This window comes from Schistocerca serialis, chromosome 4 (assembly GCF_023864345.2).
Source record: "Schistocerca serialis cubense isolate TAMUIC-IGC-003099 chromosome 4, iqSchSeri2.2, whole genome shotgun sequence".
NCBI classification, from domain to species: Eukaryota; Metazoa; Arthropoda; class Insecta; order Orthoptera; family Acrididae; genus Schistocerca; species Schistocerca serialis.
The window spans coordinates 943,194,147-943,266,235 of NC_064641.1; positions in this window are offsets into that span (position 1 = coordinate 943,194,147).

Genomic DNA, 72,089 nt, shown 5'->3' on the forward strand with positions numbered 1-72,089 from the left:
AGAGAGTCATAGTTACTCCTGTCCGTTACTCCCCGTTTTACAACAGCCACACCTACACGCTTACTCTTGCCAGTTCACCTGAAGCGATACGTCATTATCTGTCGAGATAAAGACTATCACAGTACTCCTGCCAGGAGCTTGTCGAGTTTGCCGATGTATTTCACCAGTTGACGATGCATTTGGCTAACTTTAGAGAGTCATAGTTACTCCTGCCAATTGTTCCCCGTTTTACCACAGTCACATTATCAAGCATACTCTGGCCAGTTCACCTGAAGCGATACGTCATTATCTGTCAACATAAAGACTTTCAAAGTTCTCCTGCCAGGAGCTTCTCGAGTTTGCCGATGTATTTCTCATATTGACGAGGCATTTGGCTACCTTAAGAGCGTCATAGTTATTCCTGCCAGTGTCTCCCCGTTAGACCACAGTCACATCTACAACCCTCCTCCGCCCCGTTCACCAGAAGCGATACGCCATTATTTGTCGACATTATGACTTTCACAGTACTCCTGCTAGGAGCTCCTCCAGTTTGCCGAATTATTTCGACTGTTGACCAGGCATTTTGCCACCTTAAGAGAGTCATAGTTACTCCTGTCAGTTGTTCACCGTTCTACAAGCGTCACATATACAAGCTTACTCTTGCCAGTTCACCTGAATCGATACGCCATTATCTGTCGCATAAAGACTTTCACAGTACTCCTGCCGGGATCTTCTCAAGTATTCCGATGTGTTTCGCCAGTTGACGGGGCATTTGACTACCTTAAGAGACTCATAGTTGCTCCAGCCAGTGTCTCCCTGTTATACCACAGTCACATCTACAACCCTCCTCCGCCCCGTTCATCAGAAGCGATACGCCATTATTTGTCGACATTATGACTTTCACAGTACTCCTGCTAGGAGCTCCTCCAGTTTGCCGAATTATTTCGACTGTTGACCAGGCATTTTGCCACCTTAAGAGAGTCATAGTTACTCCTGTCAGTTGTTCACCGTTCTACAAGCGTCACATATACAAGCTTACTCTTGCCAGTTCACCTGAATCGATACGCCATTATCTGTTGCATAAAGACTTTCACAGTACTCCTGCCGGGATCTTCTCAAGTATTCCGATGTGTTTCGCCAGTTGACGGGGCATTTGACTACCTTAAGAGACTCATAGTTGCTCCAGCCAGTGTCTCCCTGTTATACCACAGTCACATCTACAACCCTCCTCCGCCCCGTTCATCAGAAGCGATACGCCATTATTTGCCGACATTATGACTTTCACAGTACTCCTGCTAGGAGCTCCTCCAGTTTGCCGATGTATTTCGCCTGTTGACGAGGCATTTGGCTACCTTTAGAGAGTCATAGATACTCCTGCCAACTGTTCCCCGTTTTATCACAGTCACATTTTCAAGCTTACTCTGGACATTTCACCTGAAGCGATACGCCATTATCTGTCGCATAAAGACTTTCACAGTACTCCTGCCGGGATCTTCTCGAGTTTGCCGATGAATTTCTTCAGTGATGAGGCATTTGGCAACCTTAAGAGAGTCATAGTTGCTCCTGTCAGTGTCTCCCCGTTAAACCAAAGTCACATCTACAAGCCTCCTCCACCCCCATTCACCAGAAGCGATACGCCATTATTTGCTGACATTATGACTTTCACAGTACTCCTGCTAGAAGCTACTCCAATTTGCCGATGTATTTCGCCTGTTGACGAGGCATTTGGCTACCTTAAGACAGTCATAGTTACTCCTGTCAGTTTTTCCCAGTTTTACAACAGTCACATCTACAAGATTACTGTGGCCAGTTCACCTGAAGCGATACGTCATTATCTGTCGACATAAAGACTTTCAAAGTTCTCCTGCCAGGAGCTTCTCGAGTTTGCCGATGTATTTCGCCAATTGACGAGGCATTTGGCTACCATAAGAGAGTCATAGTTACGCCTGCCAGTGTCTCCCTGTTAGACCACAGTCACATCTACAAGCCTCCTCTGTCCCGTTCACCAGAAGCCATACGCCATTATTTGTCCACATTATGACTTTCACAGTACTCCTGCTAGGAGCTCCTCCAGTTTGCCGAATTATTTCGCCTGTTGACCAGGCATTTTGCCACCTTAAGAGAGTCATAGTTACTCCTGTCCGTTACTCCCCGTTTTACAACAGCCACACCTACACGCTTACCCTTGCCAGTTCACCTGAAGCGATACGTCATTATCTGTCGAGATAAAGACTATCACAGTACTCCTGCCAGGAGCTTGTCGAGTTTGCCGATGTATTTCACCAGTTGACGATGCATTTGGCTAACTTTAGAGAGTCATAGTTACTCCTGCCAATTGTTCCCCGTTTTACCACAGTCACATTATCAAGCATACTCTGGCCAGTTCACCTGAAGCGATACGTCATTATCTGTCAACATAAAGACTTTCAAAGTTCTCCTGCCAGGAGCTTCTCGAGTTTGCCGATGTATTTCTCATATTGACGAGGCATTTGGCTACCTTAAGAGCGTCATAGTTATTCCTGCCAGTGTCTCCCCGTTAGACCACAGTCACATCTACAACCCTCCTCCGCCCCGTTCACCAGAAGCGATACGCCATTATTTGTCGACATTATGACTTTCACAGTACTCCTGCTAGGAGCTCCTCCAGTTTGCCGAATTATTTCGACTGTTGACCAGGCATTTTGCCACCTTAAGAGAGTCATAGTTACTCCTGTCAGTTGTTCACCGTTCTACAAGCGTCACATATACAAGCTTACTCTTGCCAGTTCACCTGAATCGATACGCCATTATCTGTCGCATAAAGACTTTCACAGTACTCCTGCCGGGATCTTCTCAAGTATTCCGATGTGTTTCGCCAGTTGACGGGGCATTTGACTACCTTAAGAGACTCATAGTTGCTCCAGCCAGTGTCTCCCTGTTATACCACAGTCACATCTACAACCCTCCTCCGCCCCGTTCATCAGAAGCGATACGCCATTATTTGTCGACATTATGACTTTCACAGTACTCCTGCTAGGAGCTCCTCCAGTTTGCCGATGTATTTCGCCTGTTGACGAGGCATTTGGCTACCTTTAGAGAGTCATAGATACTCCTGCCAACTGTTCCCCGTTTTATCACAGTCACATTTTCAAGCTTACTCTGGACATTTCACCTGAAGCGATACGCCATTATCTGTCGCATAAAGACTTTCACAGTACTCCTGCCGGGATCTTCTCGAGTTTGCCGATGAATTTCTTCAGTGATGAGGCATTTGGCAACCTTAAGAGAGTCATAGTTGCTCCTGTCAGTGTCTCCCCGTTAAACCAAAGTCACATCTACAAGCCTCCTCCACCCCCATTCACCAGAAGCGATACGCCATTATTTGCCGACATTATGACTTTCACAGTACTCCTGCTATTAGCTCCTCCAGTCTGCCGATATATTTCGCCTGTTGACGAATCATTTGGTTACCTTTAGAGAGTCGTAGTTACTCTTGTCAATTGTTCCACGTTTTACCACAGTCACATTTTCAAGCTTCCTCTAGCTAGTTCACCTGTAGCGATATGTCATTATCTGTCGCCATAAAGACTTTCACAGTACTCCTGCCAGGAGCTTCTCTAGTTTACCGATGCATTTCGCCAGTTGACGAGGCAGTTGGCTACCTTAAGAGCGTCATAGTTACTCCTGCCAGTATCTCCCCGTTAAACCACAATCACATCTACAACCCTCCTCCGCCCCATTCACCAGAAACGATACGCCATTATTTGTCGACATTATGACTTTCACAGTACTCCTGCTAGGAGCTCCTCCAGTTTGCCGAATTATTTCGCCTGTTGACGAGGCATTTTGCCACCTTAAGAGAGTCATAGTTACTCCTGTCCGTTACTCCCCGTTTTACAACAGCCACACCTACACGCTTACTCTTGCCAGTTCACCTGAAGCGATACGTCATTATCTGTCGAGATAAAGACTATCACAGTACTCCTGCCAGGAGCTTGTCGAGTTTGCCGATGTATTTCACCAGTTGACGATGCATTTGGCTAACTTTAGAGAGTCATAGTTACTCCTGCCAATTGTTCCCCGTTTTACCACAGTCACATTATCAAGCATACTCTGGCCAGTTCACCTGAAGCGATACGTCATTATCTGTCAACATAAAGACTTTCAAAGTTCTCCTGCCAGGAGCTTCTCGAGTTTGCCGATGTATTTCTCATATTGACGAGGCATTTGGCTACCTTAAGAGCGTCATAGTTATTCCTGCCAGTGTCTCCCCGTTAGACCACAGTCACATCTACAACCCTCCTCCGCCCCGTTCACCAGAAGCGATACGCCATTATTTGTCGACATTATGACTTTCACAGTACTCCTGCTAGGAGCTCCTCCAGTTTGCCGAATTATTTCGACTGTTGACCAGGCATTTTGCCACCTTAAGAGAGTCATAGTTACTCCTGTCAGTTGTTCACCGTTCTACAAGCGTCACATATACAAGCTTACTCTTGCCAGTTCACCTGAATCGATACGCCATTATCTGTCGCATAAAGACTTTCACAGTACTCCTGCCGGGATCTTCTCAAGTATTCCGATGTGTTTCGCCAGTTGACGGGGCATTTGACTACCTTAAGAGACTCATAGTTGCTCCAGCCAGTGTCTCCCTGTTATACCACAGTCACATCTACAACCCTCCTCCGCCCCGTTCATCAGAAGCGATACGCCATTATTTGTCGACATTATGACTTTCACAGTACTCCTGCTAGGAGCTCCTCCAGTTTGCCGATGTATTTCGCCTGTTGACGAGGCATTTGGCTACCTTTAGAGAGTCATAGATACTCCTGCCAACTGTTCCCCGTTTTATCACAGTCACATTTTCAAGCTTACTCTGGACATTTCACCTGAAGCGATACGCCATTATCTGTCGCATAAAGACTTTCACAGTACTCCTGCCGGGATCTTCTCGAGTTTGCCGATGAATTTCTTCAGTGATGAGGCATTTGGCAACCTTAAGAGAGTCATAGTTGCTCCTGTCAGTGTCTCCCCGTTAAACCAAAGTCACATCTACAAGCCTCCTCCACCCCCATTCACCAGAAGCGATACGCCATTATTTGCCGACATTATGACTTTCACAGTACTCCTGCTATTAGCTCCTCCAGTCTGCCGATATATTTCGCCTGTTGACGAATCATTTGGTTACCTTTAGAGAGTCGTAGTTACTCTTGTCAATTGTTCCACGTTTTACCACAGTCACATTTTCAAGCTTCCTCTAGCTAGTTCACCTGTAGCGATATGTCATTATCTGTCGCCATAAAGACTTTCACAGTACTCCTGCCAGGAGCTTCTCTAGTTTACCGATGCATTTCGCCAGTTGACGAGGCAGTTGGCTACCTTAAGAGCGTCATAGTTACTCCTGCCAGTATCTCCCCGTTAAACCACAATCACATCTACAACCCTCCTCCGCCCCATTCACCAGAAACGATACGCCATTATTTGTCGACATTATGACTTTCACAGTACTCCTGCTAGGAGCTCCTCCAGTTTGCCGAATTATTTCGCCTGTTGACGAGGCATTTTGCCACCTTAAGAGAGTCATAGTTACTCCTGTCCGTTACTCCCCGTTTTACAACAGCCACACCTACACGCTTACTCTTGCCAGTTCACCTGAAGCGATACGTCATTATCTGTCGAGATAAAGACTATCACAGTACTCCTGCCAGGAGCTTGTCGAGTTTGCCGATGTATTTCACCAGTTGACGATGCATTTGGCTAACTTTAGAGAGTCATAGTTACTCCTGCCAATTGTTCCCCGTTTTACCACAGTCACATTATCAAGCATACTCTGGCCAGTTCACCTGAAGCGATACGTCATTATCTGTCAACATAAAGACTTTCAAAGTTCTCCTGCCAGGAGCTTCTCGAGTTTGCCGATGTATTTCTCATATTGACGAGGCATTTGGCTACCTTAAGAGCGTCATAGTTATTCCTGCCAGTGTCTCCCCGTTAGACCACAGTCACATCTACAACCCTCCTCCGCCCCGTTCACCAGAAGCGATACGCCATTATTTGTCGACATTATGACTTTCACAGTACTCCTGCTAGGAGCTCCTCCAGTTTGCCGAATTATTTCGACTGTTGACCAGGCATTTTGCCACCTTAAGAGAGTCATAGTTACTCCTGTCAGTTGTTCACCGTTCTACAAGCGTCACATATACAAGCTTACTCTTGCCAGTTCACCTGAATCGATACGCCATTATCTGTCGCATAAAGACTTTCACAGTACTCCTGCCGGGATCTTCTCAAGTATTCCGATGTGTTTCGCCAGTTGACGGGGCATTTGACTACCTTAAGAGACTCATAGTTGCTCCAGCCAGTGTCTCCCTGTTATACCACAGTCACATCTACAACCCTCCTCCGCCCCGTTCATCAGAAGCGATACGCCATTATTTGTCGACATTATGACTTTCACAGTACTCCTGCTAGGAGCTCCTCCAGTTTGCCGATGTATTTCGCCTGTTGACGAGGCATTTGGCTACCTTTAGAGAGTCATAGATACTCCTGCCAACTGTTCCCCGTTTTATCACAGTCACATTTTCAAGCTTACTCTGGACATTTCACCTGAAGCGATACGCCATTATCTGTCGCATAAAGACTTTCACAGTACTCCTGCCGGGATCTTCTCGAGTTTGCCGATGAATTTCTTCAGTGATGAGGCATTTGGCAACCTTAAGAGAGTCATAGTTGCTCCTGTCAGTGTCTCCCCGTTAAACCAAAGTCACATCTACAAGCCTCCTCCACCCCCATTCACCAGAAGCGATACGCCATTATTTGCTGACATTATGACTTTCACAGTACTCCTGCTAGAAGCTACTCCAATTTGCCGATGTATTTCGCCTGTTGACGAGGCATTTGGCTACCTTAAGACAGTCATAGTTACTCCTGTCAGTTTTTCCCAGTTTTACAACAGTCACATCTACAAGATTACTGTGGCCAGTTCACCTGAAGCGATACGTCATTATCTGTCGACATAAAGACTTTCAAAGTTCTCCTGCCAGGAGCTTCTCGAGTTTGCCGATGTATTTCGCCAATTGACGAGGCATTTGGCTACCATAAGAGAGTCATAGTTACGCCTGCCAGTGTCTCCCTGTTAGACCACAGTCACATCTACAAGCCTCCTCTGTCCCGTTCACCAGAAGCCATACGCCATTATTTGTCCACATTATGACTTTCACAGTACTCCTGCTATTAGCTCCTCCAGTCTGCCGATATATTTCGCCTGTTGACGAATCATTTGGTTACCTTTAGAGAGTCGTAGTTACTCTTGTCAATTGTTCCACGTTTTACCACAGTCACATTTTCAAGCTTCCTCTAGCTAGTTCACCTGTAGCGATATGTCATTATCTGTCGCCATAAAGACTTTCACAGTACTCCTGCCAGGAGCTTCTCTAGTTTACCGATGCATTTCGCCAGTTGACGAGGCAGTTGGCTACCTTAAGAGCGTCATAGTTACTCCTGCCAGTATCTCCCCGTTAAACCACAATCACATCTACAACCCTCCTCCGCCCCATTCACCAGAAACGATACGCCATTATTTGTCGACATTATGACTTTCACAGTACTCCTGCTAGGAGCTCCTCCAGTTTGCCGAATTATTTCGCCTGTTGACGAGGCATTTTGCCACCTTAAGAGAGTCATAGTTACTCCTGTCCGTTACTCCCCGTTTTACAACAGCCACACCTACACGCTTACTCTTGCCAGTTCACCTGAAACGATACGTCATTATCTGTCGAGATAAAGACTATCACAGTACTCCTGCCAGGAGCTTGTCGAGTTTGCCGATGTATTTCACCAGTTGACGATGCATTTGGCTAACTTTAGAGAGTCATAGTTACTCCTGCCAATTGTTCCCCGTTTTACCACAGTCACATTATCAAGCATACTCTGGCCAGTTCACCTGAAGCGATACGTCATTATCTGTCAACATAAAGACTTTCAAAGTTCTCCTGCCAGGAGCTTCTCGAGTTTGCCGATGTATTTCTCATATTGACGAGGCATTTGGCTACCTTAAGAGCGTCATAGTTATTCCTGCCAGTGTCTCCCCGTTAGACCACAGTCACATCTACAACCCTCCTCCGCCCCGTTCACCAGAAGCGATACGCCATTATTTGTCGACATTATGACTTTCACAGTACTCCTGCTAGGAGCTCCTCCAGTTTGCCGAATTATTTCGACTGTTGACCAGGCATTTTGCCACCTTAAGAGAGTCATAGTTACTCCTGTCAGTTGTTCACCGTTCTACAAGCGTCACATATACAAGCTTACTCTTGCCAGTTCACCTGAATCGATACGCCATTATCTGTCGCATAAAGACTTTCACAGTACTCCTGCCGGGATCTTCTCAAGTATTCCGATGTGTTTCGCCAGTTGACGGGGCATTTGACTACCTTAAGAGACTCATAGTTGCTCCAGCCAGTGTCTCCCTGTTATACCACAGTCACATCTACAACCCTCCTCCGCCCCGTTCATCAGAAGCGATACGCCATTATTTGTCGACATTATGACTTTCACAGTACTCCTGCTAGGAGCTCCTCCAGTTTGCCGATGTATTTCGCCTGTTGACGAGGCATTTGGCTACCTTTAGAGAGTCATAGATACTCCTGCCAACTGTTCCCCGTTTTATCACAGTCACATTTTCAAGCTTACTCTGGACATTTCACCTGAAGCGATACGCCATTATCTGTCGCATAAAGACTTTCACAGTACTCCTGCCGGGTTCTTCTCGAGTTTGCCGATGAATTTCTTCAGTGATGAGGCATTTGGCAACCTTAAGAGAGTCATAGTTGCTCCTGTCAGTGTCTCCCCGTTAAACCAAAGTCACATCTACAAGCCTCCTCCACCCCCATTCACCAGAAGCGATACGCCATTATTTGCCGACATTATGACTTTCACAGTACTCCTGCTAGAAGCTACTCCAATTTGCCGATGTATTTCGCCTGTTGACGAGGCATTTGGCTACCTTAAGACAGTCATAGTTACTCCTGTCAGTTTTTCCCAGTTTTACAACAGTCACATCTACAAGATTACTGTGGCCAGTTCACCTGAAGCGATACGTCATTATCTGTCGACATAAAGACATTCAAAGTTCTCCTGCCAGGAGCTTCTCGAGTTTGCCGATGTATTTCGCCAATTGACGAGGCATTTGGCTACCATAAGAGAGTCATAGTTACGCCTGCCAGTGTCTCCCTGTTAGACCACAGTCACATCTACAAGCCTCCTCTGTCCCGTTCACCAGAAGCCATACGCCATTATTTGTCCACATTATGACTTTCACAGTACTCCTGCTAGGAGCTCCTCCAGTTTGCCGAATTATTTCGCCTGTTGACCAGGCATTTTGCCACCTTAAGAGAGTCATAGTTACTCCTGTCCGTTACTCCCCGTTTTACAACAGCCACACCTACACGCTTACCCTTGCCAGTTCACCTGAAGCGATACGTCATTATCTGTCGAGATAAAGACTATCACAGTACTCCTGCCAGGAGCTTGTCGAGTTTGCCGATGTATTTCACCAGTTGACGATGCATTTGGCTAACTTTAGAGAGTCATAGTTACTCCTGCCAATTGTTCCCCGTTTTACCACAGTCACATTATCAAGCATACTCTGGCCAGTTCACCTGAAGCGATACGTCATTATCTGTCAACATAAAGACTTTCAAAGTTCTCCTGCCAGGAGCTTCTCGAGTTTGCCGATGTATTTCTCATATTGACGAGGCATTTGGCTACCTTAAGAGCGTCATAGTTATTCCTGCCAGTGTCTCCCCGTTAGACCACAGTCACATCTACAACCCTCCTCCGCCCCGTTCACCAGAAGCGATACGCCATTATTTGTCGACATTATGACTTTCACAGTACTCCTGCTAGGAGCTCCTCCAGTTTGCCGAATTATTTCGACTGTTGACCAGGCATTTTGCCACCTTAAGAGAGTCATAGTTACTCCTGTCAGTTGTTCACCGTTCTACAAGCGTCACATATACAAGCTTACTCTTGCCAGTTCACCTGAATCGATACGCCATTATCTGTCGCATAAAGACTTTCACAGTACTCCTGCCGGGATCTTCTCAAGTATTCCGATGTGTTTCGCCAGTTGACGGGGCATTTGACTACCTTAAGAGACTCATAGTTGCTCCAGCCAGTGTCTCCCTGTTATACCACAGTCACATCTACAACCCTCCTCCGCCCCGTTCATCAGAAGCGATACGCCATTATTTGTCGACATTATGACTTTCACAGTACTCCTGCTAGGAGCTCCTCCAGTTTGCCGATGTATTTCGCCTGTTGACGAGGCATTTGGCTACCTTTAGAGAGTCATAGATACTCCTGCCAACTGTTCCCCGTTTTATCACAGTCACATTTTCAAGCTTACTCTGGACATTTCACCTGAAGCGATACGCCATTATCTGTCGCATAAAGACTTTCACAGTACTCCTGCCGGGATCTTCTCGAGTTTGCCGATGAATTTCTTCAGTGATGAGGCATTTGGCAACCTTAAGAGAGTCATAGTTGCTCCTGTCAGTGTCTCCCCGTTAAACCAAAGTCACATCTACAAGCCTCCTCCACCCCCATTCACCAGAAGCGATACGCCATTATTTGCTGACATTATGACTTTCACAGTACTCCTGCTAGAAGCTACTCCAATTTGCCGATGTATTTCGCCTGTTGACGAGGCATTTGGCTACCTTAAGACAGTCATAGTTACTCCTGTCAGTTTTTCCCAGTTTTACAACAGTCACATCTACAAGATTACTGTGGCCAGTTCACCTGAAGCGATACGTCATTATCTGTCGACATAAAGACTTTCAAAGTTCTCCTGCCAGGAGCTTCTCGAGTTTGCCGATGTATTTCGCCAATTGACGAGGCATTTGGCTACCATAAGAGAGTCATAGTTACGCCTGCCAGTGTCTCCCTGTTAGACCACAGTCACATCTACAAGCCTCCTCTGTCCCGTTCACCAGAAGCCATACGCCATTATTTGTCCACATTATGACTTTCACAGTACTCCTGCTATTAGCTCCTCCAGTCTGCCGATATATTTCGCCTGTTGACGAATCATTTGGTTACCTTTAGAGAGTCGTAGTTACTCTTGTCAATTGTTCCACGTTTTACCACAGTCACATTTTCAAGCTTCCTCTAGCTAGTTCACCTGTAGCGATATGTCATTATCTGTCGCCATAAAGACTTTCACAGTACTCCTGCCAGGAGCTTCTCTAGTTTACCGATGCATTTCGCCAGTTGACGAGGCAGTTGGCTACCTTAAGAGCGTCATAGTTACTCCTGCCAGTATCTCCCCGTTAAACCACAATCACATCTACAACCCTCCTCCGCCCCATTCACCAGAAACGATACGCCATTATTTGTCGACATTATGACTTTCACAGTACTCCTGCTAGGAGCTCCTCCAGTTTGCCGAATTATTTCGCCTGTTGACGAGGCATTTTGCCACCTTAAGAGAGTCATAGTTACTCCTGTCCGTTACTCCCCGTTTTACAACAGCCACACCTACACGCTTACTCTTGCCAGTTCACCTGAAGCGATACGTCATTATCTGTCGAGATAAAGACTATCACAGTACTCCTGCCAGGAGCTTGTCGAGTTTGCCGATGTATTTCACCAGTTGACGATGCATTTGGCTAACTTTAGAGAGTCATAGTTACTCCTGCCAATTGTTCCCCGTTTTACCACAGTCACATTATCAAGCATACTCTGGCCAGTTCACCTGAAGCGATACGTCATTATCTGTCAACATAAAGACTTTCAAAGTTCTCCTGCCAGGAGCTTCTCGAGTTTGCCGATGTATTTCTCATATTGACGAGGCATTTGGCTACCTTAAGAGCGTCATAGTTATTCCTGCCAGTGTCTCCCCGTTAGACCACAGTCACATCTACAACCCTCCTCCGCCCCGTTCACCAGAAGCGATACGCCATTATTTGTCGACATTATGACTTTCACAGTACTCCTGCTAGGAGCTCCTCCAGTTTGCCGAATTATTTCGACTGTTGACCAGGCATTTTGCCACCTTAAGAGAGTCATAGTTACTCCTGTCAGTTGTTCACCGTTCTACAAGCGTCACATATACAAGCTTACTCTTGCCAGTTCACCTGAATCGATACGCCATTATCTGTCGCATAAAGACTTTCACAGTACTCCTGCCGGGATCTTCTCAAGTATTCCGATGTGTTTCGCCAGTTGACGGGGCATTTGACTACCTTAAGAGACTCATAGTTGCTCCAGCCAGTGTCTCCCTGTTATACCACAGTCACATCTACAACCCTCCTCCGCCCCGTTCATCAGAAGCGATACGCCATTATTTGTCGACATTATGACTTTCACAGTACTCCTGCTAGGAGCTCCTCCAGTTTGCCGATGTATTTCGCCTGTTGACGAGGCATTTGGCTACCTTTAGAGAGTCATAGATACTCCTGCCAACTGTTCCCCGTTTTATCACAGTCACATTTTCAAGCTTACTCTGGACATTTCACCTGAAGCGATACGCCATTATCTGTCGCATAAAGACTTTCACAGTACTCCTGCCGGGATCTTCTCGAGTTTGCCGATGAATTTCTTCAGTGATGAGGCATTTGGCAACCTTAAGAGAGTCATAGTTGCTCCTGTCAGTGACTCCCCGTTAAACCAAAGTCACATCTACAAGCCTCCTCCACCCCCATTCACCAGAAGCGATACGCCATTATTTGCTGACATTATGACTTTCACAGTACTCCTGCTAGAAGCTACTCCAATTTGCCGATGTATTTCGCCTGTTGACGAGGCATTTGGCTACCTTAAGACAGTCATAGTTACTCCTGTCAGTTTTTCCCAGTTTTACAACAGTCACATCTACAAGATTACTGTGGCCAGTTCACCTGAAGCGATACGTCATTATCTGTCGACATAAAGACTTTCAAAGTTCTCCTGCCAGGAGCTTCTCGAGTTTGCCGATGTATTTCGCCAATTGACGAGGCATTTGGCTACCATAAGAGAGTCATAGTTACGCCTGCCAGTGTCTCCCTGTTAGACCACAGTCACATCTACAAGCCTCCTCTGTCCCGTTCACCAGAAGCCATACGCCATTATTTGTCCACATTATGACTTTCACAGTACTCCTGCTAGGAGCTCCTCCAGTTTGCCGAATTATTTCGCCTGTTGACCAGGCATTTTGCCACCTTAAGAGAGTCATAGTTACTCCTGTCCGTTACTCCCCGTTTTACAACAGCCACACCTACACGCTTACCCTTGCCAGTTCACCTGAAGCGATACGTCATTATCTGTCGAGATAAAGACTATCACAGTACTCCTGCCAGGAGCTTGTCGAGTTTGCCGATGTATTTCACCAGTTGACGATGCATTTGGCTAAGTTTAGAGAGTCATAGTTACTCCTGCCAATTGTTCCCCGTTTTACCACAGTCACATTTTCAAGCATACTCTGGCCAGTTCACCTGAAGCGATACGTCATTATCTGTCGACATAAAGACTTTCAAAGTTCTCCTGCCAGGAGCTTCTCGAGTTTGCCGATGTATTTCGCCAATTGACGAGGCATTTGGCTACCTTAAGAGCGTCATAGTTACTCCTGCCAGTGTCTCCCCGTTAGACCACAGTCACATCTACAAGCCTGCTCTGTCCCGTTCACCAGAAGCCATACGCAATTATTTGTCGACATTATGACTTTCACAGTACTCCTGCTATTAGCTCCTCCAGTCTGCCGATATATTTCGCCTGTTGACGAATCATTTGGTTACCTTTAGAGAGTCGTAGTTACTCTTGTCAATTGTTCCACGTTTTACCACAGTCACATTTTCAAGCTTCCTCTAGCTAGTTCACCTGTAGCGATATGTCATTATCTGTCGCCATAAAGACTTTCACAGTACTCCTGCCAGGAGCTTCTCTAGTTTACCGATGCATTTCGCCAGTTGACGAGGCAGTTGGCTACCTTAAGAGCGTCATAGTTACTCCTGCCAGTATCTCCCCGTTAAACCACAATCACATCTACAACCCTCCTCCGCCCCATTCACCAGAAACGATACGCCATTATTTGTCGACATTATGACTTTCACAGTACTCCTGCTAGGAGCTCCTCCAGTTTGCCGAATTATTTCGACTGTTGACCAGGCATTTTGCCACCTTAAGAGAGTCATAGTTACTCCTGTCAGTTGTTCACCGTTCTACAAGCGTCACATATACAAGCTTACTCTTGCCAGTTCACCTGAATCGATACGCCATTATCTGTCGCATAAAGACTTTCACAGTACTCCTGCCGGGATCTTCTCAAGTATTCCGATGTGTTTCGCCAGTTGACGGGGCATTTGACTACCTTAAGAGACTCATAGTTGCTCCAGCCAGTGTCTCCCTGTTATACCACAGTCACATCTACAACCCTCCTCCGCCCCGTTCATCAGAAGCGATACGCCATTATTTGCCGACATTATGACTTTCACAGTACTCCTGCTAGGAGCTCCTCCAGTTTGCCGATGTATTTCGCCTGTTGACGAGGCATTTGGCTACCTTTAGAGAGTCATAGATACTCCTGCCAACTGTTCCCCGTTTTATCACAGTCACATTTTCAAGCTTACTCTGGACATTTCACCTGAAGCGATACGCCATTATCTGTCGCATAAAGACTTTCACAGTACTCCTGCCGGGATCTTCTCGAGTTTGCCGATGAATTTCTTCAGTGATGAGGCATTTGGCAACCTTAAGAGAGTCATAGTTGCTCCTGTCAGTGTCTCCCCGTTAAACCAAAGTCACATCTACAAGCCTCCTCCACCCCCATTCACCAGAAGCGATACGCCATTATTTGCTGACATTATGACTTTCACAGTACTCCTGCTAGAAGCTACTCCAATTTGCCGATGTATTTCGCCTGTTGACGAGGCATTTGGCTACCTTAAGACAGTCATAGTTACTCCTGTCAGTTTTTCCCAGTTTTACAACAGTCACATCTACAAGATTACTGTGGCCAGTTCACCTGAAGCGATACGTCATTATCTGTCGACATAAAGACTTTCAAAGTTCTCCTGCCAGGAGCTTCTCGAGTTTGCCGATGTATTTCGCCAATTGACGAGGCATTTGGCTACCATAAGAGAGTCATAGTTACGCCTGCCAGTGTCTCCCTGTTAGACCACAGTCACATCTACAAGCCTCCTCTGTCCCGTTCACCAGAAGCCATACGCCATTATTTGTCCACATTATGACTTTCACAGTACTCCTGCTAGGAGCTCCTCCAGTTTGCCGAATTATTTCGCCTGTTGACCAGGCATTTTGCCACCTTAAGAGAGTCATAGTTACTCCTGTCCGTTACTCCCCGTTTTACAACAGCCACACCTACACGCTTACCCTTGCCAGTTCACCTGAAGCGATACGTCATTATCTGTCGAGATAAAGACTATCACAGTACTCCTGCCAGGAGCTTGTCGAGTTTGCCGATGTATTTCACCAGTTGACGATGCATTTGGCTAACTTTAGAGAGTCATAGTTACTCCTGCCAATTGTTCCCCGTTTTACCACAGTCACATTTTCAAGCATACTCTGGCCAGTTCACCTGAAGCGATACGTCATTATCTGTCGACATAAAGACTTTCAAAGTTCTCCTGCCAGGAGCTTCTCGAGTTTGCCGATGTATTTCGCCAATTGACGAGGCATTTGGCTACCTTAAGAGCGTCATAGTTACTCCTGCCAGTGTCTCCCCGTTAGACCACAGTCACATCTACAAGCCTGCTCTGTCCCGTTCACCAGAAGCCATACGCAATTATTTGTCGACATTATGACTTTCACAGTACTCCTGCTATTAGCTCCTCCAGTCTGCCGATATATTTCGCCTGTTGACGAATCATTTGGTTACCTTTAGAGAGTCGTAGTTACTCTTGTCAATTGTTCCACGTTTTACCACAGTCACATTTTCAAGCTTCCTCTAGCTAGTTCACCTGTAGCGATATGTCATTATCTGTCGCCATAAAGACTTTCACAGTACTCCTGCCAGGAGCTTCTCTAGTTTACCGATGCATTTCGCCAGTTGACGAGGCAGTTGGCTACCTTAAGAGCGTCATAGTTACTCCTGCCAGTATCTCCCCGTTAAACCACAATCACATCTACAACCCTCCTCCGCCCCATTCACCAGAAACGATACGCCATTATTTGTCGACATTATGACTTTCACAGTACTCCTGCTAGGAGCTCCTCCAGTTTGCCGAATTATTTCGCCTGTTGACGAGGCATTTTGCCACCTTAAGAGAGTCATAGTTACTCCTGTCCGTTACTCCCCGTTTTACAACAGCCACACCTACACGCTTACTCTTGCCAGTTCACCTGAAGCGATACGTCATTATCTGTCGAGATAAAGACTATCACAGTACTCCTGCCAGGAGCTTGTCGAGTTTGCCGATGTATTTCACCAGTTGACGATGCATTTGGCTAACTTTAGAGAGTCATAGTTACTCCTGCCAATTGTTCCCCGTTTTACCACAGTCACATTATCAAGCATACTCTGGCCAGTTCACCTGAAGCGATACGTCATTATCTGTCAACATAAAGACTTTCAAAGTTCTCCTGCCAGGAGCTTCTCGAGTTTGCCGATGTATTTCTCATATTGACGAGGCATTTGGCTACCTTAAGAGCGTCATAGTTATTCCTGCCAGTGTCTCCCCGTTAGACCACAGTCACATCTACAACCCTCCTCCGCCCCGTTCACCAGAAGCGATACGCCATTATTTGTCGACATTATGACTTTCACAGTACTCCTGCTAGGAGCTCCTCCAGTTTGCCGAATTATTTCGACTGTTGACCAGGCATTTTGCCACCTTAAGAGAGTCATAGTTACTCCTGTCAGTTGTTCACCGTTCTACAAGCGTCACATATACAAGCTTACTCTTGCCAGTTCACCTGAATCGATACGCCATTATCTGTCGCATAAAGACTTTCACAGTACTCCTGCCGGGATCTTCTCAAGTATTCCGATGTGTTTCGCCAGTTGACGGGGCATTTGACTACCTTAAGAGACTCATAGTTGCTCCAGCCAGTGTCTCCCTGTTATACCACAGTCACATCTACAACCCTCCTCCGCCCCGTTCATCAGAAGCGATACGCCATTATTTGTCGACATTATGACTTTCACAGTACTCCTGCTAGGAGCTCCTCCAGTTTGCCGAATTATTTCGACTGTTGACCAGGCATTTTGCCACCTTAAGAGAGTCATAGTTACTCCTGTCAGTTGTTCACCGTTCTACAAGCGTCACATATACAAGCTTACTCTTGCCAGTTCACCTGAATCGATACGCCATTATCTGTTGCATAAAGACTTTCACAGTACTCCTGCCGGGATCTTCTCAAGTATTCCGATGTGTTTCGCCAGTTGACGGGGCATTTGACTACCTTAAGAGACTCATAGTTGCTCCAGCCAGTGTCTCCCTGTTATACCACAGTCACATCTACAACCCTCCTCCGCCCCGTTCATCAGAAGCGATACGCCATTATTTGCCGACATTATGACTTTCACAGTACTCCTGCTAGGAGCTCCTCCAGTTTGCCGATGTATTTCGCCTGTTGACGAGGCATTTGGCTACCTTTAGAGAGTCATAGATACTCCTGCCAACTGTTCCCCGTTTTATCACAGTCACATTTTCAAGCTTACTCTGGACATTTCACCTGAAGCGATACGCCATTATCTGTCGCATAAAGACTTTCACAGTACTCCTGCCGGGATCTTCTCGAGTTTGCCGATGAATTTCTTCAGTGATGAGGCATTTGGCAACCTTAAGAGAGTCATAGTTGCTCCTGTCAGTGTCTCCCCGTTAAACCAAAGTCACATCTACAAGCCTCCTCCACCCCCATTCACCAGAAGCGATACGCCATTATTTGCAGACATTATGACTTTCACAGTACTCCTGCTAGAAGCTACTCCAATTTGCCGATGTATTTCGCCTGTTGACGAGGCATTTGGCTACCTTAAGACAGTCATAGTTACTCCTGTCAGTTTTTCCCAGTTTTACAACAGTCACATCTACAAGATTACTGTGGCCAGTTCACCTGAAGCGATACGTCATTATCTGTCGACATAAAGACTTTCAAAGTTCTCCTGCCAGGAGCTTCTCGAGTTTGCCGATGTATTTCGCCAATTGACGAGGCATTTGGCTACCATAAGAGAGTCATAGTTACGCCTGCCAGTGTCTCCCTGTTAGACCACAGTCACATCTACAAGCCTCCTCTGTCCCGTTCACCAGAAGCCATACGCCATTATTTGTCCACATTATGACTTTCACAGTACTCCTGCTAGGAGCTCCTCCAGTTTGCCGAATTATTTCCCCTGTTGACCAGGCATTTTGCCACCTTAAGAGAGTCATAGTTACTCCTGTCCGTTACTCCCCGTTTTACAACAGCCACACCTACACGCTTACCCTTGCCAGTTCACCTGAAGCGATACGTCATTATCTGTCGAGATAAAGACTATCACAGTACTCCTGCCAGGAGCTTGTCGAGTTTGCCGATGTATTTCACCAGTTGACGATGCATTTGGCTAACTTTAGAGAGTCATAGTTACTCCTGCCAATTGTTCCCCGTTTTACCACAGTCACATTTTCAAGCATACTCTGGCCAGTTCACCTGAAGCGATACGTCATTATCTGTCGACATAAAGACTTTCAAAGTTCTCCTGCCAGGAGCTTCTCGAGTTTGCCGATGTATTTCGCCAATTGACGAGGCATTTGGCTACCTTAAGAGCGTCATAGTTACTCCTGCCAGTGTCTCCCCGTTAGACCACAGTCACATCTACAAGCCTGCTCTGTCCCGTTCACCAGAAGCCATACGCAATTATTTGTCGACATTATGACTTTCACAGTACTCCTGCTATTAGCTCCTCCAGTCTGCCGATATATTTCGCCTGTTGACGAATCATTTGGTTACCTTTAGAGAGTCGTAGTTACTCTTGTCAATTGTTCCACGTTTTACCACAGTCACATTTTCAAGCTTCCTCTAGCTAGTTCACCTGTAGCGATATGTCATTATCTGTCGCCATAAAGACTTTCACAGTACTCCTGCCAGGAGCTTCTCTAGTTTACCGATGCATTTCGCCAGTTGACGAGGCAGTTGGCTACCTTAAGAGCGTCATAGTTACTCCTGCCAGTATCTCCCCGTTAAACCACAATCACATCTACAACCCTCCTCCGCCCCATTCACCAGAAACGATACGCCATTATTTGTCGACATTATGACTTTCACAGTACTCCTGCTAGGAGCTCCTCCAGTTTGCCGAATTATTTCGCCTGTTGACGAGGCATTTTGCCACCTTAAGAGAGTCATAGTTACTCCTGTCCGTTACTCCCCGTTTTACAACAGCCACACCTACACGCTTACTCTTGCCAGTTCACCTGAAGCGATACGTCATTATCTGTCGAGATAAAGACTATCACAGTACTCCTGCCAGGAGCTTGTCGAGTTTGCCGATGTATTTCACCAGTTGACGATGCATTTGGCTAACTTTAGAGAGTCATAGTTACTCCTGCCAATTGTTCCCCGTTTTACCACAGTCACATTATCAAGCATACTCTGGCCAGTTCACCTGAAGCGATACGTCATTATCTGTCAACATAAAGACTTTCAAAGTTCTCCTGCCAGGAGCTTCTCGAGTTTGCCGATGTATTTCTCATATTGACGAGGCATTTGGCTACCTTAAGAGCGTCATAGTTATTCCTGCCAGTGTCTCCCCGTTAGACCACAGTCACATCTACAACCCTCCTCCGCCCCGTTCACCAGAAGCGATACGCCATTATTTGTCGACATTATGACTTTCACAGTACTCCTGCTAGGAGCTCCTCCAGTTTGCCGAATTATTTCGACTGTTGACCAGGCATTTTGCCACCTTAAGAGAGTCATAGTTACTCCTGTCAGTTGTTCACCGTTCTACAAGCGTCACATATACAAGCTTACTCTTGCCAGTTCACCTGAATCGATACGCCATTATCTGTCGCATAAAGACTTTCACAGTACTCCTGCCGGGATCTTCTCAAGTATTCCGATGTGTTTCGCCAGTTGACGGGGCATTTGACTACCTTAAGAGACTCATAGTTGCTCCAGCCAGTGTCTCCCTGTTATACCACAGTCACATCTACAACCCTCCTCCGCCCCGTTCATCAGAAGCGATACGCCATTATTTGTCGACATTATGACTTTCACAGTACTCCTGCTAGGAGCTCCTCCAGTTTGCCGAATTATTTCGACTGTTGACCAGGCATTTTGCCACCTTAAGAGAGTCATAGTTACTCCTGTCAGTTGTTCACCGTTCTACAAGCGTCACATATACAAGCTTACTCTTGCCAGTTCACCTGAATCGATACGCCATTATCTGTTGCATAAAGACTTTCACAGTACTCCTGCCGGGATCTTCTCAAGTATTCCGATGTGTTTCGCCAGTTGACGGGGCATTTGACTACCTTAAGAGACTCATAGTTGCTCCAGCCAGTGTCTCCCTGTTATACCACAGTCACATCTACAACCCTCCTCCGCCCCGTTCATCAGAAGCGATTCGCCATTATTTGCCGAAATTATGACTTTCACAGTACTCCTGCTAGGAGCTCCTCCAGTTTGCCGATGTATTTCGCCTGTTGACGAGGCATTTGGCTACCTTTAGAGAGTCATAGATACTCCTGCCAACTGTTCCCCGTTTTATCACAGTCACATTTTCAAGCTTACTCTGGACATTTCACCTGAAGCGATACGCCATTATCTGTCGCATAAAGACTTTCACAGTACTCCTGCCGGGATCTTCTCGAGTTTGCCGATGAATTTCTTCAGTGATGAGGCATTTGGCAACCTTAAGAGAGTCATAGTTGCTCCTGTCAGTGTCTCCCCGTTAAACCAAAGTCACATCTACAAGCCTCCTCCACCCCCATTCACCAGAAGCGATACGCCATTATTTGCTGACATTATGACTTTCACAGTACTCCTGCTAGAAGCTACTCCAATTTGCCGATGTATTTCGCCTGTTGACGAGGCATTTGGCTACCTTAAGACAGTCATAGTTACTCCTGTCAGTTTTTCCCAGTTTTACAACAGTCACATCTACAAGATTACTGTGGCCAGTTCACCTGAAGCGATACGTCATTATCTGTCGACATAAAGACTTTCAAAGTTCTCCTGCCAGGAGCTTCTCGAGTTTGCCGATGTATTTCGCCAATTGACGAGGCATTTGGCTACCATAAGAGAGTCATAGTTACGCCTGCCAGTGTCTCCCTGTTAGACCACAGTCACATCTACAAGCCTCCTCTGTCCCGTTCACCAGAAGCCATACGCCATTATTTGTCCACATTATGACTTTCACAGTACTCCTGCTAGGAGCTCCTCCAGTTTGCCGAATTATTTCGCCTGTTGACGAGGCATTTTGCCACCTTAAGAGAGTCATAGTTACTCCTGTCCGTTACTCCCCGTTTTACAACAGCCACACCTACACGCTTACCCTTGCCAGTTCACCTGAAGCGATACGTCATTATCTGTCGAGATAAAGACTATCACAGTACTCCTGCCAGGAGCTTGTCGAGTTTGCCGATGTATTTCACCAGTTGACGATGCATTTGGCTAACTTTAGAGAGTCATAGTTACTCCTGCCAATTGTTCCCCGTTTTACCACAGTCACATTTTCAAGCATACTCTGGCCAGTTCACCTGAAGCGATACGTCATTATCTGTCGACATAAAGACTTTCAAAGTTCTCCTGCCAGGAGCTTCTCGAGTTTGCCGATGTATTTCGCCAATTGACGAGGCATTTGGCTACCTTAAGAGCGTCATAGTTACTCCTGCCAGTGTCTCCCCGTTAGACCACAGTCACATCTACAAGCCTGCTCTGTCCCGTTCACCAGAAGCCATACGCAATTATTTGTCGACATTATGACTTTCACAGTACTCCTGCTATTAGCTCCTCCAGTCTGCCGATATATTTCGCCTGTTGACGAATCATTTGGTTACCTTTAGAGAGTCGTAGTTACTCTTGTCAATTGTTCCACGTTTTACCACAGTCACATTTTCAAGCTTCCTCTAGCTAGTTCACCTGTAGCGATATGTCATTATCTGTCGCCATAAAGACTTTCACAGTACTCCTGCCAGGAGCTTCTCTAGTTTACCGATGCATTTCGCCAGTTGACGAGGCAGTTGGCTACCTTAAGAGCGTCATAGTTACTCCTGCCAGTATCTCCCCGTTAAACCACAATCACATCTACAACCCTCCTCCGCCCCATTCACCAGAAACGATACGCCATTATTTGTCGACATTATGACTTTCACAGTACTCCTGCTAGGAGCTCCTCCAGTTTGCCGAATTATTTCGCCTGTTGACGAGGCATTTTGCCACCTTAAGAGAGTCATAGTTACTCCTGTCCGTTACTCCCCGTTTTACAACAGCCACACCTACACGCTTACTCTTGCCAGTTCACCTGAAGCGATACGTCATTATCTGTCGAGATAAAGACTATCACAGTACTCCTGCCAGGAGCTTGTCGAGTTTGCCGATGTATTTCACCAGTTGACGATGCATTTGGCTAACTTTAGAGAGTCATAGTTACTCCTGCCAATTGTTCCCCGTTTTACCACAGTCACATTATCAAGCATACTCTGGCCAGTTCACCTGAAGCGATACGTCATTATCTGTCAACATAAAGACTTTCAAAGTTCTCCTGCCAGGAGCTTCTCGAGTTTGCCGATGTATTTCTCATATTGACGAGGCATTTGGCTACCTTAAGAGCGTCATAGTTATTCCTGCCAGTGTCTCCCCGTTAGACCACAGTCACATCTACAACCCTCCTCCGCCCCGTTCACCAGAAGCGATACGCCATTATTTGTCGACATTATGACTTTCACAGTACTCCTGCTAGGAGCTCCTCCAGTTTGCCGAATTATTTCGACTGTTGACCAGGCATTTTGCCACCTTAAGAGAGTCATAGTTACTCCTGTCAGTTGTTCACCGTTCTACAAGCGTCACATATACAAGCTTACTCTTGCCAGTTCACCTGAATCGATACGCCATTATCTGTCGCATAAAGACTTTCACAGTACTCCTGCCGGGATCTTCTCAAGTATTCCGATGTGTTTCGCCAGTTGACGGGGCATTTGACTACCTTAAGAGACTCATAGTTGCTCCAGCCAGTGTCTCCCTGTTATACCACAGTCACATCTACAACCCTCCTCCGCCCCGTTCATCAGAAGCGATACGCCATTATTTGTCGACATTATGACTTTCACAGTACTCCTGCTAGGAGCTCCTCCAGTTTGCCGAATTATTTCGACTGTTGACCAGGCATTTTGCCACCTTAAGAGAGTCATAGTTACTCCTGTCAGTTGTTCACCGTTCTACAAGCGTCACATATACAAGCTTACTCTTGCCAGTTCACCTGAATCGATACGCCATTATCTGTTGCATAAAGACATTCACAGTACTCCTGCCGGGATCTTCTCAAGTATTCCGATGTGTTTCGCCAGTTGACGGGGCATTTGACTACCTTAAGAGACTCATAGTTGCTCCAGCCAGTGTCTCCCTGTTATACCACAGTCACATCTACAACCCTCCTCCGCCCCGTACATCAGAAGCGATACGCCATTAGTTGCCGACATTATGACTTTCACAGTACTCCTGCTAGGAGCTCCTCCAGTTTGCCGATGTATTTCGCCTGTTGACGAGGCATTTGGCTACCTTTAGAGAGTCATAGATACTCCTGCCAACTGTTCCCCGTTTTATCACAGTCACATTTTCAAGCTTACTCTGGACATTTCACCTGAAGCGATACGCCATTATCTGTCGCATAAAGACTTTCACAGTACTCCTGCCGGGATCTTCTCGAGTTTGCCGATGAATTTCTTCAGTGATGAGGCATTTGGCAACCTTAAGAGAGTCATAGTTGCTCCTGTCAGTGTCTCCCCGTTAAACCAAAGTCACATCTACAAGCCTCCTCCACCCCCATTCACCAGAAGCGATACGCCATTATTTGCTGACATTATGACTTTCACAGTACTCCTGCTAGAAGCTACTCCAATTTGCCGATGTATTTCGCCTGTTGACGAGGCATTTGGCTACCTTAAGACAGTCATAGTTACTCCTGTCAGTTTTTCCCAGTTTTACAACAGTCACATCTACAAGATTACTGTGGCCAGTTCACCTGAAGCGATACGTCATTATCTGTCGACATAAAGACTTTCAAAGTTCTCCTGCCAGGAGCTTCTCGAGTTTGCCGATGTATTTCGCCAATTGACGAGGCATTTGGCTACCATAAGAGAGTCATAGTTACGCCTGCCAGTGTCTCCCTGTTAGACCACAGTCACATCTACAAGCCTCCTCTGTCCCGTTCACCAGAAGCCATACGCCATTATTTGTCCACATTATGACTTTCACAGTACTCCTGCTAGGAGCTCCTCCAGTTTGCCGAATTATTTCGCCTGTTGACCAGGCATTTTGCCACCTTAAGAGAGTCATAGTTACTCCTGTCCGTTACTCCCCGTTTTACAACAGCCACACCTACACGCTTACCCTTGCCAGTTCACCTGAAGCGATACGTCATTATCTGTCGAGATAAAGACTATCACAGTACTCCTGCCAGGAGCTTGTCGAGTTTGCCGATGTATTTCACCAGTTGACGATGCATTTGGCTAACTTTAGAGAGTCATAGTTACTCCTGCCAATTGTTCCCCGTTTTACCACAGTCACATTTTCAAGCATACTCTGGCCAGTTCACCTGAAGCGATACGTCATTATCTGTCGACATAAAGACTTTCAAAGTTCTCCTGCCAGGAGCTTCTCGAGTTTGCCGATGTATTTCGCCAATTGACGAGGCATTTGGCTACCTTAAGAGCGTCATAGTTACTCCTGCCAGTGTCTCCCCGTTAGACCACAGTCACATCTACAAGCCTGCTCTGTCCCGTTCACCAGAAGCCATACGCAATTATTTGTCGACATTATGACTTTCACAGTACTCCTGCTATTAGCTCCTCCAGTCTGCCGATATATTTCGCCTGTTGACGAATCATTTGGTTACCTTTAGAGAGTCGTAGTTACTCTTGTCAATTGTTCCACGTTTTACCACAGTCACATTTTCAAGCTTCCTCTAGCTAGTTCACCTGTAGCGATATGTCATTATCTGTCGCCATAAAGACTTTCACAGTACTCCTGCCAGGAGCTTCTCTAGTTTACCGATGCATTTCGCCAGTTGACGAGGCAGTTGGCTACCTTAAGAGCGTCATAGTTACTCCTGCCAGTATCTCCCCGTTAAACCACAATCACATCTACAACCCTCCTCCGCCCCATTCACCAGAAACGATACGCCATTATTTGTCGACATTATGACTTTCACAGTACTCCTGCTAGGAGCTCCTCCAGTTTGCCGAATTATTTCGCCTGTTGACGAGGCATTTTGCCACCTTAAGAGAGTCATAGTTACTCCTGTCCGTTACTCCCCGTTTTACAACAGCCACACCTACACGCTTACTCTTGCCAGTTCACCTGAAGCGATACGTCATTATCTGTCGAGATAAAGACTATCACAGTACTCCTGCCAGGAGCTTGTCGAGTTTGCCGATGTATTTCACCAGTTGACGATGCATTTGGCTAACTTTAGAGAGTCATAGTTACTCCTGCCAATTGTTCCCCGTTTTACCACAGTCACATTATCAAGCATACTCTGGCCAGTTCACCTGAAGCGATACGTCATTATCTGTCAACATAAAGACTTTCAAAGTTCTCCTGCCAGGAGCTTCTCGAGTTTGCCGATGTATTTCTCATATTGACGAGGCATTTGGCTACCTTAAGAGCGTCATAGTTATTCCTGCCAGTGTCTCCCCGTTAGACCACAGTCACATCTACAACCCTCCTCCGCCCCGTTCACCAGAAGCGATACGCCATTATTTGTCGACATTATGACTTTCACAGTACTCCTGCTAGGAGCTCCTCCAGTTTGCCGAATTATTTCGACTGTTGACCAGGCATTTTGCCACCTTAAGAGAGTCATAGTTACTCCTGTCAGTTGTTCACCGTTCTACAAGCGTCACATATACAAGCTTACTCTTGCCAGTTCACCTGAATCGATACGCCATTATCTGTCGCATAAAGACTTTCACAGTACTCCTGCCGGGATCTTCTCAAGTATTCCGATGTGTTTCGCCAGTTGACGGGGCATTTGACTACCTTAAGAGACTCATAGTTGCTCCAGCCAGTGTCTCCCTGTTATACCACAGTCACATCTACAACCCTCCTCCGCCCCGTTCATCAGAAGCGATACGCCATTATTTGTCGACATTATGACTTTCACAGTACTCCTGCTAGGAGCTCCTCCAGTTTGCCGAATTATTTCGACTGTTGACCAGGCATTTTGCCACCTTAAGAGAGTCATAGTTACTCCTGTCAGTTGTTCACCGTTCTACAAGCGTCACATATACAAGCTTACTCTTGCCAGTTCACCTGAATCGATACGCCATTATCTGTTGCATAAAGACTTTCACAGTACTCCTGCCGGGATCTTCTCAAGTATTCCGATGTGTTTCGCCAGTTGACGGGGCATTTGACTACCTTAAGAGACTCATAGTTGCTCCAGCCAGTGTCTCCCTGTTATACCACAGTCACATCTACAACCCTCCTCCGCCCCGTACATCAGAAGCGATACGCCATTAGTTGCCGACATTATGACTTTCACAGTACTCCTGCTAGGAGCTCCTCCAGTTTGCCGATGTATTTCGCCTGTTGACGAGGCATTTGGCTACCTTTAGAGAGTCATAGATACTCCTGCCAACTGTTCCCCGTTTTATCACAGTCACATTTTCAAGCTTACTCTGGACATTTCACCTGAAGCGATACGCCATTATCTGTCGCATAAAGACTTTCACAGTACTCCTGCCGGGATCTTCTCGAGTTTGCCGATGAATTTCTTCAGTGATGAGGCATTTGGCAACCTTAAGAGAGTCATAGTTGCTCCTGTCAGTGTCTCCCCGTTAAACCAAAGTCACATCTACAAGCCTCCTCCACCCCCATTCACCAGAAGCGATACGCCATTATTTGCTGACATTATGACTTTCACAGTACTCCTGCTAGAAGCTACTCCAATTTGCCGATGTATTTCGCCTGTTGACGAGGCATTTGGCTACCTTAAGACAGTCATAGTTACTCCTGTCAGTTTTTCCCAGTTTTACAACAGTCACATCTACAAGATTACTGTGGCCAGTTCACCTGAAGCGATACGTCATTATCTGTCGACATAAAGACTTTCAAAGTTCTCCTGCCAGGAGCTTCTCGAGTTTGCCGATGTATTTCGCCAATTGACGAGGCATTTGGCTACCATAAGAGAGTCATAGTTACGCCTGCCAGTGTCTCCCTGTTAGACCACAGTCACATCTACAAGCCTCCTCTGTCCCGTTCACCAGAAGCCATACGCCATTATTTGTCCACATTATGACTTTCACAGTACTCCTGCTAGGAGCTCCTCCAGTTTGCCGAATTATTTCGCCTGTTGACCAGGCATTTTGCCACCTTAAGAGAGTCATAGTTACTCCTGTCCGTTACTCCCCGTTTTACAACAGCCACACCTACACGCTTACCCTTGCCAGTTCACCTGAAGCGATACGTCATTATCTGTCGAGATAAAGACTATCACAGTACTCCTGCCAGGAGCTTGTCGAGTTTGCCGATGTATTTCACCAGTTGACGATGCATTTGGCTAACTTTAGAGAGTCATAGTTACTCCTGCCAATTGTTCCCCGTTTTACCACAGTCACATTTTCAAGCATACTCTGGCCAGTTCACCTGAAGCGATACGTCATTATCTGTCGACATAAAGACTTTCAAAGTTCTCCTGCCAGGAGCTTCTCGAGTTTGCCGATGTATTTCGCCAATTGACGAGGCATTTGGCTACCTTAAGAGCGTCATAGTTACTCCTGCCAGTGTCTCCCCGTTAGACCACAGTCACATCTACAAGCCTGCTCTGTCCCGTTCACCAGAAGCCATACGCAATTATTTGTCGACATTATGACTTTCACAGTACTCCTGCTATTAGCTCCTCCAGTCTGCCGATATATTTCGCCTGTTGACGAATCATTTGGTTACCTTTAGAGAGTCGTAGTTACTCTTGTCAATTGTTCCACGTTTTACCACAGTCACATTTTCAAGCTTCCTCTAGCTAGTTCACCTGTAGCGATATGTCATTATCTGTCGCCATAAAGACTTTCACAGTACTCCTGCCAGGAGCTTCTCTAGTTTACCGATGCATTTCGCCAGTTGACGAGGCAGTTGGCTACCTTAAGAGCGTCATAGTTACTCCTGCCAGTATCTCCCCGTTAAACCACAATCACATCTACAACCCTCCTCCGCCCCATTCACCAGAAACGATACGCCATTATTTGTCGACATTATGACTTTCACAGTACTCCTGCTAGGAGCTCCTCCAGTTTGCCGAATTATTTCGCCTGTTGACGAGGCATTTTGCCACCTTAAGAGAGTCATAGTTACTCCTGTCCGTTACTCCCCGTTTTACAACAGCCACACCTACACGCTTACTCTTGCCAGTTCACCTGAAGCGATACGTCATTATCTGTCGAGATAAAGACTATCACAGTACTCCTGCCAGGAGCTTGTCGAGTTTGCCGATGTATTTCACCAGTTGACGATGCATTTGGCTAACTTTAGAGAGTCATAGTTACTCCTGCCAATTGTTCACCGTTTTACCACAGTCACATTATCAAGCATACTCTGGCCAGTTCACCTGAAGCGATACGTCATTATCTGTCAACATAAAGACTTTCAAAGTTCTCCTGCCAGGAGCTTCTCGAGTTTGCCGATGTATTTCTCATATTGACGAGGCATTTGGCTACCTTAAGAGCGTCATAGTTATTCCTGCCAGTGTCTCCCCGTTAGACCACAGTCACATCTACAACCCTCCTCCGCCCCGTTCACCAGAAGCGATACGCCATTATTTGTCGACATTATGACTTTCACAGTACTCCTGCTAGGAGCTCCTCCAGTTTGCCGAATTATTTCGACTGTTGACCAGGCATTTTGCCACCTTAAGAGAGTCATAGTTACTCCTGTCAGTTGTTCACCGTTCTACAAGCGTCACATATACAAGCTTACTCTTGCCAGTTCACCTGAATCGATACGCCATTATCTGTCGCATAAAGACTTTCACAGTACTCCTGCCGGGATCTTCTCAAGTATTCCGATGTGTTTCGCCAGTTGACGGGGCATTTGACTACCTTAAGAGACTCATAGTTGCTCCAGCCAGTGTCTCCCTGTTATACCACAGTCACATCTACAACCCTCCTCCGCCCCGTTCATCAGAAGCGATACGCCATTATTTGTCGACATTATGACTTTCACAGTACTCCTGCTAGGAGCTCCTCCAGTTTGCCGAATTATTTCGACTGTTGACCAGGCATTTTGCCACCTTAAGAGAGTCATAGTTACTCCTGTCAGTTGTTCACCGTTCTACAAGCGTCACATATACAAGCTTACTCTTGCCAGTTCACCTGAATCGATACGCCATTATCTGTCGCATAAAGACTTTCACAGTACTCCTGCCGGGATCTTCTCAAGTATTCCGATGTGTTTCGCCAGTTGACGGGGCATTTGACTACCTTAAGAGACTCATAGTTGCTCCAGCCAGTGTCTCCCTGTTATACCACAGTCACATCTACAACCCTCCTCCGCCCCGTTCATCAGAAGCGATACGCCATTATTTGCCGACATTATGACTTTCACAGTACTCCTGCTAGGAGCTCCTCCAGTTTGCTGATGTATTTCGCCTGTTGACGAGGCATTTGGCTACCTTTACAGAGTCATAGATACTCATGCCAACTGTTCCCCGTTTTATCACAGTCACATTTTCAAGCTTACTCTGGACATTTCACCTGAAGCGATACGCCATTATCTGTCGCATAAAGACTTTCACAGTACTCCTGCCGGGATCTTCTCGAGTTTGCCGATGAATTTCTTCAGTGATGAGGCATTTGGCAACCTTAAGAGAGTCATAGTTGCTCCTGTCAGTGTCTCCCCGTTAAACCAAAGTCACATCTACAAGCCTCCTCCACCCCCATTCACCAGAAGCGATACGCCATTATTTGCTGACATTATGACTTTCACAGTACTCCTGCTAGAAGCTACTCCAATTTGCCGATGTATTTCGCCTGTTGACGAGGCATTTGGCTACCTTAAGACAGTCATAGTTACTCCTGTCAGTTTTTCCCAGTTTTACAACAGTCACATCTACAAGATTACTGTGGCCAGTTCACCTGAAGCGATACGTCATTATCTGTCGACATAAAGACTTTCAAAGTTCTCCTGCCAGGAGCTTCTCGAGTTTGCCGATGTATTTCGCCAATTGACGAGGCATTTGGCTACCATAAGAGAGTCATAGTTACGCCTGCCAGTGTCTCCCTGTTAGACCACAGTCACATCTACAAGCCTCCTCTGTCCCGTTCACCAGAAGCCATACGCCATTATTTGTCCACATTATGACTTTCACAGTACTCCTGCTAGGAGCTCCTCCAGTTTGCCGAATTATTTCGCCTGTTGACCAGGCATTTTGCCACCTTAAGAGAGTCATAGTTACTCCTGTCCGTTACTCCCCGTTTTACAACAGCCACACCTACACGCTTACCCTTGCCAGTTCACCTGAAGCGATACGTCATTATCTGTCGAGATAAAGACTATCACAGTACTCCTGCCAGGAGCTTGTCGAGTTTGCCGATGTATTTCACCAGTTGACGATGCATTTGGCTAACTTTAGAGAGTCATAGTTACTCCTGCCAATTGTTCCCCGTTTTACCACAGTCACATTTTCAAGCATACTCTGGCCAGTTCACCTGAAGCGATACGTCATTATCTGTCGACATAAAGACTTTCAAAGTTCTCCTGCCAGGAGCTTCTCGAGTTTGCCGATGTATTTCGCCAATTGACGAGGCATTTGGCTACCTTAAGAGCGTCATAGTTACTCCTGCCAGTGTCTCCCCGTTAGACCACAGTCACATCTACAAGCCTGCTCTGTCCCGTTCACCAGAAGCCATACGCAATTATTTGTCGACATTATGACTTTCACAGTACTCCTGCTATTAGCTCCTCCAGTCTGCCGATATATTTCGCCTGTTGACGAATCATTTGGTTACCTTTAGAGAGTCGTAGTTACTCTTGTCAATTGTTCCACGTTTTACCACAGTCACATTTTCAAGCTTCCTCTAGCTAGTTCACCTGTAGCGATATGTCATTATCTGTCGCCATAAAGACTTTCACAGTACTCCTGCCGGGATCTTCTCAAGTATTCCGATGTGTTTCGCCAGTTGACGGGGCATTTGACTACCTTAAGAGACTCATAGTTGCTCCAGCCAGTGTCTCCCTGTTATACCACAGTCACATCTACAACCCTCCTCCGCCCCGTTCATCAGAAGCGATACGCCATTATTTGTCGACATTATGACTTTCACAGTACTCCTGCTAGGAGCTCCTCCAGTTTGCCGAATTATTTCGACTGTTGACCAGGCATTTTGCCACCTTAAGAGAGTCATAGTTACTCCTGTCAGTTGTTCACCGTTCTACAAGCGTCACATATACAAGCTTACTCTTGCCAGTTCACCTGAATCGATACGCCATTATCTGTCGCATAAAGACTTTCACAGTACTCCTGCCGGGATCTTCTCAAGTATTCCGATGTGTTTCGCCAGTTGACGGGGCATTTGACTACCTTAAGAGACTCATAGTTGCTCCAGCCAGTGTCTCCCTGTTATACCACAGTCACATCTACAACCCTCCTCCGCCCCGTTCATCAGAAGCGATACGCCATTATTTGTCGACATTATGACTTTCACAGTACTCCTGCTAGGAGCTCCTCCAGTTTGCCGAATTATTTCGACTGTTGACCAGGCATTTTGCCACCTTAAGAGAGTCATAGTTACTCCTGTCAGTTGTTCACCGTTCTACAAGCGTCACATATACAAGCTTACTCTTGCCAGTTCACCTGAATCGATACGCCATTATCTGTCGCATAAAGACTTTCACAGTACTCCTGCCGGGATCTTCTCAAGTATTCCGATGTGTTTCGCCAGTTGACGGGGCATTTGACTACCTTAAGAGACTCATAGTTGCTCCAGCCAGTGTCTCCCTGTTATACCACAGTCACATCTACAACCCTCCTCCGCCCCGTTCATCAGAAGCGATACGCCATTATTTGCCGACATTATGACTTTCACAGTACTCCTGCTAGGAGCTCCTCCAGTTTGCCGATGTATTTCGCCTGTTGACGAGGCATTTGGCTACCTTTAGAGAGTCATAGATACTCCTGCCAACTGTTCCCCGTTTTATCACAGTCACATTTTCAAGCTTACTCTGGACATTTCACCTGAAGCGATACGCCATTATCTGTCGCATAAAGACTTTCACAGTACTCCTGCCGGGATCTTCTCGAGTTTGCCGATGAATTTCTTCAGTGATGAGGCATTTGGCAACCTTAAGAGAGTCATAGTTGCTCCTGTCAGTGTCTCCCCGTTAAACCAAAGTCACATCTACAAGCCTCCTCCACCCCCATTCACCAGAAGCGATACGCCATTATTTGCTGACATTATGACTTTCACAGTACTCCTGCTAGAAGCTACTCCAATTTGCCGATGTATTTCGCCTGTTGACGAGGCATTTGGCTACCTTAAGACAGTCATAGTTACTCCTGTCAGTTTTTCCCAGTTTTACAACAGTCACATCTACAAGATTACTGTGGCCAGTTCACCTGAAGCGATACGTCATTATCTGTCGACATAAAGACTTTCAAAGTTCTCCTGCCAGGAGCTTCTCGAGTTTGCCGATGTATTTCGCCAATTGACGAGGCATTTGGCTACCATAAGAGAGTCATAGTTACGCCTGCCAGTGTCTCCCTGTTAGACCACAGTCACATCTACAAGCCTCCTCTGTCCCGTTCACCAGAAGCCATACGCCATTATTTGTCCACATTATGACTTTCACAGTACTCCTGCTAGGAGCTCCTCCAGTTTGCCGAATTATTTCGCCTGTTGACCAGGCATTTTGCCACCTTAAGAGAGTCATAGTTACTCCTGTCCGTTACTCCCCGTTTTACAACAGCCACACCTACACGCTTACCCTTGCCAGTTCACCTGAAGCGATACGTCATTATCTGTCGAGATAAAGACTATCACAGTACTCCTGCCAGGAGCTTGTCGAGTTTGCCGATGTATTTCACCAGTTGACGATGCATTTGGCTAACTTTAGAGAGTCATAGTTACTCCTGCCAATTGTTCCCCGTTTTACCACAGTCACATTTTCAAGCATACTCTGGCCAGTTCACCTGAAGCGATACGTCATTATCTGTCGACATAAAGACTTTCAAAGTTCTCCTGCCAGGAGCTTCTCGAGTTTGCCGATGTATTTCGCCAATTGACGAGGCATTTGGCTACCTTAAGAGCGTCATAGTTACTCCTGCCAGTGTCTCCCCGTTAGACCACAGTCACATCTACAAGCCTGCTCTGTCCCGTTCACCAGAAGCCATACGCAATTATTTGTCGACATTATGACTTTCACAGTACTCCTGCTATTAGCTCCTCCAGTCTGCCGATATATTTCGCCTGTTGACGAATCATTTGGTTACCTTTAGAGAGTCGTAGTTACTCTTGTCAATTGTTCCACGTTTTACCACAGTCACATTTTCAAGCTTCCTCTAGCTAGTTCACCTGTAGCGATATGTCATTATCTGTCGCCATAAAGACTTTCACAGTACTCCTGCCGGGATCTTCTCAAGTATTCCGATGTGTTTCGCCAGTTGACGGGGCATTTGACTACCTTAAGAGACTCATAGTTGCTCCAGCCAGTGTCTCCCTGTTATACCACAGTCACATCTACAACCCTCCTCCGCCCCGTTCATCAGAAGCGATACGCCATTATTTGTCGACATTATGACTTTCACAGTACTCCTGCTAGGAGCTCCTCCAGTTTGCCGAATTATTTCGACTGTTGACCAGGCATTTTGCCACCTTAAGAGAGTCATAGTTACTCCTGTCAGTTGTTCACCGTTCTACAAGCGTCACATATACAAGCTTACTCTTGCCAGTTCACCTGAATCGATACTCCATTATCTGTCGCATAAAGACTTTCACAGTACTCCTGCCGGGATCTTCTCAAGTATTCCGATGTGTTTCGCCAGTTGACGGGGCATTTGACTACCTTAAGAGACTCATAGTTGCTCCAGCCAGTGTCTCCCTGTTATACCACAGTCACATCTACAACCCTCCTCCGCCCCGTTCATCAGAAGCGATACGCCATTATTTGCCGACATTATGACTTTCACAGTACTCCTGCTAGGAGCTCCTCCAGTTTGCCGATGTATTTCGCCTGTTGACGAGGCATTTGGCTACCTTTAGAGAGTCATAGATACTCCTGCCAACTGTTCCCCGTTTTATCACAGTCACATTTTCAAGCTTACTCTGGACATTTCACCTGAAGCGATACGCCATTATCTGTCGCATAAAGACTTTCACAGTACTCCTGCCGGGATCTTCTCGAGTTTGCCGATGAATTTCTTCAGTGATGAGGCATTTGGCAACCTTAAGAGAGTCATAGTTGCTCCTGTCAGTGTCTCCCCGTTAAACCAAAGTCACATCTACAAGCCTCCTCCACCCCCATTCACCAGAAGCGATACGCCATTATTTGCTGACATTATGACTTTCACAGTACTCCTGCTAGAAGCTACTCCAATTTGCCGATGTATTTCGCCTGTTGACGAGGCATTTGGCTACCTTAAGACAGTCATAGTTACTCCTGTCAGTTTTTCCCAGTTTTACAACAGTCACATCTACAAGATTACTGTGGCCAGTTCACCTGAAGCGATACGTCATTATCTGTCGACATAAAGACTTTCAAAGTTCTCCTGCCAGGAGCTTCTCGAGTTTGCCGATGTATTTCGCCAATTGACGAGGCATTTGGCTACCATAAGAGAGTCATAGTTACGCCTGCCAGTGTCTCCCTGTTAGACCACAGTCACATCTACAAGCCTCCTCTGTCCCGTTCACCAGAAGCCATACGCCATTATTTGTCCACATTATGACTTTCACAGTACTCCTGCTAGGAGCTCCTCCAGTTTGCCGAATTATTTCGCCTGTTGACCAGGCATTTTGCCACCTTAAGAGAGTCATAGTTACTCCTGTCCGTTACTCCCCGTTTTACAACAGCCACACCTACACGCTTACCCTTGCCAGTTCACCTGAAGCGATACGTCATTATCTGTCGAGATAAAGACTATCACAGTACTCCTGCCAGGAGCTTGTCGAGTTTGCCGATGTATTTCACCAGTTGACGATGCATTTGGCTAACTTTAGAGAGTCATAGTTACTCCTGCCAATTGTTCCCCGTTTTACCACAGTCACATTTTCAAGCATACTCTGGCCAGTTCACCTGAAGCGATACGTCATTATCTGTCGACATAAAGACTTTCAAAGTTCTCCTGCCAGGAGCTTCTCGAGTTTGCCGATGTATTTCGCCAATTGACGAGGCATTTGGCTACCTTAAGAGCGTCATAGTTACTCCTGCCAGTGTCTCCCCGTTAGACCACAGTCACATCTACAAGCCTGCTCTGTCCCGTTCACCAGAAGCCATACGCAATTATTTGTCGACATTATGACTTTCACAGTACTCCTGCTATTAGCTCCTCCAGTCTGCCGATATATTTCGCCTGTTGACGAATCATTTGGTTACCTTTAGAGAGTCGTAGTTACTCTTGTCAATTGTTCCACGTTTTACCACAGTCACATTTTCAAGCTTCCTCTAGCTAGTTCACCTGTAGCGATATGTCATTATCTGTCGCCATAAAGACTTTCACAGTACTCCTGCCGGGATCTTCTCAAGTATTCCGATGTGTTTCGCCAGTTGACGGGGCATTTGACTACCTTAAGAGACTCATAGTTGCTCCAGCCAGTGTCTCCCTGTTATACCACAGTCACATCTACAACCCTCCTCCGCCCCGTTCATCAGAAGCGATACGCCATTATTTGTCGACATTATGACTTTCACAGTACTCCTGCTAGGAGCTCCTCCAGTTTGCCGAATTATTTCGACTGTTGACCAGGCATTTTGCCACCTTAAGAGAGTCATAGTTACTCCTGTCAGTTGTTCACCGTTCTACAAGCGTCACATATACAAGCTTACTCTTGCCAGTTCACCTGAATCGATACTCCATTATCTGTCGCATAAAGACTTTCACAGTACTCCTGCCGGGATCTTCTCAAGTATTCCGATGTGTTTCGCCAGTTGACGGGGCATTTGACTACCTTAAGAGACTCATAGTTGCTCCAGCCAGTGTCTCCCTGTTATACCACAGTCACATCTACAACCCTCCTCCGCCCCGTTCATCAGAAGCGATACGCCATTATTTGCCGACATTATGACTTTCACAGTACTCCTGCTAGGAGCTCCTCCAGTTTGCCGATGTATTTCGCCTGTTGACGAGGCATTTGGCTACCTTTAGAGAGTCATAGATACTCCTGCCAACTGTTCCCCGTTTTATCACAGTCACATTTTCAAGCTTACTCTGGACATTTCACCTGAAGCGATACGCCATTATCTGTCGCATAAAGACTTTCACAGTACTCCTGCCGGGATCTTCTCGAGTTTGCCGATGAATTTCTTCAGTGATGAGGCATTTGGCAACCTTAAGAGAGTCATAGTTGCTCCTGTCAGTGTCTCCCCGTTAAACCAAAGTCACATCTACAAGCCTCCTCCACCCCCATTCACCAGAAGCGATACGCCATTATTTGCTGACATTATGACTTTCACAGTACTCCTGCTAGAAGCTACTCCAATTTGCCGATGTATTTCGCCTGTTGACGAGGCATTTGGCTACCTTAAGACAGTCATAGTTACTCCTGTCAGTTTTTCCCAGTTTTACAACAGTCACATCTACAAGATTACTGTGGCCAGTTCACCTGAAGCGATACGTCATTATCTGTCGACATAAAGACTTTCAAAGTTCTCCTGCCAGGAGCTTCTCGAGTTTGCCGATGTATTTCGCCAATTGACGAGGCATTTGGCTACCATAAGAGAGTCATAGTTACGCCTGCCAGTGTCTCCCTGTTAGACCACAGTCACATCTACAAGCCTCCTCTGTCCCGTTCACCAGAAGCCATACGCCATTATTTGTCCACATTATGACTTTCACAGTACTCCTGCTAGGAGCTCCTCCAGTTTGCCGAATTATTTCGCCTGTTGACCAGGCATTTTGCCACCTTAAGAGAGTCATAGTTACTCCTGTCCGTTACTCCCCGTTTTACAACAGCCACACCTACACGCTTACCCTTGCCAGTTCACCTGAAGCGATACGTCATTATCTGTCGAGATAAAGACTATCACAGTATTCCTGCCAGGAGCTTGTCGAGTTTGCCGATGTATTTCACCAGTTGACGATGCATTTGGCTAACTTTAGAGAGTCATAGTTACTCCTGCCAATTGTTCCCCGTTTTACCACAGTCACATTTTGAAGCATACTCTGGCCAGTTCACCTGAAGCGATACGTCATTATCTGTCGACATAAAGACTTTCAAAGTTCTCCTGCCAGGAGCTTCTCGAGTTTGCCGATGTATTTCGCCAATTGACGAGGCATTTGGCTACCTTAAGAGCGTCATAGTTACTCCTGCCAGTGTCTCCCCGTTAGACCACAGTCACATCTACAAGCCTGCTCTGTCCCGTTCACCAGAAGCCATACGCAATTATTTGTCGACATTATGACTTTCACAGTACTCCTGCTATTAGCTCCTCCAGTCTGCCGATATATTTCGCCTGTTGACGAATCATTTGGTTACCTTTAGAGAGTCGTAGTTACTCTTGTCAATTGTTCCACGTTTTACCACAGTCACATTTTCAAGCTTCCTCTAGCTAGTTCACCTGTAGCGATATGTCATTATCTGTCGCCATAAAGACTTTCACAGTACTCCTGCCGGGATCTTCTCAAGTATTCCGATGTGTTTCGCCAGTTGACGGGGCATTTGACTACCATAAGAGAGTCATAGTTACGCCTGCCAGTGTCTCCCTGTTAGACCACAGTCACATCTACAAGCCTCCTCTGTCCCGTTCACCAGAAGCCATACGCCATTATTTGTCCACATTATGACTTTCACAGTACTCCTGCTAGGAGCTCCTCCAGTTTGCCGAATTATTTCGCCTGTTGACGAGGCATTTTGCCACCTTAAGAGAGTCATAGTTACTCCTGTCCGTTACTCCCCGTTTTACAACAGCCACACCTACACGCTTACCCTTGCCAGTTCACCTGAAGCGATACGTCATTATCTGTCGAGATAAAGACTATCACAGTACTCCTGCCAGGAGCTTGTCGAGTTTGCCGATGTATTTCACCAGTTGACGATGCATTTGGCTAACTTTAGAGAGTCATAGTTACTCCTGCCAATTGTTCCCCGTTTTACCACAGTCACATTTTCAAGCATACTCTGGCCAGTTCACCTGAAGCGATACGTCATTATCTGTCGACATAAAGACTTTCAAAGTTCTCCTGCCAGGAGCTTCTCGAGTTTGCCGATGTATTTCGCCAATTGTCGAGGCATTTGGCTACCTTAAGAGCGTCATAGTTACTCCTGCCAGTGTCTCCCCGTTAGACCACAGTCACATCTACAAGCCTGCTCTGTCCCGTTCACCAGAAGCCATACGCAATTATTTGTCGACATTATGACTTTCACAGTACTCCTGCTATTAGCTCCTCCAGTCTGCCGATATATTTCGCCTGTTGACGAATCATTTGGTTACCTTTAGAGAGTCGTAGTTACTCTTGTCAATTGTTCCACGTTTTACCACAGTCACATTTTCAAGCTTCCTCTAGCTAGTTCACCTGTAGCGATATGTCATTATCTGTCGCCATAAAGACTTTCACAGTACTCCTGCCAGGAGCTTCTCTAGTTTACCGATGCATTTCGCCAGTTGACGAGGCAGTTGGCTACCTTAAGAGCGTCATAGTTACTCCTGCCAGTATCTCCCCGTTAAACCACAATCACATCTACAACCCTCCTCCGCCCCATTCACCAGAAACGATACGCCATTATTTGTCGACATTATGACTTTCACAGTACTCCTGCTAGGAGCTCCTCCAGTTTGCCGAATTATTTCGCCTGTTGACGAGGCATTTTGCCACCTTAAGAGAGTCATAGTTACTCCTGTCCGTTACTCCCCGTTTTACAACAGCCACACCTACACGCTTACTCTTGCCAGTTCACCTGAAGCGATACGTCATTATCTGTCGAGATAAAGACTATCACAGTACTCCTGCCAGGAGCTTGTCGAGTTTGCCGATGTATTTCACCAGTTGACGATGCATTTGGCTAACTTTAGAGAGTCATAGTTACTCCTGCCAATTGTTCCCCGTTTTACCACAGTCACATTATCAAGCATACTCTGGCCAGTTCACCTGAAGCGATACGTCATTATCTGTCAACATAAAGACTTTCAAAGTTCTCCTGCCAGGAGCTTCTCGAGTTTGCCGATGTATTTCTCATATTGACGAGGCATTTGGCTACCTTAAGAGCGTCATAGTTATTCCTGCCAGTGTCTCCCCGTTAGACCACAGTCACATCTACAACCCTCCTCCGCCCCGTTCACCAGAAGCGATACGCCATTATTTGTCGACATTATGACTTTCACAGTACTCCTGCTAGGAGCTCCTCCAGTTTGCCGAATTATTTCGACTGTTGACCAGGCATTTTGCCACCTTAAGAGAGTCATAGTTACTCCTGTCAGTTGTTCACCGTTCTACAAGCGTCACATATACAAGCTTACTCTTGCCAGTTCACCTGAATCGATACGCCATTATCTGTCGCATAAAGACTTTCACAGTACTCCTGCCGGGATCTTCTCAAGTATTCCGATGTGTTTCGCCAGTTGACGGGGCATTTGACTACCTTAAGAGACTCATAGTTGCTCCAGCCAGTGTCTCCCTGTTATACCACAGTCACATCTACAACCCTCCTCCGCCCCGTTCGTCAGAAGCGATACGCCATTATTTGTCGACATTATGACTTTCACAGTACTCCTGCTAGGAGCTCCTCCAGTTTGCCGATGTATTTCGCCTGTTGACGAGGCATTTGGCTACCTTTAGAGAGTCATAGATACTCCTGCCAACTGTTCCCCGTTTTATCACAGTCACATTTTCAAGCTTACTCTGGACATTTCACCTGAAGCGATACGCCATTATCTGTCGCATAAAGACTTTCACAGTACTCCTGCCGGGATCTTCTCGAGTTTGCCGATGAATTTCTTCAGTGATGAGGCATTTGGCAACCTTAAGAGAGTCATAGTTGCTCCTGTCAGTGTCTCCCCGTTAAACCAAAGTCACATCTACAAGCCTCCTCCACCCCCATTCACCAGAAGCGATACGCCATTATTTGCCGACATTATGACTTTCACAGTACTCCTGCTAGAAGCTACTCCAATTTGCCGATGTATTTCGCCTGTTGACGAGGCATTTGGCTACCTTAAGACAGTCATAGTTACTCCTGTCAGTTTTTCCCTGTTTTACAACAGTCACATCTACAAGATTACTGTGGCCAGTTCACCTGAAGCGATACGTCATTATCTGTCGACATAAAGACTTTCAAAGTTCTCCTGCCAGGAGCTTCTCGAGTTTGCTGATGTATTTCGCCAATTGACGAGGCATTTGGCTACCATAAGAGAGTCATAGTTACGCCTGCCAGTGTCTCCCTGTTAGACCACAGTCACATCTACAAGCCTCCTCTGTCCCGTTCACCAGAAGCCATACGCCATTATTTGTCCACATTATGACTTTCACAGTACTCCTGCTAGGAGCTCCTCCAGTTTGCCGAATTATTTCGCCTGTTGACGAGGCATTTTGCCACCTTAAGAGAGTCATAGTTACTCCTGTCCGTTACTCCCCGTTTTACAACAGCCACACCTACACGCTTACCCTTGCCAGTTCACCTGAAGCGATACGTCATTATCTGTCGAGATAAAGACTATCACAGTACTCCTGCCAGGAGCTTGTCGAGTTTGCCGATGTATTTCACCAGTTGACGATGCATTTGGCTAACTTTAGAGAGTCATAGTTACTCCTGCCAATTGTTCCCCGTTTTACCACAGTCACATTTTCAAGCATACTCTGGCCAGTTCACCTGAAGCGATACGTCATTATCTGTCGACATAAAGACTTTCAAAGTTCTCCTGCCAGGAGCTTCTCGAGTTTGCCGATGTATTTCGCCAATTGTCGAGGCATTTGGCTACCTTAAGAGCGTCATAGTTACTCCTGCCAGTGTCTCCCCGTTAGACCACAGTCACATCTACAAGCCTGCTCTGTCCCGTTCACCAGAAGCCATACGCAATTATTTGTCGACATTATGACTTTCACAGTACTCCTGCTATTAGCTCCTCCAGTCTGCCGATATATTTCGCCTGTTGACGAATCATTTGGTTACCTTTAGAGAGTCGTAGTTACTCTTGTCAATTGTTCCACGTTTTACCACAGTCACATTTTCAAGCTTCCTCTAGCTAGTTCACCTGTAGCGATATGTCATTATCTGTCGCCATAAAGACTTTCACAGTACTCCTGCCAGGAGCTTCTCTAGTTTACCGATGCATTTCGCCAGTTGACGAGGCAGTTGGCTACCTTAAGAGCGTCATAGTTACTCCTGCCAGTATCTCCCCGTTAAACCACAATCACATCTACAACCCTCCTCCGCCCCATTCACCAGAAACGATACGCCATTATTTGTCGACATTATGACTTTCACAGTACTCCTGCTAGGAGCTCCTCCAGTTTGCCGAATTATTTCGCCTGTTGACGAGGCATTTTGCCACCTTAAGAGAGTCATAGTTACTCCTGTCCGTTACTCCCCGTTTTACAACAGCCACACCTACACGCTTACTCTTGCCAGTTCACCTGAAGCGATACGTCATTATCTGTCGAGATAAAGACTATCACAGTACTCCTGCCAGGAGCTTGTCGAGTTTGCCGATGTATTTCACCAGTTGACGATGCATTTGGCTAACTTTAGAGAGTCATAGTTACTCCTGCCAATTGTTCCCCGTTTTACCACAGTCACATTATCAAGCATACTCTGGCCAGTTCACCTGAAGCGATACGTCATTATCTGTCAACATAAAGACTTTCAAAGTTCTCCTGCCAGGAGCTTCTCGAGTTTGCCGATGTATTTCTCATATTGACGAGGCATTTGGCTACCTTAAGAGCGTCATAGTTATTCCTGCCAGTGTCTCCCCGTTAGACCACAGTCACATCTACAACCCTCCTCCGCCCCGTTCACCAGAAGCGATACGCCATTATTTGTCGACATTATGACTTTCACAGTACTCCTGCTAGGAGCTCCTCCAGTTTGCCGAATTATTTCGACTGTTGACCAGGCATTTTGCCACCTTAAGAGAGTCATAGTTACTCCTGTCAGTTGTTCACCGTTCTACAAGCGTCACATATACAAGCTTACTCTTGCCAGTTCACCTGAATCGATACGCCATTATCTGTCGCATAAAGACTTTCACAGTACTCCTGCCGGGATCTTCTCAAGTATTCCGATGTGTTTCGCCAGTTGATGAGGCATTTGACTACCTTAAGAGACTCATAGTTGCTCCAGCCAGTGTCTCCCTGTTATACCACAGTCACATCTACAACCCTCCTCCGCCCCGTTCGTCAGAAGCGATACGCCATTATTTGTCGACATTATGACTTTCACAGTACTCCTGCTAGGAGCTCCTCCAGTTTGCCGATGTATTTCGCCTGTTGACGAGGCATTTGGCTACCTTTAGAGAGTCATAGATACTCCTGCCAACTGTTCCCCGTTTTATCACAGTCACATTTTCAAGCTTACTCTGGACATTTCACCTGAAGCGATACGCCATTATCTGTCGCATAAAGACTTTCACAGTACTCCTGCCGGGATCTTCTCGAGTTTGCCGATGAATTTCTTCAGTGATGAGGCATTTGGCAACCTTAAGAGAGTCATAGTTGCTCCTGTCAGTGTCTCCCCGTTAAACCAAAGTCACATCTACAAGCCTCCTCCACCCCCATTCACCAGAAGCGATACGCCATTATTTGCCGACATTATGACTTTCACAGTACTCCTGCTAGAAGCTACTCCAATTTGCCGATGTATTTCGCCTGTTGACGAGGCATTTGGCTACCTTAAGACAGTCATAGTTACACCTGTCAGTTTTTCCCTGTTTTACAACAGTCACATCTACAAGATTACTGTGGCCAGTTCACCTGAAGCGATACGTCATTATCTGTCGACATAAAGACTTTCAAAGTTCTCCTGCCAGGAGCTTCTCGAGTTTGCTGATGTATTTCGCCAATTGACGAGGCATTTGGCTACCATAAGAGAGTCATAGTTACGCCTGCCAGTGTCTCCCTGTTAGACCACAGTCACATCTACAAGCCTCCTCTGTCCCGTTCACCAGAAGCCATACGCCATTATTTGTCCACATTATGACTTTCACAGTACTCCTGCTAGGAGCTCCTCCAGTTTGCCGAATTATTTCGCCTGTTGACGAGGCATTTTGCCACCTTAAGAGAGTCATAGTTACTCCTGTCCGTTACTCCCCGTTTTACAACAGCCACACCTACACGCTTACCCTTGCCAGTTCACCTGAAGCGATACGTCATTATCTGTCGAGATAAAGACTATCACAGTACTCCTGCCAGGAGCTTGTCGAGTTTGCCGATGTATTTCACCAGTTGACGATGCATTTGGCTAACTTTAGAGAGTCATAGTTACTCCTGCCAATTGTTCCCCGTTTTACCACAGTCACATTTTCAAGCATACTCTGGCCAGTTCACCTGAAGCGATACGTCATTATCTGTCGACATAAAGACTTTCAAAGTTCTCCTGCCAGGAGCTTCTCGAGTTTGCCGATGTATTTCGCCAATTGTCGAGGCATTTGGCTACCTTAAGAGCGTCATAGTTACTCCTGCCAGTGTCTCCCCGTTAGACCACAGTCACATCTACAAGCCTGCTCTGTCCCGTTCACCAGAAGCCATACGCAATTATTTGTCGACATTATGACTTTCACAGTACTCCTGCTATTAGCTCCTCCAGTCTGCCGATATATTTCGCCTGTTGACGAATCATTTGGTTACCTTTAGAGAGTCGTAGTTACTCTTGTCAATTGTTCCACGTTTTACCACAGTCACATTTTCAAGCTTCCTCTAGCTAGTTCACCTGTAGCGATATGTCATTATCTGTCGCCATAAAGACTTTCACAGTACTCCTGCCAGGAGCTTCTCTAGTTTACCGATGCATTTCGCCAGTTGACGAGGCAGTTGGCTACCTTAAGAGCGTCATAGTTACTCCTGCCAGTATCTCCCCGTTAAACCACAATCACATCTACAACCCTCCTCCGCCCCATTCACCAGAAACGATACGCCATTATTTGTCGACATTATGACTTTCACAGTACTCCTGCTAGGAGCTCCTCCAGTTTGCCGAATTATTTCGCCTGTTGACGAGGCATTTTGCCACCTTAAGAGAGTCATAGTTACTCCTGTCCGTTACTCCCCGTTTTACAACAGCCACACCTACACGCTTACTCTTGCCAGTTCACCTGAAGCGATACGTCATTATCTGTCGAGATAAAGACTATCACAGTACTCCTGCCAGGAGCTTGTCGAGTTTGCCGATGTATTTCACCAGTTGACGATGCATTTGGCTAACTTTAGAGAGTCATAGTTACTCCTGCCAATTGTTCCCCGTTTTACCACAGTCACATTATCAAGCATACTCTGGCCAGTTCACCTGAAGCGATACGTCATTATCTGTCAACATAAAGACTTTCAAAGTTCTCCTGCCAGGAGCTTCTCGAGTTTGCCGATGTATTTCTCATATTGACGAGGCATTTGGCTACCTTAAGAGCGTCATAGTTATTCCTGCCAGTGTCTCCCCGTTAGACCACAGTCACATCTACAACCCTCCTCCGCCCCGTTCACCAGAAGCGATACGCCATTATTTGTCGACATTATGACTTTCACAGTACTCCTCCTAGGAGCTCCTCCAGTTTGCCGAATTATTTCGACTGTTGACCAGGCATTTTGCCACCTTAAGAGAGTCATAGTTACTCCTGTCAGTTGTTCACCGTTCTACAAGCGTCACATATACAAGCTTACTCTTGCCAGTTCACCTGAATCGATACGCCATTATCTGTCGCATAAAGACTTTCACAGTACTCCTGCCGGGATCTTCTCAAGTATTCCGATGTGTTTCGCCAGTTGATGAGGCATTTGACTACCTTAAGAGACTCATAGTTGCTCCAGCCAGTGTCTCCCTGTTATACCACAGTCACATCTACAACCCTCCTCCGCCCCGTTCGTCAGAAGCGATACGCCATTATTTGTCGACATTATGACTTTCACAGTACTCCTGCTAGGAGCTCCTCCAGTTTGCCGATGTATTTCGCCTGTTGACGAGGCATTTGGCTACCTTTAGAGAGTCATAGATACTCCTGCCAACTGTTCCCCGTTTTATCACAGTCACATTTTCAAGCTTACTCTGGACATTTCACCTGAAGCGATACGCCATTATCTGTCGCATAAAGACTTTCACAGTACTCCTGCCGGGATCTTCTCGAGTTTGCCGATGAATTTCTTCAGTGATGAGGCATTTGGCAACCTTAAGAGAGTCATAGTTGCTCCTGTCAGTGTCTCCCCGTTAAACCAAAGTCACATCTACAAGCCTCCTCCACCCCCATTCACCAGAAGCGATACGCCATTATTTGCCGACATTATGACTTTCACAGTACTCCTGCTAGAAGCTACTCCAATTTGCCGATGTATTTCGCCTGTTGACGAGGCATTTGGCTACCTTAAGACAGTCATAGTTACTCCTGTCAGTTTTTCCCTGTTTTACAACAGTCACATCTACAAGATTACTGTGGCCAGTTCACCTGAAGCGATACGTCATTATCTGTCGACATAAAGACTTTCAAAGTTCTCCTGCCAGGAGCTTCTCGAGTTTGCTGATGTATTTCGCCAATTGACGAGGCATTTGGCTACCATAAGAGAGTCATAGTTACGCCTGCCAGTGTCTCCCTGTTAGACCACAGTCACATCTACAAGCCTCCTCTGTCCCGTTCACCAGAAGCCATACGCCATTATTTGTCCACATTATGACTTTCACAGTACTCCTGCTAGGAGCTCCTCCAGTTTGCCGAATTATTTCGCCTGTTGACGAGGCATTTTGCCACCTTAAGAGAGTCATAGTTACTCCTGTCCGTTACTCCCCGTTTTACAACAGCCACACCTACACGCTTACCCTTGCCAGTTCACCTGAAGCGATACGTCATTATCTGTCGAGATAAAGACTATCACAGTACTCCTGCCAGGAGCTTGTCGAGTTTGCCGATGTATTTCACCAGTTGACGATGCATTTGGCTAACTTTAGAGAGTCATAGTTACTCCTGCCAATTGTTCCCCGTTTTACCACAGTCACATTTTCAAGCATACTCTGGCCAGTTCACCTGAAGCGATACGTCATTATCTGTCGACATAAAGACTTTCAAAGTTCTCCTGCCAGGAGCTTCTCGAGTTTGCCGATGTATTTCGCCAATTGTCGAGGCATTTGGCTACCTTAAGAGCGTCATAGTTACTCCTGCCAGTGTCTCCCCGTTAGACCACAGTCACATCTACAAGCCTGCTCTGTCCCGTTCACCAGAAGCCATACGCAATTATTTGTCGACATTATGACTTTCACAGTACTCCTGCTATTAGCTCCTCCAGTCTGCCGATATATTTCGCCTGTTGACGAATCATTTGGTTACCTTTAGAGAGTCGTAGTTACTCTTGTCAATTGTTCCACGTTTTACCACAGTCACATTTTCAAGCTTCCTCTAGCTAGTTCACCTGTAGCGATATGTCATTATCTGTCGCCATAAAGACTTTCACAGTACTCCTGCCAGGAGCTTCTCTAGTTTACCGATGCATTTCGCCAGTTGACGAGGCAGTTGGCTACCTTAAGAGCGTCATAGTTACTCCTGCCAGTATCTCCCCGTTACACCACAATCACATCTACAACCCTCCTCCGCCCCATTCACCAGAAACGATACGCCATTATTTGTCGACATTATGACTTTCACAGTACTCCTGCTAGGAGCTCCTCCAGTTTGCCGAATTATTTCGCCTGTTGACGAGGCATTTTGCCACCTTAAGAGAGTCATAGTTACTCCTGTCCGTTACTCCCCGTTTTACAACAGCCACACCTACACGCTTACTCTTGCCAGTTCACCTGAAGCGATACGTCATTATCTGTCGAGATAAAGACTATCACAGTACTCCTGCCAGGAGCTTGTCGAGTTTGCCGATGTATTTCACCAGTTGACGATGCATTTGGCTAACTTTAGAGAGTCATAGTTACTCCTGCCAATTGTTCCCCGTTTTACCACAGTCACATTATCAAGCATACTCTGGCCAGTTCACCTGAAGCGATACGTCATTATCTGTCAACATAAAGACTTTCAAAGTTCTCCTGCCAGGAGCTTCTCGAGTTTGCCGATGTATTTCTCATATTGACGAGGCATTTGGCTACCTTAAGAGCGTCATAGTTATTCCTGCCAGTGTCTCCCCGTTAGACCACAGTCACATCTACAACCCTCCTCCGCCCCGTTCACCAGAAGCGATACGCCATTATTTGTCGACATTATGACTTTCACAGTACTCCTGCTAGGAGCTCCTCCAGTTTGCCGAATTATTTCGACTGTTGACCAGGCATTTTGCCACCTTAAGAGAGTCATAGTTACTCCTGTCAGTTGTTCACCGTTCTACAAGCGTCACATATACAAGCTTACTCTTGCCAGTTCACCTGAATCGATACGCCATTATCTGTCGCATAAAGACTTTCACAGTACTCCTGCCGGGATCTTCTCAAGTATTCCGATGTGTTTCGCCAGTTGATGAGGCATTTGACTACCTTAAGAGACTCATAGTTGCTCCAGCCAGTGTCTCCCTGTTATACCACAGTCACATCTACAACCCTCCTCCGCCCCGTTCGTCAGAAGCGATACGCCATTATTTGTCGACATTATGACTTTCACAGTACTCCTGCTAGGAGCTCCTCCAGTTTGCCGATGTATTTCGCCTGTTGACGAGGCATTTGGCTACCTTTAGAGAGTCATAGATACTCCTGCCAACTGTTCCCCGTTTTATCACAGTCACATTTTCAAGCTTACTCTGGACATTTCACCTGAAGCGATACGCCATTATCTGTCGCATAAAGACTTTCACAGTACTCCTGCCGGGATCTTCTCGAGTTTGCCGATGAATTTCTTCAGTGATGAGGCATTTGGCAACCTTAAGAGAGTCATAGTTGCTCCTGTCAGTGTCTCCCCGTTAAACCAAAGTCACATCTACAAGCCTCCTCCACCCCCATTCACCAGAAGCGATACGCCATTATTTGCCGACATTATGACTTTCACAGTACTCCTGCTAGAAGCTACTCCAATTTGCCGATGTATTTCGCCTGTTGACGAGGCATTTGGCTACCTTAAGACAGTCATAGTTACACCTGTCAGTTTTTCCCTGTTTTACAACAGTCACATCTACAAGATTACTGTGGCCAGTTCACCTGAAGCGATACGTCATTATCTGTCGACATAAAGACTTTCAAAGTTCTCCTGCCAGGAGCTTCTCGAGTTTGCTGATGTATTTCGCCAATTGACGAGGCATTTGGCTACCATAAGAGAGTCATAGTTACGCCTGCCAGTGTCTCCCTGTTAGACCACAGTCACATCTACAAGCCTCCTCTGTCCCGTTCACCAGAAGCCATACGCCATTATTTGTCCACATTATGACTTTCACAGTACTCCTGCTAGGAGCTCCTCCAGTTTGCCGAATTATTTCGCCTGTTGACGAGGCATTTTGCCACCTTAAGAGAGTCATAGTTACTCCTGTCCGTTACTCCCCGTTTTACAACAGCCACACCTACACGCTTACCCTTGCCAGTTCACCTGAAGCGATACGTCATTATCTGTCGAGATAAAGACTATCACAGTACTCCTGCCAGGAGCTTGTCGAGTTTGCCGATGTATTTCACCAGTTGACGATGCATTTGGCTAACTTTAGAGAGTCATAGTTACTCCTGCCAATTGTTCCCCGTTTTACCACAGTCACATTTTCAAGCATACTCTGGCCAGTTCACCTGAAGCGATACGTCATTATCTGTCGACATAAAGACTTTCAAAGTTCTCCTGCCAGGAGCTTCTCGAGTTTGCCGATGTATTTCGCCAATTGTCGAGGCATTTGGCTACCTTAAGAGCGTCATAGTTACTCCTGCCAGTGTCTCCCCGTTAGACCACAGTCACATCTACAAGCCTGCTCTGTCCCGTTCACCAGAAGCCATACGCAATTATTTGTCGACATTATGACTTTCACAGTACTCCTGCTATTAGCTCCTCCAGTCTGCCGATATATTTCGCCTGTTGACGAATCATTTGGTTACCTTTAGAGAGTCGTAGTTACTCTTGTCAATTGTTCCACGTTTTACCACAGTCACATTTTCAAGCTTCCTCTAGCTAGTTCACCTGTAGCGATATGTCATTATCTGTCGCCATAAAGACTTTCACAGTACTCCTGCCAGGAGCTTCTCTAGTTTACCGATGCATTTCGCCAGTTGACGAGGCAGTTGGCTACCTTAAGAGCGTCATAGTTACTCCTGCCAGTATCTCCCCGTTAAACCACAATCACATCTACAACCCTCCTCCGCCCCATTCACCAGAAACGATACGCCATTATTTGTCGACATTATGACTTTCACAGTACTCCTGCTAGGAGCTCCTCCAGTTTGCCGAATTATTTCGCCTGTTGACGAGGCATTTTGCCACCTTAAGAGAGTCATAGTTACTCCTGTCCGTTACTCCCCGTTTTACAACAGCCACACCTACACGCTTACTCTTGCCAGTTCACCTGAAGCGATACGTCATTATCTGTCGAGATAAAGACTATCACAGTACTCCTGCCAGGAGCTTGTCGAGTTTGCCGATGTATTTCACCAGTTGACGATGCATTTGGCTAACTTTAGAGAGTCATAGTTACTCCTGCCAATTGTTCCCCGTTTTACCACAGTCACATTATCAAGCATACTCTGGCCAGTTCACCTGAAGCGATACGTCATTATCTGTCAACATAAAGACTTTCAAAGTTCTCCTGCCAGGAGCTTCTCGAGTTTGCCGATGTATTTCTCATATTGACGAGGCATTTGGCTACCTTAAGAGCGTCATAGTTATTCCTGCCAGTGTCTCCCCGTTAGACCACAGTCACATCTACAACCCTCCTCCGCCCCGTTCACCAGAAGCGATACGCCATTATTTGTCGACATTATGACTTTCACAGTACTCCTGCTAGGAGCTCCTCCAGTTTGCCGAATTATTTCGACTGTTGACCAGGCATTTTGCCACCTTAAGAGAGTCATAGTTACTCCTGTCAGTTGTTCACCGTTCTACAAGCGTCACATATACAAGCTTACTCTTGCCAGTTCACCTGAATCGATACGCCATTATCTGTCGCATAAAGACTTTCACAGTACTCCTGCCGGGATCTTCTCAAGTATTCCGATGTGTTTCGCCAGTTGACGGGGCATTTGACTACCTTAAGAGACTCATAGTTGCTCCAGCCAGTGTCTCCCTGTTATACCACAGTCACATCTACAACCCTACTCCGCCCCGTTCATCAGAAGCGATACGCCATTATTTGTCGACATTATGACTTTCACAGTACTCCTGCTAGGAGCTCCTCCAGTTTGCCGAATTATTTCGACTGTTGACCAGGCATTTTGCCACCTTAAGAGAGTCATAGTTACTCCTGTCAGTTGTTCACCGTTCTACAAGCGTCACATATACAAGCTTACTCTTGCCAGTTCACCTGAAGCGATACGCCATTATCTGTCGCATAAAGACTTTCACAGTACTCCTGCCGGGATCTTCTCGAGTTTGCCGATGAATTTCTTCAGTGATGAGGCATTTGGCAACCTTAAGAGAGTCATAGTTGCTCCTGTCAGTGTCTCCCCGTTAAACCAAAGTCACATCTACAAGCCTCCTCCACCCCCATTCACCAGAAGCGATACGCCATTATTTGCCGACATTATGACTTTCACAGTACTCCTGCTAGAAGCTACTCCAATTTGCCGATGTATTTCGCCTGTTGACGAGGCATTTGGCTACCTTAAGACAGTCATAGTTACTCCTGTCAGTTTTTCCCAGTTTTACAACAGTCACATCTACAAGATTACTGTGGCCAGTTCACCTGAAGCGATACGTCATTATCTGTCGACATAAAGACTTTCAAAGTTCTCCTGCCAGGAGCTTCTCGAGTTTGCCGATGTATTTCGCCAATTGACGAGGCATTTGGCTACCATAAGAGAGTCATAGTTACGCCTGCCAGTGTCTCCCTGTTAGACCACAGTCACATCTACAAGCCTCCTCTGTCCCGTTCACCAGAAGCCATACGCCATTATTTGTCCACATTATGACTTTCACAGTACTCCTGCTAGGAGCTCCTCCAGTTTGCCGAATTATTTCGCCTGTTGACCAGGCATTTTGCCACCTTAAGAGAGTCATAGTTACTCCTGTCCGTTACTCCCCGTTTTACAACAGCCACACCTACACGCTTACCCTTGCCAGTTCACCTGAAGCGATACGTCATTATCTGTCGAGATAAAGACTATCACAGTACTCCTGCCAGGAGCTTGTCGAGTTTGCCGATGTATTTCACCAGTTGACGATGCATTTGGCTAACTTTAGAGAGTCATAGTTACTCCTGCCAATTGTTCCCCGTTTTACCACAGTCACATTTTCAAGCATACTCTGGCCAGTTCACCTGAAGCGATACGTCATTATCTGTCGACATAAAGACTTTCAAAGTTCTCCTGCCAGGAGCTTCTCGAGTTTGCCGATGTATTTCGCCAATTGACGAGGCATTTGGCTACCTTAAGAGCGTCATAGTTACTCCTGCCAGTGTCTCCCCGTTAGACCACAGTCACATCTACAAGCCTGCTCTGTCCCGTTCACCAGAAGCCATACGCAATTATTTGTCGACATTATGACTTTCACAGTACTCCTGCTATTAGCTCCTCCAGTCTGCCGATATATTTCGCCTGTTGACGAATCATTTGGTTACCTTTAGAGAGTCGTAGTTACTCTTGTCAATTGTTCCACGTTTTACCACAGTCACATTTTCAAGCTTCCTCTAGCTAGTTCACCTGTAGCGATATGTCATTATCTGTCGCCATAAAGACTTTCACAGTACTCCTGCCAGGAGCTTCTCTAGTTTACCGATGCATTTCGCCAGTTGACGAGGCAGTTGGCTACCTTAAGAGCGTCATAGTTACTCCTGCCAGTATCTCCCCGTTAAACCACAATCACATCTACAACCCTCCTCCGCCCCATTCACCAGAAACGATACGCCATTATTTGTCGACATTATGACTTTCACAGTACTCCTGCTAGGAGCTCCTCCAGTTTGCCGAATTATTTCGCCTGTTGACGAGGCATTTTGCCACCTTAAGAGAGTCATAGTTACTCCTGTCCGTTACTCCCCGTTTTACAACAGCCACACCTACACGCTTACTCTTGCCAGTTCACCTGAAGCGATACGTCATTATCTGTCGAGATAAAGACTATCACAGTACTCCTGCCAGGAGCTTGTCGAGTTTGCCGATGTATTTCACCAGTTGACGATGCATTTGGCTAACTTTAGAGAGTCATAGTTACTCCTGCCAATTGTTCCCCGTTTTACCACAGTCACATTATCAAGCATACTCTGGCCAGTTCACCTGAAGCGATACGTCATTATCTGTCAACATAAAGACTTTCAAAGTTCTCCTGCCAGGAGCTTCTCGAGTTTGCCGATGTATTTCTCATATTGACGAGGCATTTGGCTACCTTAAGAGCGTCATAGTTATTCCTGCCAGTGTCTCCCCGTTAGACCACAGTCACATCTACAACCCTCCTCCGCCCCGTTCACCAGAAGCGATACGCCATTATTTGTCGACATTATGACTTTCACAGTACTCCTGCTAGGAGCTCCTCCAGTTTGCCGAATTATTTCGACTGTTGACCAGGCATTTTGCCACCTTAAGAGAGTCATAGTTACTCCTGTCAGTTGTTCACCGTTCTACAAGCGTCACATATACAAGCTTACTCTTGCCAGTTCACCTGAATCGATACGCCATTATCTGTCGCATAAAGACTTTCACAGTACTCCTGCCGGGATCTTCTCAAGTATTCCGATGTGTTTCGCCAGTTGACGGGGCATTTGACTACCTTAAGAGACTCATAGTTGCTCCAGCCAGTGTCTCCCTGTTATACCACAGTCACATCTACAACCCTACTCCGCCCCGTTCATCAGAAGCGATACGCCATTATTTGTCGACATTATGACTTTCACAGTACTCCTGCTAGGAGCTCCTCCAGTTTGCCGAATTATTTCGACTGTTGACCAGGCATTTTGCCACCTTAAGAGAGTCATAGTTACTCCTGTCAGTTGTTCACCGTTCTACAAGCGTCACATATACAAGCTTACTCTTGCCAGTTCACCTGAAGCGATACGCCATTATCTGTCGCATAAAGACTTTCACAGTACTCCTGCCGGGATCTTCTCGAGTTTGCCGATGAATTTCTTCAGTGATGAGGCATTTGGCAACCTTAAGAGAGTCATAGTTGCTCCTGTCAGTGTCTCCCCGTTAAACCAAAGTCACATCTACAAGCCTCCTCCACCCCCATTCACCAGAAGCGATACGCCATTATTTGCCGACATTATGACTTTCACAGTACTCCTGCTAGAAGCTACTCCAATTTGCCGATGTATTTCGCCTGTTGACGAGGCATTTGGCTACCTTAAGACAGTCATAGTTACTCCTGTCAGTTTTTCCCAGTTTTACAACAGTCACATCTACAAGATTACTGTGGCCAGTTCACCTGAAGCGATACGTCATTATCTGTCGACATAAAGACTTTCAAAGTTCTCCTGCCAGGAGCTTCTCGAGTTTGCCGATGTATTTCGCCAATTGACGAGGCATTTGGCTACCATAAGAGAGTCATAGTTACGCCTGCCAGTGTCTCCCTGTTAGACCACAGTCACATCTACAAGCCTCCTCTGTCCCGTTCACCAGAAGCCATACGCCATTATTTGTCCACATTATGACTTTCACAGTACTCCTGCTAGGAGCTCCTCCAGTTTGCCGAATTATTTCGCCTGTTGACCAGGCATTTTGCCACCTTAAGAGAGTCATAGTTACTCCTGTCCGTTACTCCCCGTTTTACAACAGCCACACCTACACGCTTACCCTTGCCAGTTCACCTGAAGCGATACGTCATTATCTGTCGAGATAAAGACTATCACAGTACTCCTGCCAGGAGCTTGTCGAGTTTGCCGATGTATTTCACCAGTTGACGATGCATTTGGCTAACTTTAGAGAGTCATAGTTACTCCTGCCAATTGTTCCCCGTTTTACCACAGTCACATTTTCAAGCATACTCTGGCCAGTTCACCTGAAGCGATACGTCATTATCTGTCGACATAAAGACTTTCAAAGTTCTCCTGCCAGGAGCTTCTCGAGTTTGCCGATGTATTTCGCCAATTGACGAGGCATTTGGCTACCTTAAGAGCGTCATAGTTACTCCTGCCAGTGTCTCCCCGTTAGACCACAGTCACATCTACAAGCCTGCTCTGTCCCGTTCACCAGAAGCCATACGCAATTATTTGTCGACATTATGACTTTCACAGTACTCCTGCTATTAGCTCCTCCAGTCTGCCGATATATTTCGCCTGTTGACGAATCATTTGGTTACCTTTAGAGAGTCGTAGTTACTCTTGTCAATTGTTCCACGTTTTACCACAGTCACATTTTCAAGCTTCCTCTAGCTAGTTCACCTGTAGCGATATGTCATTATCTGTCGCCATAAAGACTTTCACAGTACTCCTGCCAGGAGCTTCTCTAGTTTACCGATGCATTTCGCCAGTTGACGAGGCAGTTGGCTACCTTAAGAGCGTCATAGTTACTCCTGCCAGTATCTCCCCGTTAAACCACAATCACATCTACAACCCTCCTCCGCCCCATTCACCAGAAACGATACGCCATTATTTGTCGACATTATGACTTTCACAGTACTCCTGCTAGGAGCTCCTCCAGTTTGCCGAATTATTTCGCCTGTTGACGAGGCATTTTGCCACCTTAAGAGAGTCATAGTTACTCCTGTCCGTTACTCCCCGTTTTACAACAGCCACACCTACACGCTTACTCTTGCCAGTTCACCTGAAGCGATACGTCATTATCTGTCGAGATAAAGACTATCACAGTACTCCTGCCAGGAGCTTGTCGAGTTTGCCGATGTATTTCACCAGTTGACGATGCATTTGGCTAACTTTAGAGAGTCATAGTTACTCCTGCCAATTGTTCCCCGTTTTACCACAGTCACATTATCAAGCATACTCTGGCCAGTTCACCTGAAGCGATACGTCATTATCTGTCAACATAAAGACTTTCAAAGTTCTCCTGCCAGGAGCTTCTCGAGTTTGCCGATGTATTTCTCATATTGACGAGGCATTTGGCTACCTTAAGAGCGTCATAGTTATTCCTGCCAGTGTCTCCCCGTTAGACCACAGTCACATCTACAACCCTCCTCCGCCCCGTTCACCAGAAGCGATACGCCATTATTTGTCGACATTATGACTTTCACAGTACTCCTGCTAGGAGCTCCTCCAGTTTGCCGAATTATTTCGACTGTTGACCAGGCATTTTGCCACCTTAAGAGAGTCATAGTTACTCCTGTCAGTTGTTCACCGTTCTACAAGCGTCACATATACAAGCTTACTCTTGCCAGTTCACCTGAATCGATACGCCATTATCTGTCGCATAAAGACTTTCACAGTACTCCTGCCGGGATCTTCTCAAGTATTCCGATGTGTTTCGCCAGTTGACGGGGCATTTGACTACCTTAAGAGACTCATAGTTGCTCCAGCCAGTGTCTCCCTGTTATACCACAGTCACATCTACAACCCTCCTCCGCCCCGTTCATCAGAAGCGATACGCCATTATTTGTCGACATTATGACTTTCACAGTACTCCTGCTAGGAGCTCCTCCAGTTTGCCGATGTATTTCGCCTGTTGACGAGGCATTTGGCTACCTTTAGAGAGTCATAGATTCTCCTGCCAACTGTTCCCCGTTTTATCACAGTCACATTTTCAAGATTACTCTGGACATTTCACCTGAAGCGATACGCCATTATCTGTCGCATAAAGACTTTCACAGTACTCCTGCCGGGATCTTCTCGAGTTTGCCGATGAATTTCTTCAGTGATGAGGCATTTGGCAACCTTAAGAGAGTCATAGTTGCTCCTGTCAGTGTCTCCCCGTTAAACCAAAGTCACATCTACAAGCCTCCTCCACCCCCATTCACCAGAAGCGATACGCCATTATTTGCCGACATTATGACTTTCACAGTACTCCTGCTAGAAGCTACTCCAATTTGCCGATGTATTTCGCCTGTTGACGAGGCATTTGGCTACCTTAAGACAGTCATAGTTACTCCTGTCAGTTTTTCCCAGTTTTACAACAGTCACATCTACAAGATTACTGTGGCCAGTTCACCTGAAGCGATACGTCATTATCTGTCGACATAAAGACTTTCAAAGTTCTCCTGCCAGGAGCTTCTCGAGTTTGCCGATGTATTTCGCCAATTGACGAGGCATTTGGCTACCATAAGAGAGTCATAGTTACGCCTGCCAGTGTCTCCCTGTTAGACCACAGTCACATCTACAAGCCTCCTCTGTCCCGTTCACCAGAAGCCATACGCCATTATTTGTCCACATTATGACTTTCACAGTACTCCTGCTAGGAGCTCCTCCAGTTTGCCGAATTATTTCGCCTGTTGACCAGGCATTTTGCCACCTTAAGAGAGTCATAGTTACTCCTGTCCGTTACTCCCCGTTTTACAACAGCCACACCTACACGCTTACCCTTGCCAGTTCACCTGAAGCGATACGTCATTATCTGTCGAGATAAAGACTATCACAGTACTCCTGCCAGGAGCTTGTCGAGTTTGCCGATGTATTTCACCAGTTGACGATGCATTTGGCTAACTTTAGAGAGTCATAGTTACTCCTGCCAATTGTTCCCCGTTTTACCACAGTCACATTATCAAGCATACTCTGGCCAGTTCACCTGAAGCGATACGTCATTATCTGTCAACATAAAGACTTTCAAAGTTCTCCTGCCAGGAGCTTCTCGAGTTTGCCGATGTATTTCTCATATTGACGAGGCATTTGGCTACCTTAAGAGCGTCATAGTTATTCCTGCCAGTGTCTCCCCGTTAGACCACAGTCACATCTACAACCCTCCTCCGCCCCGTTCACCAGAAGCGATACGCCATTATTTGTCGACATTATGACTTTCACAGTACTCCTGCTAGGAGCTCCTCCAGTTTGCCGAATTATTTCGACTGTTGACCAGGCATTTTGCCACCTTAAGAGAGTCATAGTTACTCCTGTCAGTTGTTCACCGTTCTACAAGCGTCACATATACAAGCTTACTCTTGCCAGTTCACCTGAATCGATACGCCATTATCTGTCGCATAAAGACTTTCACAGTACTCCTGCCGGGATCTTCTCAAGTATTCCGATGTGTTTCGCCAGTTGACGGGGCATTTGACTACCTTAAGAGACTCATAGTTGCTCCAGCCAGTGTCTCCCTGTTATACCACAGTCACATCTACAACCCTCCTCCGCCCCGTTCATCAGAAGCGATACGCCATTATTTGTCGACATTATGACTTTCACAGTACTCCTGCTAGGAGCTCCTCCAGTTTGCCGATGTATTTCGCCTGTTGACGAGGCATTTGGCTACCTTTAGAGAGTCATAGATACTCCTGCCAACTGTTCCCCGTTTTATCACAGTCACATTTTCAAGCTTACTCTGGACATTTCACCTGAAGCGATACGCCATTATCTGTCGCATAAAGACTTTCACAGTACTCCTGCCGGGATCTTCTCGAGTTTGCCGATGAATTTCTTCAGTGATGAGGCATTTGGCAACCTTAAGAGAGTCATAGTTGCTCCTGTCAGTGTCTCCCCGTTAAACCAAAGTCACATCTACAAGCCTCCTCCACCCCCATTCACCAGAAGCGATACGCCATTATTTGCCGACATTATGACTTTCACAGTACTCCTGCTAGAAGCTACTCCAATTTGCCGATGTATTTCGCCTGTTGACGAGGCATTTGGCTACCTTAAGACAGTCATAGTTACTCCTGTCAGTTTTTCCCAGTTTTACAACAGTCACATCTACAAGATTACTGTGGCCAGTTCACCTGAAGCGATACGTCATTATCTGTCGACATAAAGACTTTCAAAGTTCTCCTGCCAGGAGCTTCTCGAGTTTGCCGATGTATTTCGCCAATTGACGAGGCATTTGGCTTCCTTAAGAGCGTCATAGTTACTCCTGCCAGTGTCTCCCCGTTAGACCACAGTCACATCTACAAGCCTGCTCTGTCCCGTTCACCAGAAGCCATACGCAATTATTTGTCGACATTATGACTTTCACAGTACTCCTGCTATTAGCTCCTCCAGTCTGCCGATATATTTCGCCTGTTGACGAATCATTTGGTTTCCTTTAGAGAGTCGTAGTTACTCTTGTCAATTGTTCCACGTTTTACCACAGTCACATTTTCAAGCTTCCTCTAGCTAGTTCACCTGTAGCGATATGTCATTATCTGTCGCCATAAAGACTTTCACAGTACTCCTGCCAGGAGCTTCTCTAGTTTACCGATGCATTTCGCCAGTTGACGAGGCAGTTGGCTACCTTAAGAGCGTCATAGTTACTCCTGCCAGTATCTCCCCGTTAAACCACAATCACATCTACAACCCTCCTCCGCCCCATTCACCAGAAACGATACGCCATTATTTGTCGACATTATGACTTTCACAGTACTCCTGCTAGGAGCTCCTCCAGTTTGCCGAATTATTTCGCCTGTTGACGAGGCATTTTGCCACCTTAAGAGAGTCATAGTTACTCCTGTCCGTTACTCCCCGTTTTACAACAGCCACACCTACACGCTTACTCTTGCCAGTTCACCTGAAGCGATACGTCATTATCTGTCGAGATAAAGACTATCACAGTACTCCTGCCAGGAGCTTGTCGAGTTTGCCGATGTATTTCACCAGTTGACGATGCATTTGGCTAACTTTAGAGAGTCATAGTTACTCCTGCCAATTGTTCCCCGTTTTACCACAGTCACATTATCAAGCATACTCTGGCCAGTTCACCTGAAGCGATACGTCATTATCTGTCAACATAAAGACTTTCAAAGTTCTCCTGCCAGGAGCTTCTCGAGTTTGCCGATGTATTTCTCATATTGACGAGGCATTTGGCTACCTTAAGAGCGTCATAGTTATTCCTGCCAGTGTCTCCCCGTTAGACCACAGTCACATCTACAACCCTCCTCCGCCCCGTTCACCAGAAGCGATACGCCATTATTTGTCGACATTATGACTTTCACAGTACTCCTGCTAGGAGCTCCTCCAGTTTGCCGAATTATTTCGACTGTTGACCAGGCATTTTGCCACCTTAAGAGAGTCATAGTTACTCCTGTCAGTTGTTCACCGTTCTACAAGCGTCACATATACAAGCTTACTCTTGCCAGTTCACCTGAATCGATACGCCATTATCTGTCGCATAAAGACTTTCACAGTACTCCTGCCGGGATCTTCTCAAGTATTCCGATGTGTTTCGCCAGTTGACGGGGCATTTGACTACCTTAAGAGACTCATAGTTGCTCCAGCCAGTGTCTCCCTGTTATACCACAGTCACATCTACAACCCTCCTCCGCCCCGTTCATCAGAAGCGATACGCCATTATTTGTCGACATTATGACTTTCACAGTACTCCTGCTAGGAGCTCCTCCAGTTTGCCGATGTATTTCGCCTGTTGACGAGGCATTTGGCTACCTTTAGAGAGTCATAGATACTCCTGCCAACTGTTCCCCGTTTTATCACAGTCACATTTTCAAGCTTACTCTGGACATTTCACCTGAAGCGATACGCCATTATCTGTCGCATAAAGACTTTCACAGTACTCCTGCCGGGATCTTCTCGAGTTTGCCGATGAATTTCTTCAGTGATGAGGCATTTGGCAACCTTAAGAGAGTCATAGTTGCTCCTGTCAGTGTCTCCCCGTTAAACCAAAGTCACATCTACAAGCCTCCTCCACCCCCATTCACCAGAAGCGATACGCCATTATTTGCCGACATTATGACTTTCACAGTACTCCTGCTAGAAGCTACTCCAATTTGCCGATGTATTTCGCCTGTTGACGAGGCATTTGGCTACCTTAAGACAGTCATAGTTACTCCTGTCAGTTTTTCCCAGTTTTACAACAGTCACATCTACAAGATTACTGTGGCCAGTTCACCTGAAGCGATACGTCATTATCTGTCGACATAAAGACTTTCAAAGTTCTCCTGCCAGGAGCTTCTCGAGTTTGCCGATGTATTTCGCCAATTGACGAGGCATTTGGCTACCATAAGAGAGTCATAGTTACGCCTGCCAGTGTCTCCCTGTTAGACCACAGTCACATCTACAAGCCTCCTCTGTCCCGTTCACCAGAAGCCATACGCCATTATTTGTCCACATTATGACTTTCACAGTACTCCTGCTAGGAGCTCCTCCAGTTTGCCGAATTATTTCGCCTGTTGACCAGGCATTTTGCCACCTTAAGAGAGTCATAGTTACTCCTGTCCGTTACTCCCCGTTTTACAACAGCCACACCTACACGCTTACCCTTGCCAGTTCACCTGAAGCGATACGTCATTATCTGTCGAGATAAAGACTATCACAGTACTCCTGCCAGGAGCTTGTCGAGTTTGCCGATGTATTTCACCAGTTGACGATGCATTTGGCTAACTTTAGAGAGTCATAGTTACTCCTGCCAATTGTTCCCCGTTTTACCACAGTCACATTATCAAGCATACTCTGGCCAGTTCACCTGAAGCGATACGTCATTATCTGTCAACATAAAGACTTTCAAAGTTCTCCTGCCAGGAGCTTCTCGAGTTTGCCGATGTATTTCGCCAATTGACGAGGCATTTGGCTACCTTAAGAGAGTCATAGTTGCTCCTGTCAGTGTCTCCCCGTTAAACCAAAGTCACATCTACAAGCCTCCTCCACCCCCATTCACCAGAAGCGATACGCCATTATTTGCCGACATTATGACTTTCACAGTACTCCTGCTAGAAGCTACTCCAATTTGCCGATGTATTTCGCCTGTTGACGAGGCATTTGGCTACCTTAAGACAGTCATAGTTACTCCTGTCAGTTTTTCCCAGTTTTACAACAGTCACATCTACAAGATTACTGTGGCCAGTTCACCTGAAGCGATACGTCATTATCTGTCGACATAAAGACTTTCAAAGTTCTCCTGCCAGGAGCTTCTCGAGTTTGCCGATGTATTTCGCCAATTGACGAGGCATTTGGCTACCTTAAGAGCGTCATAGTTACTCCTGCCAGTGTCTCCCCGTTAGACCACAGTCACATCTACAAGCCTGCTCTGTCCCGTTCACCAGAAGCCATACGCAATTATTTGTCGACATTATGACTTTCACAGTACTCCTGCTATTAGCTCCTCCAGTCTGCCGATATATTTCGCCTGTTGACGAATCATTTGGTTTCCTTTAGAGAGTCGTAGTTACTCTTGTCAATTGTTCCACGTTTTACCACAGTCACATTTTCAAGCTTCCTCTAGCTAGTTCACCTGTAGCGATATGTCATTATCTGTCGCCATAAAGACTTTCACAGTACTCCTGCCAGGAGCTTCTCTAGTTTACCGATGCATTTCGCCAGTTGACGAGGCAGTTGGCTACCTTAAGAGCGTCATAGTTACTCCTGCCAGTATCTCCCCGTTAAACCACAATCACATCTACAACCCTCCTCCGCCCCATTCACCAGAAACGATACGCCATTATTTGTCGACATTATGACTTTCACAGTACTCCTGCTAGGAGCTCCTCCAGTTTGCCGAATTATTTCGCCTGTTGACGAGGCATTTTGCCACCTTAAGAGAGTCATAGTTACTCCTGTCCGTTACTCCCCGTTTTACAACAGCCACACCTACACGCTTACTCTTGCCAGTTCACCTGAAGCGATACGTCATTATCTGTCGAGATAAAGACTATCACAGTACTCCTGCCAGGAGCTTGTCGAGTTTGCCGATGTATTTCACCAGTTGACGATGCATTTGGCTAACTTTAGAGAGTCATAGTTACTCCTGCCAATTGTTCCCCGTTTTACCACAGTCACATTATCAAGCATACTCTGGCCAGTTCACCTGAAGCGATACGTCATTATCTGTCAACATAAAGACTTTCAAAGTTCTCCTGCCAGGAGCTTCTCGAGTTTGCCGATGTATTTCTCATATTGACGAGGCATTTGGCTACCTTAAGAGCGTCATAGTTATTCCTGCCAGTGTCTCCCTGTTATACCACAGTCACATCTACAACCCTCCTCCGCCCCGTTCACCAGAAGCGATACGCCATTATTTGTCGACATTATGACTTTCACAGTACTCCTGCTAGGAGCTCCTCCAGTTTGCCGAATTATTTCGACTGTTGACCAGGCATTTTGCCACCTTAAGAGAGTCATAGTTACTCCTGTCAGTTGTTCACCGTTCTACAAGCGTCACATATACAAGCTTACTCTTGCCAGTTCACCTGAATCGATACGCCATTATCTGTCGCATAAAGACTTTCACAGTACTCCTGCCGGGATCTTCTCAAGTATTCCGATGTGTTTCGCCAGTTGACGGGGCATTTGACTACCTTAAGAGACTCATAGTTGCTCCAGCCAGTGTCTCCCTGTTATACCACAGTCACATCTACAACCCTCCTCCGCCCCGTTCATCAGAAGCGATACGCCATTATTTGTCGACATTATGACTTTCACAGTACTCCTGCTAGGAGCTCCTCCAGTTTGCCGATGTATTTCGCCTGTTGACGAGGCATTTGGCTACCTTTAGAGAGTCATAGATACTCCTGCCAACTGTTCCCCGTTTTATCACAGTCACATTTTCAAGCTTACTCTGGACATTTCACCTGAAGCGATACGCCATTATCTGTCGCATAAAGACTTTCACAGTACTCCTGCCGGGATCTTCTCGAGTTTGCCGATGAATTTCTTCAGTGATGAGGCATTTGGCAACCTTAAGAGAGTCATAGTTGCTCCTGTCAGTGTCTCCCCGTTAAACCAAAGTCACATCTACAAGCCTCCTCCACCCCCATTCACCAGAAGCGATACGCCATTATTTGCCGACATTATGACTTTCACAGTACTCCTGCTAGAAGCTACTCCAATTTGCCGATGTATTTCGCCTGTTGACGAGGCATTTGGCTACCTTAAGACAGTCATAGTTACTCCTGTCAGTTTTTCCCAGTTTTACAACAGTCACATCTACAAGATTACTGTGGCCAGTTCACCTGAAGCGATACGTCATTATCTGTCGACATAAAGACTTTCAAAGTTCTCCTGCCAGGAGCTTCTCGAGTTTGCCGACGTATTTCGCCAATTGACGAGGCATTTGGCTACCATAAGAGAGTCATAGTTACGCCTGCCAGTGTCTCCCTGTTAGACCACAGTCACATCTACAAGCCTCCTCTGTCCCGTTCACCAGAAGCCATACGCCATTATTTGTCCACATTATGACTTTCACAGTACTCCTGCTAGGAGCTCCTCCAGTTTGCCGAATTATTTCGCCTGTTGACCAGGCATTTTGCCACCTTAAGAGAGTCATAGTTACTCCTGTCCGTTACTCCCCGTTTTACAACAGCCACACCTACACGCTTACCCTTGCCAGTTCACCTGAAGCGATACGTCATTATCTGTCGAGATAAAGACTATCACAGTACTCCTGCCAGGAGCTTGTCGAGTTTGCCGATGTATTTCACCAGTTGACGATGCATTTGGCTAACTTTAGAGAGTCATAGTTACTCCTGCCAATTGTTCCCCGTTTTACCACAGTCACATTATCAAGCATACTCTGGCCAGTTCACCTGAAGCGATACGTCATTATCTGTCAACATAAAGACTTTCAAAGTTCTCCTGCCAGGAGCTTCTCGAGTTTGCCGATGTATTTCTCATATTGACGAGGCATTTGGCTACCTTAAGAGCGTCATAGTTATTCCTGCCAGTGTCTCCCTGTTATACCACAGTCACATCTACAACCCTCCTCCGCCCCGTTCACCAGAAGCGATACGCCATTATTTGTCGACATTATGACTTTCACAGTACTCCTGCTAGGAGCTCCTCCAGTTTGCCGAATTATTTCGACTGTTGACCAGGCATTTTGCCACCTTAAGAGAGTCATAGTTACTCCTGTCAGTTGTTCACCGTTCTACAAGCGTCACATATACAAGCTTACTCTTGCCAGTTCACCTGAATCGATACGCCATTATCTGTCGCATAAAGACTTTCACAGTACTCCTGCCGGGATCTTCTCAAGTATTCCGATGTGTTTCGCCAGTTGACGGGGCATTTGACTACCTTAAGAGACTCATAGTTGCTCCAGCCAGTGTCTCCCTGTTATACCACAGTCACATCTACAACCCTCCTCCGCCCCGTTCATCAGAAGCGATACGCCATTATTTGTCGACATTATGACTTTCACAGTACTCCTGCTAGGAGCTCCTCCAGTTTGCCGATGTATTTCGCCTGTTGACGAGGCATTTGGCTACCTTTAGAGAGTCATAGATACTCCTGCCAACTGTTCCCCGTTTTATCACAGTCACATTTTCAAGCTTACTCTGGACATTTCACCTGAAGCGATACGCCATTATCTGTCGCATAAAGACTTTCACAGTACTCCTGCCGGGATCTTCTCGAGTTTGCCGATGAATTTCTTCAGTGATGAGGCATTTGGCAACCTTAAGAGAGTCATAGTTGCTCCTGTCAGTGTCTCCCCGTTAAACCAAAGTCACATCTACAAGCCTCCTCCACCCCCATTCACCAGAAGCGATACGCCATTATTTGCCGACATTATGACTTTCACAGTACTCCTGCTAGAAGCTACTCCAATTTGCCGATGTATTTCGCCTGTTGACGAGGCATTTGGCTACCTTAAGACAGTCATAGTTACTCCTGTCAGTTTTTCCCAGTTTTACAACAGTCACATCTACAAGATTACTGTGGCCAGTTCACCTGAAGCGATACGTCATTATCTGTCGACATAAAGACTTTCAAAGTTCTCCTGCCAGGAGCTTCTCGAGTTTGCCGACGTATTTCGCCAATTGACGAGGCATTTGGCTACCATAAGAGAGTCATAGTTACGCCTGCCAGTGTCTCCCTGTTAGACCACAGTCACATCTACAAGCCTCCTCTGTCCCGTTCACCAGAAGCCATACGCCATTATTTGTCCACATTATGACTTTCACAGTACTCCTGCTAGGAGCTCCTCCAGTTTGCCGAATTATTTCGCCTGTTGACCAGGCATTTTGCCACCTTAAGAGAGTCATAGTTACTCCTGTCCGTTACTCCCCGTTTTACAACAGCCACACCTACACGCTTACCCTTGCCAGTTCACCTGAAGCGATACGTCATTATCTGTCGAGATAAAGACTATCACAGTACTCCTGCCAGGAGCTTGTCGAGTTTGCCGATGTATTTCACCAGTTGACGATGCATTTGGCTAACTTTAGAGAGTCATAGTTACTCCTGCCAATTGTTCCCCGTTTTACCACAGTCACATTATCAAGCATACTCTGGCCAGTTCACCTGAAGCGATACGTCATTATCTGTCAACATAAAGACTTTCAAAGTTCTCCTGCCAGGAGCTTCTCGAGTTTGCCGATGTATTTCTCATATTGACGAGGCATTTGGCTACCTTAAGAGCGTCATAGTTATTCCTGCCAGTGTCTCCCCGTTAGACCACAGTCACATCTACAAGCCTTCTCTGTCCCGTTCACCAGAAGCCATACGCAATTATTTGTCGACATTATGACTTTCACAGTACTCCTGCTATTAGCTCCTCCAGTCTGCCGATATATTTCGCCTGTTGACGAATCATTTGGTTACCTTTAGAGAGTCGTAGTTACTCTTGTCAATTGTTCCACGTTTTACCACAGTCACATTTTCAAGCTTCCTCTAGCTAGTTCACCTGTAGCGATATGTCATTATCTGTCGCCATAAAGACTTTCACAGTACTCCTGCCAGGAGCTTCTCTAGTTTACCGATGCATTTCGCCAGTTGACGAGGCAGTTGGCTACCTTAAGAGCGTCATAGTTACTCCTGCCAGTATCTCCCCGGTAAACCACAATCACATCTACAACCCTCCTCCGCCCCATTCACCAGAAACGATACGCCATTATTTGTCGACATTATGACTTTCACAGTACTCCTGCTAGGAGCTCCTCCAGTTTGCCGAATTATTTCGCCTGTTGACGAGGCATTTTGCCACCTTAAGAGAGTCATAGTTACTCCTGTCCGTTACTCCCCGTTTTACAACAGCCACACCTACACGCTTACTCTTGCCAGTTCACCTGAAGCGATACGTCATTATCTGTCGAGATAAAGACTATCACAGTACTCCTGCCAGGAGCTTGTCGAGTTTGCCGATGTATTTCACCAGTTGACGATGCATTTGGCTAACTTTAGAGAGTCATAGTTACTCCTGCCAATTGTTCCCCGTTTTACCACAGTCACATTATCAAGCATACTCTGGCCAGTTCACCTGAAGCGATACGTCATTATCTGTCAACATAAAGACTTTCAAAGTTCTCCTGCCAGGAGCTTCTCGAGTTTGCCGATGTATTTCTCATATTGACGAGGCATTTGGCTACCTTAAGAGCGTCATAGTTATTCCTGCCAGTGTCTCCCCGTTAGACCACAGTCACATCTACAACCCTCCTCCGCCCCGTTCACCAGAAGCGATACGCCATTATTTGTCGACATTATGACTTTCACAGTACTCCTGCTAGGAGCTCCTCCAGTTTGCCGAATTATTTCGACTGTTGACCAGGCATTTTGCCACCTTAAGAGAGTCATAGTTACTCCTGTCAGTTGTTCACCGTTCTACAAGCGTCACATATACAAGCTTACTCTTGCCAGTTCACCTGAATCGATACGCCATTATCTGTCGCATAAAGACTTTCACAGTACTCCTGCCGGGATCTTCTCAAGTATTCCGATGTGTTTCGCCAGTTGACGGGGCATTTGACTACCTTAAGAGACTCATAGTTGCTCCAGCCAGTGTCTCCCTGTTATACCACAGTCACATCTACAACCCTCCTCCGCCCCGTTCATCAGAAGCGATACGCCATTATTTGTCGACATTATGACTTTCACAGTACTCCTGCTAGGAGCTCCTCCAGTTTGCCGATGTATTTCGCCTGTTGACGAGGCATTTGGCTACCTTTAGAGAGTCATAGATACTCCTGCCAACTGTTCCCCGTTTTATCACAGTCACATTTTCAAGCTTACTCTGGACATTTCACCTGAAGCGATACGCCATTATCTGTCGCATAAAGACTTTCACAGTACTCCTGCCGGGATCTTCTCGAGTTTGCCGATGAATTTCTTCAGTGATGAGGCATTTGGCAACCTTAAGAGAGTCATAGTTGCTCCTGTCAGTGTCTCCCCGTTAAACCAAAGTCACATCTACAAGCCTCCTCCACCCCCATTCACCAGAAGCGATACGCCATTATTTGCCGACATTATGACTTTCACAGTACTCCTGCTAGAAGCTACTCCAATTTGCCGATGTATTTCGCCTGTTGACGAGGCATTTGGCTACCTTAAGACAGTCATAGTTACTCCTGTCAGTTTTTCCCAGTTTTACAACAGTCACATCTACAAGATTACTGTGGCCAGTTCACCTGAAGCGATACGTCATTATCTGTCGACATAAAGACTTTCAAAGTTCTCCTGCCAGGAGCTTCTCGAGTTTGCCGATGTATTTCGCCAATTGACGAGGCATTTGGCTACCTTAAGAGCGTCATAGTTACTCCTGCCAGTGTCTCCCCGTTAGACCACAGTCACATCTACAAGCCTGCTCTGTCCCGTTCACCAGAAGCCATACGCAATTATTTGTCGACATTATGACTTTCACAGTACTCCTGCTATTAGCTCCTCCAGTCTGCCGATATATTTCGCCTGTTGACGAATCATTTGGTTTCCTTTAGAGAGTCGTAGTTACTCTTGTCAATTGTTCCACGTTTTACCACAGTCACATTTTCAAGCTTCCTCTAGCTAGTTCACCTGTAGCGATATGTCATTATCTGTCGCCATAAAGACTTTCACAGTACTCCTGCCAGGAGCTTCTCTAGTTTACCGATGCATTTCGCCAGTTGACGAGGCAGTTGGCTACCTTAAGAGCGTCATAGTTACTCCTGCCAGTATCTCCCCGTTAAACCACAATCACATCTACAACCCTCCTCCGCCCCATTCACCAGAAACGATACGCCATTATTTGTCGACATTATGACTTTCACAGTACTCCTGCTAGGAGCTCCTCCAGTTTGCCGAATTATTTCGCCTGTTGACGAGGCATTTTGCCACCTTAAGAGAGTCATAGTTACTCCTGTCCGTTACTCCCCGTTTTACAACAGCCACACCTACACGCTTACTCTTGCCAGTTCACCTGAAGCGATACGTCATTATCTGTCGAGATAAAGACTATCACAGTACTCCTGCCAGGAGCTTGTCGAGTTTGCCGATGTATTTCACCAGTTGACGATGCATTTGGCTAACTTTAGAGAGTCATAGTTACTCCTGCCAATTGTTCCCCGTTTTACCACAGTCACATTATCAAGCATACTCTGGCCAGTTCACCTGAAGCGATACGTCATTATCTGTCAACATAAAGACTTTCAAAGTTCTCCTGCCAGGAGCTTCTCGAGTTTGCCGATGTATTTCTCATATTGACGAGGCATTTGGCTACCTTAAGAGCGTCATAGTTATTCCTGCCAGTGTCTCCCTGTTATACCACAGTCACATCTACAACCCTCCTCCGCCCCGTTCACCAGAAGCGATACGCCATTATTTGTCGACATTATGACTTTCACAGTACTCCTGCTAGGAGCTCCTCCAGTTTGCCGAATTATTTCGACTGTTGACCAGGCATTTTGCCACCTTAAGAGAGTCATAGTTACTCCTGTCAGTTGTTCACCGTTCTACAAGCGTCACATATACAAGCTTACTCTTGCCAGTTCACCTGAATCGATACGCCATTATCTGTCGCATAAAGACTTTCACAGTACTCCTGCCGGGATCTTCTCAAGTATTCCGATGTGTTTCGCCAGTTGACGGGGCATTTGACTACCTTAAGAGACTCATAGTTGCTCCAGCCAGTGTCTCCCTGTTATACCACAGTCACATCTACAACCCTCCTCCGCCCCGTTCATCAGAAGCGATACGCCATTATTTGTCGACATTATGACTTTCACAGTACTCCTGCTAGGAGCTCCTCCAGTTTGCCGATGTATTTCGCCTGTTGACGAGGCATTTGGCTACCTTTAGAGAGTCATAGATACTCCTGCCAACTGTTCCCCGTTTTATCACAGTCACATTTTCAAGCTTACTCTGGACATTTCACCTGAAGCGATACGCCATTATCTGTCGCATAAAGACTTTCACAGTACTCCTGCCGGGATCTTCTCGAGTTTGCCGATGAATTTCTTCAGTGATGAGGCATTTGGCAACCTTAAGAGAGTCATAGTTGCTCCTGTCAGTGTCTCCCCGTTAAACCAAAGTCACATCTACAAGCCTCCTCCACCCCCATTCACCAGAAGCGATACGCCATTATTTGCCGACATTATGACTTTCACAGTACTCCTGCTAGAAGCTACTCCAATTTGCCGATGTATTTCGCCTGTTGACGAGGCATTTGGCTACCTTAAGACAGTCATAGTTACTCCTGTCAGTTTTTCCCAGTTTTACAACAGTCACATCTACAAGATTACTGTGGCCAGTTCACCTGAAGCGATACGTCATTATCTGTCGACATAAAGACTTTCAAAGTTCTCCTGCCAGGAGCTTCTCGAGTTTGCCGACGTATTTCGCCAATTGACGAGGCATTTGGCTACCATAAGAGAGTCATAGTTACGCCTGCCAGTGTCTCCCTGTTAGACCACAGTCACATCTACAAGCCTCCTCTGTCCCGTTCACCAGAAGCCATACGCCATTATTTGTCCACATTATGACTTTCACAGTACTCCTGCTAGGAGCTCCTCCAGTTTGCCGAATTATTTCGCCTGTTGACCAGGCATTTTGCCACCTTAAGAGAGTCATAGTTACTCCTGTCCGTTACTCCCCGTTTTACAACAGCCACACCTACACGCTTACCCTTGCCAGTTCACCTGAAGCGATACGTCATTATCTGTCGAGATAAAGACTATCACAGTACTCCTGCCAGGAGCTTGTCGAGTTTGCCGATGTATTTCACCAGTTGACGATGCATTTGGCTAACTTTAGAGAGTCATAGTTACTCCTGCCAATTGTTCCCCGTTTTACCACAGTCACATTATCAAGCATACTCTGGCCAGTTCACCTGAAGCGATACGTCATTATCTGTCAACATAAAGACTTTCAAAGTTCTCCTGCCAGGAGCTTCTCGAGTTTGCCGATGTATTTCTCATATTGACGAGGCATTTGGCTACCTTAAGAGCGTCATAGTTATTCCTGCCAGTGTCTCCCCGTTAGACCACAGTCACATCTACAAGCCTGCTCTGTCCCGTTCACCAGAAGCCATACGCAATTATTTGTCGACATTATGACTTTCACAGTACTCCTGCTATTAGCTCCTCCAGTCTGCCGATATATTTCGCCTGTTGACGAATCATTTGGTTACCTTTAGAGAGTCGTAGTTACTCTTGTCAATTGTTCCACGTTTTACCACAGTCACATTTTCAAGCTTCCTCTAGCTAGTTCACCTGTAGCGATATGTCATTATCTGTCGCCATAAAGACTTTCACAGTACTCCTGCCAGGAGCTTCTCTAGTTTACCGATGCATTTCGCCAGTTGACGAGGCAGTTGGCTACCTTAAGAGCGTCATAGTTACTCCTGCCAGTATCTCCCCGTTAAACCACAATCACATCTACAACCCTCCTCCGCCCCATTCACCAGAAACGATACGCCATTATTTGTCGACATTATGACTTTCACAGTACTCCTGCTAGGAGCTCCTCCAGTTTGCCGAATTATTTCGCCTGTTGACGAGGCATTTTGCCACCTTAAGAGAGTCATAGTTACTCCTGTCCGTTACTCCCCGTTTTACAACAGCCACACCTACACGCTTACTCTTGCCAGTTCACCTGAAGCGATACGTCATTATCTGTCGAGATAAAGACTATCACAGTACTCCTGCCAGGAGCTTGTCGAGTTTGCCGATGTATTTCACCAGTTGACGATGCATTTGGCTAACTTTAGAGAGTCATAGTTACTCCTGCCAATTGTTCCCCGTTTTACCACAGTCACATTATCAAGCATACTCTGGCCAGTTCACCTGAAGCGATACGTCATTATCTGTCAACATAAAGACTTTCAAAGTTCTCCTGCCAGGAGCTTCTCGAGTTTGCCGATGTATTTCTCATATTGACGAGGCATTTGGCTACCTTAAGAGCGTCATAGTTATTCCTGCCAGTGTCTCCCCGTTAGACCACAGTCACATCTACAACCCTCCTCCGCCCCGTTCACCAGAAGCGATACGCCATTATTTGTCGACATTATGACTTTCACAGTACTCCTGCTAGGAGCTCCTCCAGTTTGCCGAATTATTTCGACTGTTGACCAGGCATTTTGCCACCTTAAGAGAGTCATAGTTACTCCTGTCAGTTGTTCACCGTTCTACAAGCGTCACATATACAAGCTTACTCTTGCCAGTTCACCTGAATCGATACGCCATTATCTGTCGCATAAAGACTTTCACAGTACTCCTGCCGGGATCTTCTCAAGTATTCCGATGTGTTTCGCCAGTTGACGGGGCATTTGACTACCTTAAGAGACTCATAGTTGCTCCAGCCAGTGTCTCCCTGTTATACCACAGTCACATCTACAACCCTCCTCCGCCCCGTTCATCAGAAGCGATACGCCATTATTTGCCGACATTATGACTTTCACAGTACTCCTGCTAGGAGCTCCTCCAGT